We start from the raw sequence: 53,415 nt of genomic DNA on the forward strand, positions 1-53,415 counted from the left end.
GTCTTATATCACCCAATAGAAATGCTCAACAGGAACCCTGCAAAACTTCTCAAAAGTGCCCATGATCATTCTACTCATAGGTATTACGCTTAGGTTTCCCTACATCATGTCAATTCTGCTTAGTAATGTTTGACTACCATCGTCAAACTAGGCACTGAAGCACTCCTGAAGTAGTTACTCCTGAAACACCAGGCATCCAGTAAGGATTAGTCAAGCAGCAGTGACCCTGAATCTGCCTCACACCATGACAAGACCAGCCAGTCGTTGTCAGGAGGTCACCAACCACAGGGATTCATGTCAAGTTTCATCTGAGAGGCAAGTGGTATGTATGCTTTTACAGTTTCCATTTGCAAAGTTCATATCACTTCCATTAGCTTTCTGGCTGTACTACCTACACCCAGGGGAAACGGTCACTGACTTAAGTTCAAAGACCAATGGTGCTGCCAATTCATTGCGCAAAGGAGTCCATCAAGAGGATCTGTCCAGCTCTGTATTTAACCCACCCTACCCATAACCAGTCAGCCACAGATGACAGACACACAAGTGCAGGTTGTACATATTTATTTTTCCAATACCAATGAGACATACAAGAGCAGCGCTTTTCTGAGTAGCCCCATGGACCAGACCACTGTCAAGTTTCATTTCTGAGACCCCCCAAAGGTCTTAAAAGAAGACTGGACATGCTTGGCTCCTGCTCCTGGTCTTTGGTAGAGACTTTTGAGCACACAACATGAACTTGGCCAATACTGAATTTAAATCACACCCACTACCAACTCCTCACTCACACTTGATGGACCCCCCCCAAAAAAAAAAGAGCCACCTCAGATGAAATGGGGGGAGAGGAATCTTACAGAGAAAATGAGATTCGCTCAAGGCACACAAATTTTTATACTTCATCCAGAAGCACTCACACAATGAGACAGCGAAACCAAACAAGGACTCCCAACTTTCAAGTAAAGATACAAGAAACAGTAGGAACTGGGACAAGGTCAGACACATACTAAGGGTGTCTATTTGATGGAAATGTGTCAGGAGAGAGGCAGGCAGCAGGCATGGCTTTGTTCCCCTGAAACCTACTGTCAAAAGTAAGTTGAAAGGAGCCTAGCGATCCCCAATATTGCTTTGACAGGTGACAACCCTGGAGCCAGATCCAGAAGGCCTGTCTGGGGGCCGCCCAAGGAACTCACCCATGAATCCAGAAGCACTTAACACCAGTGATGCAAGTTGTCATACATGGCAGCAGAGCAGCCACTCAAGGCTGGAAGAAAACAGATACAAGGAACAAGACATGTTTGCCCAGTGGTGTGTGAGCAGCTGTCTGTGGCGCTGTAGGCTGTGGTAGATTCCCTGGTGACAGACAGGTGACAAGGCACAGGGCCAACCTTATAGGTCACAAGTCAGTAAACTTCCATCTCACATCAGGCAGCACAGCACTCAGTGGCTCTGACAATTGGTGCACAGAAGTAAACACCATTTTAATCAAGGGTGCTGAAGACGTAAAATAAGGAAGAGACATTCATGTTCTCTGTACAATACATCCATTTACAGAATTGGCCAGTACTGTGTACAACGTATAAATACAGGATAAAACAGCAGGGGTGCATAGAGCATACTTACAGAAGCCAAAAAGTTTACTTTATACATCCAAGAATAGAGTTAAAAATATAAAAATAAGAAACAGACTGCTTGGAAATGTAAAATGACTTTCACATACACAGGTGCATGGGTGCCCACTCCCATAGAGTCAAATGTGACGGGTGGGTTGCAAGCAGGAGTCACCTGCAAAGATCTGTACAGTTGAATCAAGGTCTACAGAGCATTTCCACAGCAGACAGCCCTATTTCCAGACCCCCACTGTCCAAGAAGGGCTATTCAAGCTTCCAAAAGAAACTATGGATCCATGGGTTACAGATAAAAGTTCCAAACTGGGTGAAGCACCAGAACCAATGGTCAACTTGGCTCCATCAACTGGCAAATGACAGAAATATGACATCAAGGTCAGCAGGTGTTTGACTCCCTGGTGGGCAATGATGGAAGTTATTTTAACCCTGTGTGGCTTCTGCAACCATCAATTCCCCAAGTAAAGTAGCAGAAGATGACAGGGAGGGGCAGTGGAAGACTGACATTCCTGCTCAGCTCAGGCAGGTGAGTTCCATCCATGGAGAACCCAACCTTCCTCTTTCAATTTCAAGTCCATTTGGGTGTCAGACAGGTTGCCCTGCCACACTATACTGCCTGACTCCAAGAGGGTTTAGGCTGGCTGGTTGTGGGTGGGTTACCACAGGTCCATCCCACCTCCCCAAAAACCCTTCCAGCAAGACCAGAAGGGTGTCAAGTGACAGTGGGCTTCAGCACTATAAATCTTATGGGGAGGCAAGATTTATCTCACCTAGAGACTTCATTATATCAATGATATTCTGTATACAGATTTAAGGTCAACCATTATTAAAATACACACACTAAATATACAATGTTTCCAATGGCCATAATTTATTATCTCACCACAAGGCACAATACACAGAGCTTTGAGGGTCCAATGCAGTCGTCATGGCAGAACGCTCCACAGCCTTGGCACATGATCATGGCTTTGAGGCTGCATGAACACTGGAGAGAGATGCTTTCCACCGCACTGCTGTCAGTGAACATTTGCAGGGAGAGTGATGCAGTATGGCCTGCACCAAAGCTGGCTTTGTGGCTCAGCTGCACCACACTGCCAGCAAGGCCTCTGGGAAAGGTGGCAGAGCTGGAGGAGTAATTAAAGCTGGTGGGGCTCAGCTGGAGTTTAGAAAACTTCCCATATAAAGCCTGCTTGATGTTGAGTTGGGAGGGGATGGAAGAAGGCTCCAGGGGCTGACTTAGCCCTTTCCCTGGCTCTCTGGGTAATTTCCAGAAAGGTAGGTCCACAACAAAAGGCATCCCTTGCAAGTGACCCACTAGTTCCAGAGGACTATACCCTACAGCTTTTCTATTCTCTGCATCTGCCTGAAGGGGACCCCTTGAGAACATCTGCTCTGTCTTGAGGCCACCAGCAGAGCCAGGTGGTGGCTTTGGTGTCCAGTCTTCCCTTGTAGTCTGCACGCCATCAGATAGGGAATTTTTGCTTGGTTCTATCTTCCTACTGGGAAAAACTGGAGGGACCTCAGTAGGTAGTGGTGTCTGCTCTTCAGACTTGGGGCACTGAAGGGTGGGAACTGTATTCCTAGGACCAAATAGTTTCTTCTCTTGACCACCAGCATTGTTCTGACCACCCAGGGTCCTATCTGTCTGCTCAGGACCAAAGGAGAGGTTCACATTTGCAGAGAAACATGGCACTTCGGAGGTAGTGTGATCTCCTAGACACTGACCTGGGGCAGTACCTGGATCACTGCCTTGGGACTGGGAGTGGGCTTCTTTCTGCTCTTCACAAAGGAAGGAAGAGAAATTCTCTTTGGAATCTATTTCTTCCAGGCTGCCAGAGGAGGGTGTCAGTTCTGTTATTGGATGTTGGGAGTCTAAACTTGGAAGCATCTTGACAATCTTCTGGGGCATTCCAGGAGCCTGGGAGGCCTTTGCCCTGCCAAGCCCAGTGCTTGCTGCATAGTTCTGGGCCAGAAAAGACTCCTTCAAAGCTAGTGCAGAACCAGGGCTGCTTCTGGCAACTAGGTGATTGTCTTTCCCAGGACCTTGTACAGTAACTCTATCCTGGCTCTGTTCTCTAAGTGGCAGCTGTGGAGACTCTGGCTTGCTACCTCTGTGACCTGGAGGAAGAACCTTCTCCAGAGGCAAGTTACCGTGCAGCAGGTGCATCACAAGAGGATTGGTAACTTCTGCTGAAGAAACAGGCTTGGGCGGGCACACAGACCTGGGCGGGCACTCAGTGCTGGACAGCAACAGGGAGTCTGACATCTTGTGTGGGACTGAACATACTCTAGACACCCAGCTCTGAGAAGCTGCTATCCCTTCTGTCCTTGTAAGCACACTTAGGTCACTGCTCACCTTGGACAGTGAGGTGGACGGGTCCCAGTCCTGCTTTCCGCTCCTGCACACCAACAATCCCTTTGACACCGTGGCTCCACTTGCATCAGCCTCACTGCTGTCCTCAGTGAGGTGGTCTTCGGAGTCAGAGGCTGTATCTGTAGACTCATCATGAGGACTTGGTGTTTCAGAGATGCCACTGGTCTCCAGTCTTTCAAGATCTACCTGCTCACCATCACAGCCAGTGCTGTCTATGGTTCCCGGAGGAGCTGCTGTCCAGAGGGAAGTGCAGTCCTCAGTGTGGGGCACACCTTCTGTGGCTTCCAAATCCCCAGGCATGGCAGCAATGAGGGGAACAGCTCTCTCCCACTCTTCTCCGTCCTGGGGCTTCTGAAATGGTGCGTTCTCTCTGGATTCTGGCTCAGACTCTTTCACTACCTCATAATTTGACAGAATGGGTACCCAGGAGGCAGCACTGACAGGTGCAAAAGCCTCAGTTTCCAAAGATTCTTGTCTATCACTTTTCCTTATGAGGGGGCCAGTGTTACCAAGTCCTAATCCATCATCAGCAGGTTTATCCTGTAGGTACTTAGCCAATGGCAATTCAGATATAAAAGCAGGTGTCACATTTACAAACTCTTTCATATTGGGAATATTATCAAAGGCCTGGTCATTTCCTCCTCCTAATATGTCTCCAATTGGAGACTGTACAGAACCATTCTCTGAAGGAAAAGCGGATCCTTGATCCTCATTACCCCTCACCCAGGGAGTGGTACCAGACTCGCACTCAGTTCTACCATCTGGAAGCAACTTAGGCTGCTCTGCTAACTTCTCAGTCACTGGAGTTTGGGAGGACAGTGGGGGCAAAGCCTGGCATGGCTGATCTCCAGTAGGAGCAACAGGGGGTAGGGAGCCATCTTCCAGGCCACTTGTAAGCACACCTGGGACTCTCTGCGACAGGCAGCTCTCCTCCTTTCTGAGTGAAACCAAGTCCTCTCCTTTGGCTCGGGGCATGGCAGCGTCATTCAGAGGACAAGGCGGCAGTAGTTGTGTTCGCTGTAGATCTGACGCACTCTCTCCAGTGGTACTTGGGGCTCCCCTTGGCTCAGAGTGGCCACAGGCCTCACCACCATCACCACTGTCGCCGCCTCTGCCACCTCCCTCATCGATGGCCCCACTGCCACCTCCACCCGGGCCACCCCCCCCTCCGATGGCAGTGGTGGCCGCCTCTCGATGGCAGTGGTGGCCTCTTGCCCCTCGGGCCTGCAAAGCACGGGCTTTAATGTCTGCGAGGGTCCTGGCACCAGTCCAACCCCGGCAGGAGGACTCCGTGATGGGGACGATCCGGGGGCATATCTGGTAAGTGGGCCGACCTTTAGCCACCCAGGGTGGTTTGATACGTGAAAGTTGAATCTGCAAGAAAAGAAATCATAAATAGCAGTTTTAACAGAGTGACCTGGCCAGGAACTACAAAGCAAAACTGGAACATAAGTTAATTAAATGTCATGGCTTAGAAAACGCATTTTCCTAAAAATGTAAATAATCACAGTAAAATGGCTACCCATGACACCACTTCATTCTGAGCAGGCTCCACTAAAGAATCATTTATGCGGCATGAAAAAACTCCCGACCCCTTTCCCTCCTTGAAATTTTGTTGGTATTGTTTTGTTTTTGAGACAGGGGTTCTCTGTAGCTATGGAGGCTTTCCTGGAACTCACTCTGTAGACCAGGCTGATCTAGAATAAATACACAGAAATCTGCCTGTCTCTGCCTCCTGAGTGCCAGGATTGAAAGGTATTTGCCACCACTGCCTGGCCAAAAACATATTTTTTAATATGTTTTATTTATTGTGTATATGCAAGCACACATGTCATAGCCACATGTAGAGGTCAGAGGACAACTTGCAGGTTTTCTTGAAACTTCCATCATGTGAGTCCCAAATTCACATTATCAGGTTTGGCAGCAACTTTCTTTACCCACTGATACAAAGTTTCACATTGCTAACCCAAGCTGTCTTTGAACTGGTAGCAATCATACTGCTTTAGTTTCCCAAGTGCTAGGAATGTATGGGTAAGCAACCAAATGCACCTTTGTGGGTCCAATTTAATTAAAAAAAAAAAAAAAAGGTAACACCTAATAAAACAGTAAAACCTCAGGGGATTTTGTGAAGAAAAGCATCACCCTAGGATGAGGTCACAAAAAGCCTACTTACAGAAAGTTCTGTACCCCACAGAATTCATACCAGGGCCCAAAGACCTCTGCTCTTGCCCTTGTCCCTGCCCCTGACAAAAAGCTCCCCAATCTCATGACCCTCAAAAGAAATCTAGCACCTGGGACTCTAGGTACGAAAGTCTCTTACCCGGATGGGCGGGACTTTGGGCTCCTCTTTAGTGGGCTGTGGCTTTTCGGTGTGAACACTTTCAATTGTGTTACGAAAGGACTGACGATCTTCAAGCCGGGGCTTCTTTTCGGGAAAGGATGCAGAGGCTGACTGCTCAAAGGATTTCCTCTTCTGATCCTTTGTCTCTTGAGCCACAGTGTCCTGAGGTAAGCTAGGGATTCCATCTGAAGATGTAGAGGCACATGCCAAGTTGTCCATTTCTGCTTGGATCCTGGAAGCCACAGGTTCACTGGGACACTTGGGCACCCCCTGTCCAGATGCTGCAGAGGAAACATCTGGTCCAGGGGGACTGTTCACCCCTTCTGCGTCCATCTTAGCTTCCTTATCTTTGGAGAGTAAAACATCTGGTGCAGAATTTGCATCTTGAGCAAGCCCTGCTTGCTCTGGCCCCTGTTTTTTGTACAGATTCCTTCTGGATCTGGTTCGGAGATCTGGCCGAGAACGTTTCTTAAAGTGCCCATCCCGTTGACGGGTGGTGGGCCCACGCTGAGGCCGTGATGATTCTCTTGGGACACATAATCCACTCTTGGCTTTGGCTTCTTCCTGGCCCACTTTCTGCAGCAGTGATTCTTCTTTGGTCAAACCCAATCTGCAAATCAAACTCACACCATTACCTACAGGTCAGAGGGCACATATCTTTATTTCTATGGACATTATGCATTTCAGATAACTTAGAATGAAACATATCTTTCTGGTGCATAGTACTAACCACAGAAAACTGGATAGTATTTTTAATGAGCCAAGCCACAGCAACCTTCATTCCTTGGTATCCAGGACATCCTGCAGATGCCAAAAATCTAAGGATGCCTAAGTCCCTTGGCCAAAATGGCATTTTTATAATATAACCTACCTATACGCTCCTGGATACCTTATTTTTTGTTTTGTGATGCTAAGAATCCAGTCCATGGCATCCCACATGCCAGACAAACACTCTTAGGTTTTTCTCTTCATACTACCCAGGCTTGCCTTGACCATTTTGAGTTTAAGTCCATCTTACACCCAAGCCTTGAATAGCTAGATCTCCTTATCACCTGCGGATTTAGTTTTACTGTGACCAAAGCAGTTGTAAACACTGTGCAGATAAATGTACCCTCACAAAGTCACAGTTTCCTCCTTAAACAATCTGAGCTAGTTTGTTGAATCTATGCCTACAGAACCTACAAATATGAATGGCTAAATATATTTGGACGCCAACTGTCTCTGTCCCCCCAAATGCCCACACCGGCACTCATAGCACTAAATGCCTTACTTCTGTCCATAGTAGTCTTCAAAGAACTTTTCCTTCCATTGTTCCACCTTCTTCTCCTTTTCCATTTCCTGTCTTATCCTGACTTGCATTTCATGAGTAAATTCACCTAAAGAGAAAAATGAGCTCCAGTTAGTGAATTCTGGATACTAATGTACCTGTTCTACAGATATCCAAGTCTTCTGCTTCTATAACAAGCATTGTTTTTATGTGTGTACACGCACATATGCACCTACCTATGTGCCTATGCATGCATGTAGAAGATAGAGGAAAACCTTAGGAGTATCAAAGTTGGTTTATTTTAAAGATTTTTACTTCTATGTCTATGAGTGTATGCCATATATGGTGGAAGATCCCCTGGAGCTGGAACATCCAACATCTGTGCCCAAAACCAAATGTGTGTTCTGGAAGTATAAGGCATATTCTTAACTGCTGAGCCATCTCTACCCAAATGAGGTATTTTGTTAGAAATAAGGTTTTTCACAGGCCTAGCATGCACTATATAGGCTATCTGACCAGCAAGCCTATCTCCAACACCCCTAGTGTTGGATTGATGACCACAGCTGAGAGGCAGCAGGCTACCACACAGACTCTGTGTATGTGTGTGTGTGTGTGGGGGGGGAGGGCGGCGGTGTGTCTGGGATCAAAATTAGGTCTTCATGCTTACATGAAGCTCCTACCAAACAGTTTTAAAAGGAACATAACTCCTGTCTATCATTGGCCCTCTCATGGCATGCTGGCATGCTTAGGACAGAAGTAACACTTCTACTATCAGAAAGATCTGTGATAGATCAGAAAGATCTACTATCACAAAGATCCTCTGTGATCAGTCTCAGAGCAAGCAATACATTAATCCAAACAATGAACAAAAGAACCATTCTTACTCCTTATGTAGAAAAAGTTACCACTGTAGACCTGAATATTTATCATTCAGGCCACTCATTTGGTGGCAACTGGGAACTTGGATTTCAACCTTGATGGGTGGCTCACTGTACTTTACTGCTCTTGATGCCAACAATATTATTAGCGCTAAAGACACCTGCTTTCTTTTTAGAAGCCATGTATTATATTAATAATACTTAATAAAGATGGTGAAAAAAATGAGTGCTTGGTTTCCTTTTAGGACTAGCAATGGTTCCCAATAGAATCAGCCCCAGTAAAATCTTGGTTACCAGTGATCAGTGGTTAAATTTGGTTCTGAGAATTCATATCAGGTGGTTTATAAACTCCTATAACTCCAGTTCCAGGGGATCTAACACCTGTGGCCTCTGCAGGCACCTGGACTCATGTGCACACAGCCACATACATAGATACATACATACATACATACATAAACAAACAAACAAAATTCCTGGATACTAAGCCTTTACCAAACTTCCTTGGTAAGACATTTTCACACTGTGCTTAACACCACAGAAAGAACTTCGGAAACCTGTACCCAGCTGTTGGCTGGCATCTTACCTGTATGCCTTCTCCCATTGCTGATTTTACTTTATATTATTTTGCTGTAATAAATCTCAGCTCTGTATAGAAACTGTCAATAATAATGAAACCCAGGGGTAGTCTCGGGATCCTCTCCACACACATATCATGAAGCTACTATAGAAAACTAAATTCAGAGAAGTTAGCATTTACATTACGTGGCTATGACAAAAAGAGTATGGTGGCATTGAGTATGTCATCAGGGGTGGGCTCTTTCATACATGCACACAATGCCATTACCAGAAGGTATAGATACATATAGTATGATAAAAAGAAGATATAGAATGGATATCCCTGATATGCTGTCTTTTCAGAGCAGTGTGTCCTATTAATAACTACCATGTTTATTAGTACTATGAGCAAAGCCCGCCTTACATTATTATCCTTTGAGAAAACAAGTGGTAAAAATGAGCATTTGGATTTTACACTTGCTTTTTTAGCTTAATATGTGTGGATGTTTTGTCTGCATGTAAATCAGGGTACCAATTGCATGCCTAGCTTCCTAGGAGGAAGCCAAAAGAAGACATCAGATCCCTAAAAACTAGATAATTCTAAGTTTCCATGTAGGTGCTGGGAATTGAACATGGGGTTTCTAAGACATCATCATTATTATTATTCCAAGAGAGGGTTTCTCTGTGCACCCCTGGCTGTCCTGGAACTCAGGGTCCACCTGGCCTGCCTCTGCCTCCCAAGTGCTGGTATTCAAAGTGTACCACTACCCAGTTACAGGCAACATTTTTAACCTCAGAGCTACAAAATACAGCCATATCATGCCATATGTGATGAAATCTACTCACCATCAGCAAGGCGTTCCCTCCAGCTCTGAGCTGCATGGGTGAAAAACTCATTATTGAGTGCACTGCTGCTGAGGCGCAGTAGGCCATCTGTCCCCACCTAGTAGGGGCAAGGGATAAAATAGAAATGAAACAATAAGGCCACTTGAGAAAACGGGAGCCCTCCTAGACAGAGACCAAGGGGAGTTGTGCACTGGCACCTGTCTATCCACTTCAGGCAGGAGGAAGAGGAGTTGCTGCTGGAAGTGTGACGGCAGGGCGTGGAAGGTCCGAGAGTTTATCAGAGCACGAAGGTTGGTGTTGACAAGAATGGACCCAGGTGTCTCAAAATCTACCTCTTCCCCTCTGTTGCGCTTCATCTGACCTGCAGTTTTGGAAGTAAGGATATGGTTTTTCAGCTTAAGGAAAAAAAAAAAAAAAAAAAAAAATTCCCGAGAATCCTCAGTCTTGCCTCCCCTGGGATCAAAGCCTGAGGAAGACATTGTCCAAGAAAATCAGACATGGCAGGTTCTAATTTTCCCACTAAAGTTGAAGAACAAGCTCCACAAAGCCAAACTAGAGAAGCAAATTTAGTGTATTACAGAAACATCTACACAGAAGGCTTGTGAATGAGGTATGTTCTCCAGGCAGACACGTACTAAAAGGTTATTAAAAGGCCAAGAGGAGGGCCATAGCATATATGGGGGGGGGGGGGGCAATAAGTGAGAGACCGGAGATCTTGAATTAAGCAATTAAGCACTGGTGCTAAACTGTAACTGCATCACGACAGTGAAAGCGCATTTCCACTAGGGAATAACACATTCTAATTTTCAGAATCCAAAGTTAAGTCTTATAGTGGTTTCACACAGCCCAACTACAAAATAGCCAGAGCAGGGTGGCCCTTTAAAAACCAAGCCTGAAATAGCACACAGCCCTACTGAATTTGTCTGCACACTCCAAACTCAACACATTCCCACTCAACACTGCCTAGGCTGAAACAATGGAGTGTCTAACAGACTGTGAATGTTGAGTGTAAGCACAAAGCTACACCCCCAAAAACAGACATGGGGATCCTTCATGGAGAAGAGAGCAATTTAAACACTTAGGAAACAATATCAAGGCAGGTATGGGGTAGGTCCCTCAGGGACAGACAAGAAACAGTATGTCTCCATTTCTGCCTATGAGTTTACTCACATGAAATAATCACAATTCAAGGGAAACAAAAACAAAAACCAGCAGATTGTGCTAGGAAAAAAACTGAAAAAGGAACTGGAGAAGATACCACCATTCTACCTTCAGGCCTACAGGGGGCTTTTTTGGCTTGTTTTTTGTTTTTCGATATAGGGTTTGTCTGTGTAAAATTCCTAAGCTTCCCTGGAACTAGCTCTGTAGACCTGTCTGGCCTTGAAATCAGAGATTTGCCTTCTTTGGCAGAGTGCTAGAATTAAGACCCGTGTCACCATCACCTGCAGGGGACTCTTACACAGGCAGAGAAACGTGTCAAAACACTCACCTGTGGCTGGCTTCCGGAAGCCTCTCAGGAGTGGGGCAGGGTCCCGGGTAACCTCAGCCTGGCCTCGAATAGCAGTGTTACCCAAGGCCAGAGAGCCGCTACTGCTGCTGGACGGGCTACCACTCTCACCATCGGCATGGCGGCTTGAAAACCCTAAAGGCACAGCATTCCACTGGTCAAAAGCATCACACGCTGTACCCATGGCTCTCAGACAAGTTTAATTCTCCCAACTCTTCCTGATATGCTTCTGGCTCCCAGCCATTGGCTAGCAGAGACCACTATGTCATGGTGTAGCTTTAAAATGTCACTACTAAAGAACACTAAACCACAGCTTTTATCCCAAACTACAAAGCACTGGCAAAGTCATCAGATGTTCACAGCTGACCCTGGAGGCAACAGGAGGGTATATGGTAGAACCTAACACAAAGCCCTCACCACAGCTATACACTGCCTTCCATAGTTTTCATGGCTCTTGAACCCAACAACTCTTCTGGTATCACAATGCTGAGCAAAGGCTGCTGACAAAGCTAGGTCTCCAGGGCCCTAGGGAAAAGCATCGCAACCACTGAGGCCACATACCTGATGCAGATTCCACGTGGGCCCCATTTACCTTCAGGGGAGTCAGGACGACACGAGGCAGCATAACCCCTGTCTTTTTCCTTTGCTTGTTTGCCTGTGTTCCCAGGAGGGATTTAAAAAAAGAAAAGAATCATCCATGGGGCTACTACAGCACTCCTTTGGCTTTGCCCTACGCATTCACTTTTAAGAGTTCATGTGAAAGGTTAGTGATGTGGGTCCAATGGCTAAAGACACTTGCTGCACACACTTCATTCAACCCCAAATTCTAATAGAAGAAAACTGACTCTCCAAAGTTGTCTTTAGAGCTGCACAACTGTGGCTAGTGTGAAACACAACCACAATTTTTTAAAGGTTTATGGAGGGTCTGGAGAGATGGTTCAACAGTTAAGAACACTGGCTTCTCTTCCAGAGGACCAGGGTTTGATTCATGGTCCCACATGGCAGCTCACAAGCATTTGTTAACTTTAGTTCCAAGGGATCAAATTCCTTTTCAGGCCCTACTCCAGACCATATATACAGTGTACATACAAAACATTCATATGAACAAAATAAAAAGAAATAAAAGAGTTCACACACACACACACAAATCTCCCAGGTAATGTTAGTACAAGTATGGGCCAATATGAATGCACCAAGCATTCCCCCTCAGATGAGGGGAAGGGGGAAGGAATCCTACATCATTTTTCCCATCCTATAGATAAGGAACTTGTCACAGCTGAAGTGACAGAGATATAGTACTGCAGAAGAAAAGGAAGTTGGTAGGGTCACCTTACAAACTGCTGTCTCTGAAGTTCATGTTATCATACTCTCAGTGCACTGTAACTCCCTCCTGGACATTTATAAACAAGGTGTAAGAACTAGCAGTTGGCTAGGCAGTGGTGGCACACACCTTTAATCCCAACCCTTTAGGAAGCTGAGGCAGGCAGATCTCTGAGTTTGAGCCCAGTCTTTTCTATAGAGTGTGTGTTCCGGGACAAAAAGAAAAAAGAAAAAAAAAAAGGGGGGGGGGGAACACTAGTAGAATGAAGTAAGTATGGTGGCACACACCTGTAATCAAAGCACTTAGGAGCATCTAGGAGAAAACGACAGGAGATTCAGGAGCTCAAGGCCACCCTTGGCTACATAGGAAGTTAGGTTAGCCTGGGTTACATGAGGGCTGAGAAAAATAAAAAAGGGTAGAAGGAGAAACATAATTACAGCTGGGTGGCACAGGAGGCAGAGAGGCAGCCAAGTTCTACAGAGCGAGTTCCAGGATAGCCAGGGCTACACAGAGAAACCCTGTCTGGAAAAAACAATACAATGTTACCAGGAGTGGGATATGGTGGTACATCTTTAATTCTATCAATGGGAAGGCAGAGGCAAGCATATATCTCTGAGTTGAAGACCAGCCAAGTCAGCACAGCAAGTTCAAGGATAGCCAGTCCATACAGTAAGACTCTCTCGCCTCGCCAGGCATTAGTGGTGCACACCTTTAGTCCCAGCACTCAGGAGGCAGAGGCAAGTAGATCTCTGTGAGTTCGAGGCCAGCCTGGTCTACAGAGCTAGTTCAAGGACAGGTTCCAAAACAATACAGAGAAACTCTGTCTCAAAAAACAAAAAACACCAAAAAAAAAAAAAAAAAACACACACACACAAAAAGACCCAATCTCAAAAATAATAAGATGTTGTAACAACCAATTTTACTCTATGCCTGCTCTCACCCACTCTCTTATCCTGTCACCAATGCACCTCATTACCTGTGAGGAAGCTCTGTGGCTGTCCCTGGGATTGGAGAGGGGCCGGCTCTGAGCCTCTGTAGAACAGGATGCATTTGATGATGTTTCATCCAGAGATACTGGAAGACAAGAAAACAAAGTTTTAGTCCCTAAGAACTGATTGGTCTCTTCCCACCTCTTGTTCTAGCACTTACCGTCATTTTCACCACTCACAGTGCTGGTTTCATTAGACCCACAGCTTTCCACATCAGCCGAGTCCTCTGGCTCCTCTCCATCCACTGCAGCTACATTTCGAGACCACTGCACAGCATCCTTCTGTGACAGCAAGTTAAAACTCAGGTAACAAAATCTTTCACATTCAATAAGCACAGCCTTTTTTTAAAGCCCTAAAATCTAACAAAGAATTCTACAACAGAATTTTAGGGACTCTTGACCTTTCAACCTCTGCTGTGCTCATTGAAGTCAGCTTGTTTCTGATTCAGTGTGCTGATTCTGTTTTCAAGAGGCTAAGAGATTTCTCATGCTCAATTCCACTGATGTCTCCCAGCATTTTCCATCCATCATTATACGATGCAGAAGGGAAAAGCCAGAAAGACCCAGACATTTCTGCATAGGCTTAGAGAGATCAGCACCATTGGCAATCCAATGCTGGATCCTGTCCAAGTTGAGGATAACCAGATTTTCTCCATTACTCTTGAACAGTGGATCATAGGAGCCCAATTGCTCCTTGCTCTGATCATATAGGAGCCCCAAAGCATCCATCTCTGGGACACTGTGAGCAACCACAATGTGGTAAAAGGGAGGTTGGTGTGGCCACCCAAAGCAAGACGATGTTTATTTAGCTTGCCTTCACAGTACTCTGCAGAGACAGAAGGTAAGGTGGACTGCGGTGTTGCCACGTGTGATCCTTCGGCCATCCCAATGCACAGACCAACTCGACAGCCCCTGAAGCCCAGAGGCCAAAAGGCAGTGCAAGCACACAATACTTGTTCTTGAAGATGGATTTATAATCTCTTCCATGACTGTTCCAATGATCCCATGATTTAGAGTGTTATTTTCTTTTTGTTGTGAGATAGTCTCATACAGTCCAAACTTGAACTACTGATCCTCCTGCCTCTGCTTCTGCCTCTCCCAAAACACTGGAGTTATAGGTGTGTACCATTACACTTGGTTTCACGTGATGCTGGGGACTGAATGGGCTTTGTGCATGCTAGTAAGTATTCTAGTAACTTGATAAGCTATACCCTCAGCTCTAAAATAGTCTTACTTATTCATGTTTTCTATTTCCTAGATTTGAAATACTGATGTTTCTTTTTTTAATGGCCTGTTTATTTTTGTTTTATGTGCATTGGTTTTTGACTTGCATGCATGTCTGTGTGAACATGTTGGATTCCCTAGAACTGGAGTTACAGACAGTTGTAAGCTGCCATGTGGGTGTTGGGAATTAAACCCAGGTCCTCTGGAAAAGCAGCAGTGCTCTTAACCAGGAGCCATCTCTCCAGCCCCAGTATTGATATTTCTTCTGTGAGGTTTCTTATCATGTTCTTTTCACAAATATTAAGAAAATCACATGGTCTCCAGGACAGACAGAGCTACACAAAGAAACCCTGACTCAAAATAACAAACCAAACCATTACATGGTCTACATTTGCATTAATATATATTCATTAAAACTTAGATAATACCTCCTTATAAATTACCACAAATTAGTTCCTAGAAGAAAATGGTAATCACCCATTGTTATGGTTGAAGAAAAATAGCCCTTATGGGCTCACAGGAAGGGGCACTTTTAGGAGGCATGGCCTTGTGGAGGTAATGTGTCACTTGGGGAGGGCTTTGAGGTTTCAGAAGTTCAAGACAGACCTGCTGCCCTTGGATCCAGAACTCTCAGCTATCTCTCCACCGTCATATCTGTCTGCATGCTGTCATACTTCCCCCATGATGACAATGTACTAAACCTCTAAAACTACAAGCAAGCTCCCAAGAAAATGTTTTCTTTTTAAGAGTTGCCATAGAAATCCTAACTACAACAGTCATCTCAATCTTATCTGAACTGGAGGGAAAGGATTCTAATATAAAGAACAATAACAGACTGTGCAGAAAGCTGTAAAGAGTAGCCACTGAGCCACCTCTCCAGACCCAATTTAATCTTAAAAGAAAAAAGGTCACTAGCTATCCTACACATTCTCAACAGCACTCACTGTATGAGAGCTCCAATCCCCACATTGTCACAAATATTTGGTGCTGTCATCCTATGGGCAGGGCAATGGTACTTCATGGCTTTAATTTTGATCTTCATGTAAATAAACTAAAGATGTACCTCTCAACTGCTGCAGATAGAATCCAGGATCTCAAGAATGCTAGGCAAGCAGCACTGGCCAACATCTCAGCCTTGTTGGGCAATTTTTTTTAAATGTTCTCCTTAGTTATACCCTGTCTTCCTATTTAGAAGCTAAAATTTGCTGAGAACTTGTTAAAGAAACCATAAACATCTCCAATGAAATGTTGTTTTGCATATATTAACCTATTACTTATCTAAGTATTGTTTTTAAAAAATCCTTTATTACATTTTAATTTCTTTGTGGGTGCACACACATGAGTTAAGGACAATGTTCAGGGTCAAACTCAGGTCATCAGGTTTGGCAACAGAGCCTTTGAATAGACCTCATAGATGTTTACAATGTTTAAGGATCAACTTAGATCCTTAGAAAGGATTGCATGTTCAAAGTTTGTCTGAACTACATAGTCAAGGCCAACTTGGGGGGGAAAAAAACCTCATCAACAATAAATATAAATATTCTCTCATAAGTGGAATGTTTAAAAAAGATAAGCAAGGTCTGGGGAGGTGGCTCAGCAGTCAAGAGTACATGTATTGCTCTTCCAGAACACCCATGTTCAATTCCCAGCACATCAAATGCTTCACAACTGTCTGAATCTCCATGACACCTGAGGCCTCTGTGGGTACCTACACATATTTAAGAAAATAAAAATTTCAGGAAGGATTTTCCTTTCTTCATGAATGTGATAAACCTTTGCTCAACAAGAAGCAAGTACTCCCAGAAGGCTAATTGAAATTGTCTACTACAAAGAATTAAACTCTAAGGAACTAAAGATCCTCCAACAGTACACTTCAGTTCCTAACCAGTGCATAAGAAACAAGATTAGAAGAGACAAGTACAATACAGTTTCCACAACACTATGTATCTATTCACATCAAAGATTCAAGAGACTCAGATCTACTGAAATGAACGTATCAAACTGTGAGGATCAAGATCACATGCAAAAATCAAGGAACACAGCTGGGAATATAACTCAAGTTTGTGAGAGTCCTTGCCTAATCCCTGCAGTCTACTAAACACTTGGGAGATGGAAGCACCAGGAGTTCAAGGTCACTGATTACAAATATGAGTCTCAGTATAGCCTAAGGTAGTTAGTTGTGTGACACCTTATTCATAAATATCTTCTTTACAACAAAAGACAAGAAGTGGCTCAAGCTGAGCTCTCACGGCCCAGGCTACCTAAAGGTACCCACAGGCCGTTACAGCGTCCTCAGGGTGGGTGCCATTATGATGAACAAGTATATGGTGAAGAAGTGGGGAGGCGGAACGGTGTGTGCTGTGTTAAGAGCCAGTTTTGAAGAAGCAAGGGTGGTGAGAAAAGGGCTGCCTGCCACCTGGGCCCAGGGTAATGTCTGGGCCTAGGCTGTTGCCATGCCTGGATCTGTAGTCCTACTGCAGCCAGGGTCTGCATTGATGTCCATTTGCCTATCACCCGATAGCCAGTTTTGGTTGGTGTCTGAGGGTCATGCTACAGTCAAGGCCATACAGATCTGAGTGGCCTGCACTGCCAGCCACAGGTGCCATGGTAATATCCTGGCCTGGGCTACAGCTGGGGGCCCTGTCTAGGTCCATGGCCTTAATAGGCAAGGCCTGTGTTGATGCCTATGGCTCCCGATACCATCGAAGGTCATGCAGATGCCAAGGGTCTGGGCCACCACCTGGGACCATGGTGACACCTGACCACAATCAGGGCTGCTTTCGTCTGTGACCCATAGTTCCAAAGGCCACACGGATGCCTGGGTGTCTAGGACATAACCTGTAGCCATGTTGGCACGAGGACCATGCCAATCTGAGTGACCTGCACTGACACCTGGGGTCATAGTGTTGTCTGGCAGGGTCTGTGTTGATGTTCATGGCTCCTAATATTGTTGAAGGCCATGCTGATGTCAGGGGTCTGGGCAGCCTCCTGAAGCCATGCCAATCTGAGTGGCCTGTACTGCTACCTGGTGCCATGGTGCCATCCAAGCCCAGAAGCCACAAGTCTAGGCTGCACATCCTGTGTATGGAATGCTATAAGGGCCATGCTGATCTGGGTGGCCTGTGCTACCACACAGAACCATGGTGTTGTCTGGACCAGGCTGCTACCTAGGTTCATGTCTGGGTTCGTGGCCCAGCAGCAGCTAGGATCTTAGCTGATCTCCCTGGCTCCTGTTACCAAGAATGGCTGTGCAGATGCCCAGGATCTGAACAACCACCTGAGACCATGTTGGTGCCTGAGAGTCTTGTTGCCACCAGAGCCATGGAAAATCCAGGTCCATGTTGCTGTGTGTGTGTATGTGTGTGTGTGTGTGTGTATAGAGAGAGAGAGAGGGAGAGGGAGAGAAGGAGGGAGGGAGGGAGGGAGGGGAGAAGGAGAGATAGGAACTATGCATGTTGAAACCTGAAGGCCGTGCTGGACCTGGCCCCACCCCTCACTGGCCTTGCCTCTTACTGGACACTGCATCAGAAGAGCCCCACCCCTAACACTTGGACAGATGGTCCTACCTCTCACCATGAAGTGTGGGGAGAGTTGGCTCTGATGGCATGGGCCTAGGAGAGATGGCTCTGCCCCTCCCCTGAGGGAATAGGTCCCATTGGACCAGCTCAGTTACCACCTAGACACATATAACTGGGCCTTGGGTTGACTGATAACATCTACCGCATCTATAACCTGATGGAGTGTGTGAAGGGACTGGTCCTGCAGAATGATAACCACAGGATACCTGTAATACAGGGTGGTAACAGCAGATGAGAGGTTTTGGTGAGGGTCCAGTGATGATGGTGTGCCAGAGGTCTTGAACCAGACCAATAATTTAGAGCAATGAACATTTTGTGAATGGGGCTAATTGGACAAAGGTTATATATATTGTTAACATACCACAGCACCCAAAGCCACATGGATGAATGAAGAGGTATTCCAAAGATGGAGGAGTGAAGGGGGGCTTTTGATGGGGGGTGGTTTCTTTTTTGGGGATGGAAACTGCAGGGATATGGGGAGGATTTGGAAGGGCTGGTAAGCAAGGTTTGGACACATGATGAGAAATTCCCAAAGAATTAACATCAATAATAACATCACAAATGAGAACAGAACACAGAGACCATAAGTTGCCCAGACACAAATTCTACAAGAGAAATACACTTTTAGGAAAAAAATACAAAAGTATGGGGAAGATTTAAAATCTCAGTGGAGGGCTACATCATGTTTTATTTGTATTTTTAAAACTTATTTATGTATATGGATGTTTTGTATATCTGTGAACCACATGCATGCCTAATACTCTTGTAGAAGAAGCCAGAAGAGTGTCAGATCTCCTGGAACTGGAGTTACAGATGGTTGTGAGCCACCATGTGAGCTGGGAAGTGAACTTGGCTGAGCCATTGCTAAAGCCTCAACATATTACTGATTAAGAAAGTTCAATATTGGAAAAATGTCAATTCTTCCCCAAAGTATACTCAAGTTATAATGTACTAAGTCAACATATTTTACTTTTTTAAAGGTTTGTTTTATGTGAATGCATGTATGTATGTAAACCACATGCATACAAGGTGTACAAAGTGACCAGAAGACGATGTCAAATCATCTGGAACTTACATTAGGAGATGGTGTGAGCTACCATATGAGTGCTAGGAAATGAACCAGGATCTTTTGCAAGTAGACTTAACCTCTGAGCTGAGTGAGTTCCAGATAAACCCTGTCTCAAAAAAAAAAAACCATGGCCAGAGAGTATTACTCAGAATTTTCTGCCAAGCTCAATAATCTTAAGGTCAAGTCCCAGGACCCACCTGAAAGATGCTGAAAGATGTTGCTGCCTTCTGAGACCGACAGGACAGACATTTCTCATTAAACATTTGAAAGAGGATGGCCAAGGTGAAACATACCTATAACCCAGCACTTGCAAAGAGGATAACTGTCACTTCCAGGTCACCCTGAGCTACATCAAGAATGCCAGAACTACCAACAGTAACAATTCTTTTTTAAAGGACTGAGGTTTTATAATCATGCTTTTCGCATCAATTTAAAAATGTGAAAAAATAAGGCAGTATTTCAGTAGAGGAACTCATATGAAGAATACAAGAAAAAAAGGATTATTGTGTAAAAAGTTATTTTTATAAAAATGTATATTTAAAAATGTTAGGGGCTAGAGAGATGTCTCAGTGATTAAGAGCACTTCCAGAGGACCAGGATTCAATTCCCAATAACCACATAGCAGCTCAGGACTGTCTAACTCTAGTCCCAGGAGATCTGACTGATACCCTTACACAAACATACACAAAACACCAATGCACATGAAATAAAATAATATTAAAAAATCAATGAATCATTTGTTTTTATCTTATGTGTATTGGTGTTTTGACACCCTCAAAGGTCAGAAAAGGGCCAAGTGGGTGCTGAGAACCCTGCTTGGGTCCTCTACTAGAACAGCTAGTGCTCTTTATTGCTGAGCCTCTCTCCAGCCCCAACCAGTTTTTAATAGTAAAAACCTGGAAGCATCTTGAAAAGCCTAATAACTTGTATTGGAAATAAAATGAAGTTAAGACTGATATTGTATACTATTAAACAACAGGTAAGCAGTAAAAACACACTTCTAGGAACAAAATAGTACACATTTTTTCACGGCCACATACTGGAAGAAACCTGGCTTTCGGGGAGGAATAAAGGTGTGTAAATCAAAGGCTTTAACTCCTATTTTTATATATAGCAACCAAAAACATGCCTCTTTCATCCCCTGAAGCATCAAAAGAACGGATAAAGGAGTAACAAAGATTTGAGTGCACAAAGAGAAGTGGAGGTAGAAGACAGTAAAGTGAAGGATATGAACAGAATCTAGAAGATAGGCGGGGGAAAAAAAAAGGTAAGCGACTCAGCAGGGGAAGGAAAGTCAAAATCTGATGCTACAGAGGAAAAGTCACTAGTAAGCCAGATAGAAGTGCAGAAATCCAAGAGCATAGGGATGGTGAAGAATCATGAACCAGTGTGGACAAAAGTGAAACATGAGGCTGCCAACAGGAGAACTTGCTATTATTATTCTGGACAAGCAGATTCCTCAGGTCACCTCTGTCATTCAAGCAATATTCTCTCAGCTCTGGAAGACCTGCATCATTTATGTTCTGAACCCAAGAAATTCTGAAAGGGATGACAATAGGCACTGACCAAGGGAGACGAGGATAAGATGCCACACTCTTAAGTAAGAACAAAGGCAACATACAAAATAGCTATGTTTCCAGAGGGGCTTCCAGAGATCCCCTAAACCACCTCACCTGGTGTTAACTGACTGGGAAACATTCAAAGGACTGCCATGTCTAGGGGCCAGTCCTTAAGAAAAAAAAAAAAAGAAGAAGAAGAAATCAATATAATAGCCATATCCAAAGAAATTTACAGCTGCTGGGTGTACAATATTCCTTTACACTGTGTGAATATATGCCATTATGACTGATTTAATCAAGGAGTTGACCAGGCGGTAGTAGCGCATGCCTTTAATCCCAGAATTCAGGAGGCAGAGGCAGGTGGGTCTGTGTGAGTTTGAAGCCAGCTTGTTCTACAGAGCAAATGCCAGGACTGTTATGTAGAGAAACCTTGTCTCTGAAAATAAACAACAACAACAACAACAAACCCCACAAAACAAAAGAAGCTGAATGCACATGTTAAAGTTATACAGAAGAGCCGAACTGAGAGTGGTGGGAAGAAGGGCAACATCAGGAGTGTCCAGCAGAAGCAGAGATAAACAAGATGGGCATACAGAGGAAAAGTACCAAACCACAAAGCATAGAAGTATGGGTTAATTTAAATATAAGAGTTAGTTAATGGGCTGGAGAGATGGCTCAGAGGTTAAGAGCAATGACTACTCTTTCAGGGGTCCTCAGTTCATTTCCCAGCAACCACATGGTGGCTCACAACCATCTGTCATGAGATCTGGTGCCCTCTTCTGATGTGTAGGCAAATATGCAGACAGAACACTGTATATGCAAAATAATAATAAGTAAATAAATTAAAAAAAAAAAAGAGTTAGCTAGTAATACACCTGAGCTATTGGCCGAGCATTTATAATTAATATTAAGCCTCTGTGTGGTTACTTGGGAGTGGCTTGCAGGACAGAAACTTCTGCCTACAGCTGAAAACTCTGGGCTTCAGTTCTTCTCCATAACCATTTTTTTTTTTTTTTTTTTTAATTCAAGGTATGACTATGACAGTTTTCAAAAAGAAAGTCTTGGCCATGTGTAGTGCCTTTAATCACACCAGCATTATGTTTTAGAAATCAGATAGGTCTTGGCTTGGCATGAGTTCATGCCTGCTAATTATCATCTGCAAAGAATTAAGGCACTATGTAGAGAAAAGGGTGTTAGACACTCTGACTGGAAGAGACAGCTGGGAAGGCAAAGTCTTTAGGACAGGATACCACAGAGAGCTACAGAGGCAAGCTCTCAAATATATTGCTGTTCCGCCCCCAAGTGTGGCGAAATTACCTAAAATTACACTTAAGCCAAAAGAATTACCGAACAGTGTCTGGCCCTTATTCAGGACCTCACATAGTGGCTATTCCTATCATACAGACTAGAAATGGCAAAAAGAGCCTCAAGAGTCATAAAAGACTAATCTAGATAGATACCAAAATCCTGACCTTAACTGAATCAAGCACACTGCTTCCTACCCAAAGAATTTTACAAACAAAATCCACAGCAGTTTCTATGTAACTTAACCAAACCACTAAGTCTTTTCATTTTTAAATATTTTACATTTTTTATGAGTGTTCTGCTTGCATGTATGGCTACTGTGTACTGGCCTGGTGCTTGTGGAGGCCAGAAAAGGGTATCCAATCCTACTGAAGTGGATCCAAGCTAAGTCCCCTGCAACTTGATGCATAATCTCCCCAACTTCCCAATAACAAAAGTGGCTTTCTTTTTCTCTTAAATTTATACCAAAACAAAAATACAAAACATAAAAAAACTATCCTTACTAGGATAATTAACTGAAACCAACCCATAAATGACACAAATGTTTGAAACAGCATAAAAGAAATTTGCAGAGTTAAACTGTATCTCCCTATATTCAGAAAATTAAATAATACGTAAGGGTTATATTTTTGTTTTACTTGTTATGGGTGCTTTTCTCCACAAGTCTAAAGGAGCCAGCAGAGGGCATCAGACCCTTTGGAATTGGAGTTAGTGAGAGTTAACCATGTGGGTGCTAGGAAATGAGCCCTAGTCCTCTTCAAGTGTAACAAGTGCTCTTAACTGCTATTCTCTCTCCATTCTCTAGTTTTTGTTTTTGAGACAGGGTGTCCCTACATAACCTAGACTGGCCTTTAACTCACACCTTCTGCCTCAGCCTCTTTTACAGCTGGGATTAGGTATGTATCATCACACCAGGCTTTAGAAGCTAGTTAAGGGCCAAATCAAAATTCTAAGAATAAGCTGTGGTGGCGCACGCCTTTGATTCCAGCATGGTCTACAAAGTGAACTCCAGGACAGTCAGGGTTACACAGAGAAATCTTATCTCAAAAACCTAAAATATCTGAAAAATTTTAAAGTGATAAAGTCTGTCTAGATATGACATTAGAAACAGTGAATCTGGAGGCAAAGAAAGAAACAGAAAAACAAAAAAACTAACTGAGGAATGCCAGCAAACAGAAGGACAGCTTTGAGCAGCTTGATGTATGTACTTATAGATTATGAATGACAGGAAGAAAGGAAGAGCCAGAAAATAACTTAAAACAAACGTAAGGAACAAAAAAGCACCATCAAGATATGTCACAGAACAACCACTAGTCAAAAAGAGAATGCATATGTCACAGAACAACCACTAGTCAAAAAGAGAATGCAAAATATAATAAGCCACCAGTAAGTGTATAGGAAGGCACAGTAAGCATAGATGAACATAAAGGTAAGGAGGGAATCACGTTTCTTTTAGGAAGCAAGGGAAGCAAAGTACTATAGGAAGATAAGTCAAAGGCATGTTCAGCTTTAGTCTTTAAGCTAGCAAATATATAAACAAATGGAGAAAAAAAATACTTGAAAATCACAAAAGGGGTAGTTAATAACATCAATGTAGAGTACAGCATCCATGAAGGAAAGAGGGTGGGTGTCAGATTCTTTGGAGCTACACTTACAAGAAATAGGTATTGATGACCTAACAGGTCCTCTGTAATAATAACACAATGCATTCCTAACCATCTCTCTAGTCCCAATCTCTACCTACCTATCTATACTATATTTTAAGGAACAAAAATCACTCTCACAAAACGAACACATCTGTTCTGATGATGTTAAGACTGAGTGGGTCTCACACTATGTAACCCAGACTAGTTTCAGCCTCTGAAGAACTGGAATTACAGGGTGCACCTTCACAGTCAGCCTACAAGTGAATTAGAAAAGTATTATTATAAGTAAGAAACTAGGTGCAAAGCCTAACATTAGCAAATTTAAAGAAGTTCTAAGAGCCAGTGAGACAGCCCAATGAGTAGAGAGGTACTTACCAACCAAGCCTGATGACCTGAGTTTAACTCCCACACAGTGAAGACCTGACTCCTTCAAGTTATCCTCTGATGCCTACAAGCATGCTATGATACACTGAAATGCCTCATAATAAAATAGTAAAATTTTTAAAGTTTTGATTATTATGTGACTATGAATAAAAGGATATATAATAAATTATAGATATAATATATATATGACTCATAAACAAGATCTCTTAGATAAGGAGGCAAGATAATTAAATGCAGTGCTGCATTCAACACTGTGCCCTTAACAGAAAAACATTAGCAATAGCAGAAAAACTAAACTCCATAAAGCCTCTTCTGGAATTAGTTAGCAGTGTTGTACCATTGTGAATTTCTTCTTTGTTTTAAATGTACTACAATTAAGTAAGACAGAAGTGCCCAACCTATGATACTGTGAGAAGACACTGTGGGCAACAAATTGGCTATCATTAATAGCTACCCTGATATTTCAGGACATTTGATTATACTGTGTGAAGATGTCTTTGTCCTTCCTTGCCTGCTAAGGCTCCTTCTGATTGGTTTAATAAAGAGCTAGGCAAGAGAGAATAGAGCTTGTCTTTAATCCCAGCATTTGAGAGGCAGAGGTAGATGGATCTTTGTGAGTTTGAGACCAGCCTGTTATACAGAGCAAATTCCAGGACAGGCTCCAAAGCTACAGAGAAGGGGGGAGGGGGGAAGGCCCAAACCAAAAAACAAAAAAAAAAAAAACAAAACAAAAAAAAAAAAAAACCAAACCCACAAACCTTTCCTCCCCAAATACCTTTTGGTCATGGTATTTATCATAGCAACAAAAAGTAAGCTATGACCATATCCACCATGCTCAATTCCAGTTTATGTGTTATTCTAAGAATTTGTTGTTGTTGCAATAGTTTGGATCTGAAGCTTTCTCTCTCAAAGGCCCTACGATGGTTTGAATGGGAATGGTTACCATAGACCCACATATTTGAATTCTTGGATCACCAGGAAGGGGCACTACTTGACAGAATTAGGAGGTGTAGCCTTATTAGAGGAAGTGTGTCAATGGAAGTGGACTTTGGGGTTTTCAAAAGCACAAGCCAGGCTCAGTGGCTCTCTCTCCCAGCTGCCTGTAGATCCAGATAAAGCTCTCAGCTACTTCTCCAGCACCAGGCCTGCCTGCTGCCATGATCCCTACAATGATGATAAAGGACTAAACATCTTTTATAAGAATTGTCATAGTCACACCGTCTCTTCAAAGCAGTAGAACACTGATCAAAACAGGCCCATATGATAAAGTCCTCAGCTTGGACCTAGTAAAGAGTGAAGGGTGGGAACAAGTGGGAAGTCTTTTAGTCATGGGATAGAGTGGTGCTCCTGAAGGGGACAAGAAGACTCTTCTGTTACTATTTTCAATGCTTGGATAGGAGGCAAATTGCCTTTTGTGCCACTGTGTGCCTTGCCACCTGACCACAGTCTCAAGAGCAATAGGACCAACTGATCATGGACAGAAACCTCCAAACTTGTCAGCAAACACTTTTTAGTTAATTATCTCCGAGCACTTGTTTTGTTGGGGGTAGGGTCCCCCCTCCTGTATCCCAGACTAGCCTTGGATTCATTATTTGACTAAGATGCTCTTGAACTTCTTATCCTGCTGTATACATACCAAGTGCTGGAACTACAGGCAGGCACTATTATGTTTGGATGGTTTACGCAGTGCTAGTAAGGAATTAAAAGCAGGGCTTCACATAGGAAAGACAAGAATTCTACCAACTGAACTACACTACCAGCCTTCAGAGTTGGTGTTGCTTTGTTTTTACAGTAATAACACATTTCTAGAAAATAAGAGAAATACTGTGTGGTGCTAGGAGCCAAACTTAGCACCTTGTATACATTAAGAACATGCTCTACCATCAAGTCACATCAGCCCTCACCTTTGTGCTTGTTTTCTAAATCTAGAACTGCTAGTAAAAAAGATTACCCAGGTGTGTGCCTTTAATCACAGCACTCAAGAAGGCAGAGGCAGATGGCTCTCTGTGAGTTCAATGACAGCCTACTCTACAAAGCAAGATCTAGAGCAGTCAGGGCTATACAGAGAGCCTGTCTCAAAGAGAAAACAAACAAACACCAGAATACACCGTAGTATTACCCATTTTCCAGGTTTCTTTTATAAACCAGTTAATATGTGTGAAGATTGTAAGAATGGTTATATCAATTTTCCACTCTATGACTTTGCAATTCCTCTCAGTAAGAGAAATATCTTGCTGCTCCTGGGATCTGATGTAACCAACAGACTGATGGCAGAGCTGCTCAACCAGATAACCAATTCCTTGTTGCATATGCACTGCAGACTACACAATGCTCCAGTACTGCTGGCCTGTCCCCACTCCACAGCAAAGATCTTTCTCCACTCCCCATCTCCATAGTGAGAGCTAGTTATCAGACTGCCAAATACGAGGAACCAAAACAGTCTTTGGCTGCAAACTACGCTGTGTAACACAGAGGCTTAAGAAGTACTTACACACTGGGGCTTACCCTCTTGCTGCTAATGGGAACCTTCTGTGACTCACGTGGCAGTCTCCCAGTAGCTCCAGCCAACAGCATACAAGGGAAGGGGGCCATCCTAGACTACCTGTGGTATTTGCTTCATTTTGCTGCATGAACATTACCACAGCTTCAGTGATCTGAACATTTATCACCTCAATTTTTCTAGGGGGTAAGAATTTTGGGCAAAAGTATAGACAGACCTCCTGCTGATTGGCTCACAGATTTCAAATCAGGGTATCAGTTGGGCTCATTTCCTTTCTGGAGCTCAGGGACTCTTGCAAAAGTCCATGGTTACCATAGAAAATTATTTCTATTATAGGACTAAGGTCACTCCCAAGGCTGTCAGCATGGACTTGACATTCTGCTCTCAGTATTACTTACAGTTCTTGCCACTTGACCTCACACATGCCTACAGGTGTCTTCAGCAGACTTGCTCATGTCTTCCAACTCTGAACATGAGTCCCACATCTAACTAACCAGTTCTACCCAGAATAACAACTTTGCATTAAAGTCAACAGAATCTAAAAAAAAAAAAAAAAAAAAAAAAAAAACTCTCTTCACCTTTGCTTACCCTACTGCTGAGAACAAATTACAACCCACTCACACACAGATTACACAAGGACAAGGGTTACCAGAAACCACCTGAGAGATTTTTCTGACACATCTAGCCTCTAAGTCTGTGCTGATAGAGAACCAGACCAAGCAACCAAAGAACTGTAAGTAAAACAACAGGTTGTTCTAAGGCATTAAGTAGTGTGGCGGCTTGTGCCCATAGTCCCATCACTGGAGAAGCCGAGGCAGGAGGATCTTTAGTCCTCAAAACACACATACACCAAAACAAACAAACAACCCCTCCTCCAAAGAATGTAGTGGGTAGAAGGCTGGGAAGGCAATAGCAAGTCAAGTTTCAGGCTAGGCATCTCTGCCACTGTGGCATCAACTCCAAACTGAAAGGCACAGACAGCACATTTTAAATTTAAAGAGGAAATACAAAGCTTCAATTAGCAGATGCACTTTTTCGAAGACAAAATATAGCCAACATTCTAAAGTCACTTTTCCTTTTACAAGATGTTTCACAAAGTTAGACCATTAGACTTTACTAAGTAGTTTTAGCTAGACTTAAAATTTTTCCTCAAACACACTGCAAAAAGTACAATATAATTTTAGGGTTGGGATGTAGCTTAGTTGGCAAAGTACTTGCCTAGCATGCCAAGCCCTAGACTTACTCATCAGCACCACATGAACTAGCCAGGGTGGCACATGATTATAATCCTAGTACTCTAGATGAAAAGGCACAAAAGTCTGAAGCTCAAGGTCATTCTCAATTATGAGGTGACTTAGAGGCCATCTGGAATACATGAGATTCCTAGTCCACCCCTGCTGCCAATTAATTAATTGATTAATAATGTAAAGGGAGAAAATGAAACAGTATAATTTTAATTGTATTTCAGGTGTTTAACAATGAATCCATTAAATGAAGAGGTAGACAAAAAATACACAAAGAACCCCTCAATACCACTCAAACTCTATTTCTAATTTTTTTTTTTTTTTAAACTGGGGATTTGGGGAGAGTTCAGTGAATAAAGGAACTAAATTCTATTTCAAGGACACACTTAAAAAGAAAAATGAAAAAAAATAAAAAGCTTCAAAAACATATCTTTAAATTCAGCAGAGGTGGGCAGATCTCTGTGAGTTAAGAGGCCATCCTGATCTATATGGAAAGTACCAGAACAGCAAAGGCTTGGTAGTGAGACCTTATTTCAAAACCAAACAATAAACCTAGGAAGGTGGTATGCATTTGAAATCTCAGTTCTGGGGTGGTGAAGAGAGGTATCCCTAGGACTCACTGCCCAGCCAGGCCAGTTACACTTGCTAAGTTCCAGGTGGGGTTGGGGGGGTAAGGGGTTGGTGGCACCCAAAGAAAGATAACCCAAATTTCTTTGTGGCCTCCACAGGCATACAAATGTACCTGCACACATCTTTGGAAAAACACACAACATAGATTTAACACGACTGGTAAAAAAAAAAAAAAAAAAAAAAAAAAAAATCAATAGAACATCCCAAAATAGAAAAAAAAAGTTTAAAACAAAGTTACAGTAGAACAAGGAACTGTGGGACAATTTAAAGCAGCCAATATATATGCAATTAAGTCTCCAAATAGAGTAGGAGAAAACTGGCTCAAGAATTGATGACTGAATATTTTTCAAGTGCGATTCAAGGAGGTAAACAAAATCTAGCACAAGAAACTGGAAGCAAACTATGCTAAGCTGCATCACTATCAGACTGTACAAACACAGTTTAAGGAGATCTTGTGGGGTGTGGTGAAACAGCTGAACCTCCATAAGAAGGCATCTGCCATTACAGCCTGAGCTCCATCCTGAAACTCACATGATCAAGAGAACCAAAGCCCTCAAGCTGTCTCTAACCTACACAACACATGCAAAGTGGTATGCAAGTGCCAACCACACATACATTTTACAATTTTATTATTTTGTGTATGAGTGTTTTATCTGCATGTATGTCTGTGCCCCATGTGATACCTGCTGCCAACAATTCTAAGTCCAGGCAGAAAGACCAGAAATTCAAGGTCATCTTCAGTTATAAAGTGAGTTCCAGTCCAGCTTGGGTTACATGAGATTCTATCTCATATATAAATTAATTAAATAGATATAGATAGACAGGTAGGTAAATGGCTTACTCCAAGCTCAGATGGCTCTATTAGTAAATTCTCCAAACACTGGAGGAAATACTTTCCAATTCTTCAATAAGAATAGTATGGTATCTGAAAAATGAGACAAATATACCACAAGATCTATAGACCAATATATTTCATAAGATGGATACAGAAATTGTTCAGATTTTAGTAACTCAAGTCCAACAATATACAAAAAGGAAAATAGATCATGATCAAATGAATTTTGTCATAGGAAAAAAGAGGTTGCTATTCTAATTTTTAAAAACTATCATGTATCTCAGGAAATGCAGAATCACATTATTTTAAAAATTTCAACATTCAGTCCTAGCAATAGCTAAATGTTAACTGGCTAAATTGGCTAAGGCTGTGTTTTGTAGCATTTAATATAGAGATGCAACTTTTTGGTAGGTTTAGAACTATTTCCAAATTAAAAGTCTTCTAAAGTGGCAATACATGGAAAAGTTGAGTTCAAGTGTGATTAACAGCTTAGTTAACTATTAGTTATAATAATCAGCACTTTATAGATATAGGTTCAGAGACAAGTAATTTACGTGGAGTCATTCTGCTTTTTTCCTCCCCCAACCCCTTTCTAGAAATAGGGTTTTTTTCTGGGTGGTGCTGGCTGTCGTGAAACTAATAGACCAAGCTGTCCTCAAATTCAGAGACCCACCTACCACGGCCTTCCTGCTGGGATTATGGTGTGTGCAACCACTACCAGGTTAGATATAACTTCTTAAAAAGCCAAAGAACAGTATAGTTTTATGAAATTTTCACCAAAAATTTAGGTGAGCAAAGTAATTTCAGCATTCAGGTGGCTGAGGCAGAGGAACCATGAGTTAAGAGCAGCCTTAGCAAACGCTGAAAAAGAAAAAAAGGGGTGGGGCTAATATAATGGTGCTTAGTTTGAACAAAGTAGTAGACAAAGCAGACAAAGAACTATTAGAAACAGATTCTGATCTGGAATTTATTAACTCCAATATTGTCATGGAAACACTATAAAGTCAGGTTTTGCTATGTACCATAAAATATAAGGCTCCCTCTAACTGCAGTGTTAAAGGGCCGGCCCATAGTGTTGGTGCTATTGGGAGGGAAACAAAAATAGGTTCTAGTAAGAGGTTCTGGACCACTGCAGTCATGCCCTGGAAAAAGACTGGAGAGGCCACATTGTATTTCTTTTGCATTTAAGAAGTGAGTTAAGTGGCTTTGCTCTGTCAAAATGCAAAGATGTGCCTCATCATAGGCCCAAAGAATGGGGCTAACCAATCAATGCTGGCTGATCTGAGTAATGACTTTATAGGTGCATATCACTATACCTATCTCCCATGATCATTGTTTGTACATATGCCATGACTGTCTTTTCAATAAATTCCTGACTTCTCATATATGTAAGCATCTGCTAAGTCATATCCTAAGCATTGTTTTCATAAGGTGATTACTTTGAGTATTTTATTATAATAACAAAAATCTGACAAATACATGAGAAAGTGATACCAGTGATGTAGCAACTGCTACACAAAGAATCTCCATGAGATGCAATGTGCTGCCACACACAGCACATGAGCTTAATAAAACTCAGAAACATTCATGCTTCAGTGAGTTAGACCAGATTTACAAGATGTGAACAAGTGTCAAACAGATCACCTACTGAATACAGCAGACAGGCTCAACATAGAAGTTTCCCATACCCCAGATACACAGAAAAGCTATGCAAAATACATACATTGGGGCAGGCCAAAAGCAAAGCAACAGAGCTACTCAAAGCCAAATACCTCAAAGAGATACTAAACCAGACAGGATTCTGAAGGTGAGAGAGCTATTCTAATGCCTGCCAAAGAATGAGAGACAATCTGAAATGAATTAGATGAACACAGTATCAGAGGCACTGGACTTAGACAAATAGTTCAGCAGTTAACAGCACTGGCTGTTAACTAGAGGACCAGGTTTGATTCACAGTACCCACATGGCAGCTCACAAATGTCTGAACTTCTTTCTGAAGAGATCCATGGCTCTTTTCTGGTCTCCAAGGGTACCAAGCATACACACAGTACAGACACAGATATTAGCAAAACACACATACACATAGTTTTTAAAAAGTGATACATATTTCCTGTGTCCAACAAAAACAACCAACCCCCACAACTACACAGAGGGAAAAAATGAATGCTAATTTACAGCCCACAAAAAAGTTTTTGTTGTCTGTTGTCTGTTAGAGGTCAGAGTTCAAGCTGGGCAGTGGACAGACTTACCTTTAATGTCAGTTCTCAGGAGGCAGATGCAAGCAGATCTCTAAGTTCAAGGATAGCCTGATCTACAGCCAGGGCTATATAGAAACCTTGTCTCAAAACAAGAAAAAGACAAAAACAAACAAAAAGGTCAGAGTTCAAGCTATCACTCTAAAAACTAAGCTTCCATTTCAAAGTATGGATTATAAAGTCACTCTACCGAAGTGGTTCAGGAAGATCATAGAAGAGATCAGCTGGAAGGCAGGTGGAGCACACACAAGCAAACATGACTGGCTCATTTGGAACTTAACAAAACTTTCACAGCCTGTCTCAGAAAAACAAATCCCAAGGTTACAGATGTAGTCCAAATGATACATGACTGACTACAATGCACACTGCCCTGGGTTTGAGGCCCAGCACCAAATAAAATGGGGAGTGGCTGATGCACACCTGTAATCCCAGCACTCTGAAAGCAGAGGTATGGGGATCTGAGGCCAACCTGATTAACATAAACCAGCTAGGGAAAAAGATAAATAAGCAATTCTTTAAAACAAATCTTACAGACCGTTTAACACAAAAAGGTTAACAGGCTGGGCATGCTGGTGCACCTGACAAATGGAGGCTCAAGGTCAGCAAGTTTGAAATCAGCCTGAGCTACGTAAGGCCCTATCTCATAACACAAAGCCAAAATTAAATAAAAAATAGTAAAAAGGCTGGGTATGGTGATGAAATAAGCTCAAGAGTTCAATGTCATTGTGAGTTAGGTGCCAGAGCTCAGGAGATGAGTAGAAGGAAACAGAAGAGAACAAGGTGGTAAGAAGACAGATAAAATAGGAGAAAGAAGTGTATTCTGGCTCCTGTTTTCAGAACAGCTGTGAGGGTTTGGATGCATCTGGGCAGAGCAGGGAACAGAGGAAATGTAATGATGATGCTCTACTGCTTTCTTGTTTCTTTTCTTATTCAGTCTAGGGCCCCAGCACAGAGCATGATGTCATCCACATCACATTAGGGGTCACCTTCTCTCTTCAGCTAAACTCAAGAAACATAGCCCAGGTGTGTTTGCTACATGATTCTAAATTTAATCAAGTTGACAATGAAGATTAACCATCATCACAAAAGTATAGAAGACAGAATGGGATGGTTTGACATGGGAAAACTTAATCATCAGAAAAAGCTACAATTCAAAGTGTGAGTCTCCCAACATTAATTTATTTACTCAAACACAAGCTGTAACAAACCTCACAGCAGTAAAGACCCCCACCACCAAAAAAGTCCAAAGCCATCATTAAAAATGACTACAAGTCAGGCATGGTGGTGCGTACCTTTGTTCTAGCACTCAGGAGGCAAAGTTTGTACATTTGCGGTCAACCTGGTCACTTTGCACTACACAGTGAGTTCCAGGGCAGCCAGAACTATTTAGTGAGACCCTGTCTCAAAAAAACAAAACAAAGTGCTAGAAGTAACAACTAGACAACCTTTGTTAAAAGGGCTTGCTGTTGTTGCTGATTCCCAGAATCCACAATTGGTTCAAAACCCTCCTGAACCCCAGATCAAGTTCCATTCAATTCTACACCTTCATGGTACACAAATACATACACAGGCAAAACGTTTACTCACATAGATAAAATAAGTAAATCTAAAACATCTAAGAAACAGGGACCTTAAGATACACTGAGTAGTTTATACTAGAAGAATCTATAAATGATGTTCATAAGTACAAAACAAAGTCAACTCAGAAGAAACAGATGGACCGCAAACAGCAGTGGCAAATCAAAAAATTGATTTCAACTCAAGTGCTAACTGCAACCCCCACTCCCACAGGATTAAAGCAAGGGCTTGGTGCATGCCAGTACTATCACTAAGTTATGAAAAGTTTCATTTTCTTGTGGTTCTGAGGACCAAGCCTATGGTTTGGCTGATAAATACACAGAAAGAAAATAGCCATACTGTTATAAGAAACCTTGAACATATTCAAAAGATAAAGAGAATTGGAAGATGAAAACTGATTCCTCAAAGTTGTCATGTGTCATGGCAAAAGTAGAGAGACATAGGCAGGCAGACATACACCCACTCACCCACCTACTTTCTTTTCTTATACACCGTAATAATAAATATAAAAATATTAAAAAAAATAATCTTTTTTTTTTTGGTTGCCTGCATAGAGGCAAGGATAAAAAAATCTTAGTGGGGTAATAACAAATGTAATATTCACCACAGACTTCCTATCAGAAACTATGTAAATTAGAAGACAAGGGATTAGTAACTTTAAAATGTGAAAAGGAAAAAATTGTTCAACTTAGAATGTTGTTCTTATTTAGAAAAACTATACTGGCTACTGTGAAGATGTGTCTTTGCCAAGGTGCCTTCTGACTGGTTTAATAAAAGAGCTGACAGGCAGGTAGCTAGGCAGGAGGTATAGATGGAACAGTAAGACACAGAGGATGCCTAGAAGAAGAAAAAAAGGGTGGAGGCTCAGGAGTAGTGAGCAGACCCAGAGAGAAACAAGATGACCATGCTGTGTTGAAAGATGGTGCCTCCATGTGGCAGAGGGTAGATAAGAAATATGGGTTAACTAAAATGTAAGAGTTAGCTAGTAACAAGCATGAGCTATCAGCCAAGCACTTATAATTAATAATGAGTCTCTGTTTTTGTAGGAAACAACTGGCAGTATCAGAACTGAGCGGCAGTCTAGACAGAATTCCACAAGGAAACACAGTAAGAAGCCAAGGTGAGATACCCCATCAACTGATTTTCCCAATACTTCCCTAATTCCTACCTTTGACTACATCCCAATAATGCCACATTATGAAACATCAAATGATTAGCTTGTTCATTTGGTCTTGGTCTCATGATCTAAGATCCTTCCCAAGCATTTCTCAAAGCTATCCAGTTGACATAATTAACTATAACAGTGTGTTAAAATGAATCTCTAAACTAACAAAGAAAAGTGACTGTGGCACTTACAGCTTCTCAGATTGATTGTCCATGCAATTGTAGTTACGAGTCAAAAGAACCACTATGAAGAACATGGAGTATGGTAGGCACTCAAACAGCAGTCATAATCTTTCCTTTCAGATTTAGCTAACTGAGAAGTGCGATTTTTTTCAGAATAAACAAATCTTTCTTCCTTAAGTCTAATCTGAAGAACTGAGACATTGAGTAGTTTCTACCCTGGCTGACCTCAAACAAACACACACACCAACAAAAAAACCTTAAGCATTTTCTCAAACACAATCCTAAGGAAGCACAGAATCTAACACTGGCCTCCAAAGGCATTTGGACTCATGAGGCATATGCAGATGCACACAGACACACAAAAAGCACCAGGCAGTGGTGGTACACACCTTTAATCCCAGCATTCTGAGTTTGAGGCCAGCCTGGTCTACAGACTGAGTTCCAGGACAGTCAAGGCTACACAGAGAAACCCTGCATCCAAAAAAAAAAAAAAAAAAAAAAAAACAAAAAAAAAAAAAAAAAAAACAAAAACAAAAAACAAACAAACAAACAAACAAAAAAACAAAAACAAAAAAAATGCAGTTCCTCTCTTAGTCACTGTGGTGGTTTCAAAGAAGATGGTCTCCAAAGGAAATGACACTATTAGGAGGTGTGGCCTTGTTGGAGGAAGTGTGTCACTGTGAGGTGAGCTTTGAGGTCTTATATATGCTCAAGCCACACCCAGTTAGACAGTACACTTTTTGATGCCTGTGAGTAAAGATATAAGAACTCTCAGCTCCTTTGTAACATGTCTGCTTAAATGCCGCCTTGCTTCTCACCATACTGGATTAAACATCTGAACTATAAGCAAGCCACACAATTAAACATTTTCCTTCATAAGAGTTGCCATGGTCATAGTGTCTCTTCACAGCAACTGAAACCCTAAGATAGGCATAAAACAGATTCTAACCAAGGATCTGAAAACAATCAAGTTCCCTCTTACTATTAGAATAGACTGGAAATTCAGACAATTGTACTTACCACCTTTCAAAGGTAGATATTAACTTGACAAGTACTCAAATGTACTTTACCAGCTAAGGAGAGGTCAACCTCCCCCCCCCCCCCCCAAATCCAAGTTGCTATTTTGACTAACCAGAGCAAATTGTACCAAACTAACTGGCATTCTAAACAGACTTCCTATAGCACAGAGTAGGTTTCTGATAAGCAGTGTCAGTGGGGCTGGTGAGATAGCTGAGCAAGTTAAGAGTGCTGTACAAGCCTACCTGTGGTTAGATGATCCTGATAGGCAACTATTTGGGAAGGATTAGAAAGTGTTGTCTTGTTGGAAATGAGTCACAGGGGATGGGCTTTGGGTTTCAAAGGGTTAATGACATTAACAGAATGTGTCTCCCCCACTTGTGAATAAAGTTTTCAGCTACTGCTCCAGCACCATGCCTGCCTGCCTACCTGCGACTCTAACCCTCTGAAACTGTAAGCTGCAAAGTCTTTCTTCTACAAGTTGTTTTTTTTTTTTTTTTTTTTTTTGGCCATGGCATCTTATCATAACAGTGATAAGTGTCTTACACCAACCACCTAGGTTTGACTCCCAGAACACATGTAAAAATGGAAGAAAACCAACTCCACAAAACTATCCTCTCACCTCCACAAGTCTCTCTCTCTCTCTCTCTCTCTCTCTCTCTCTCTCTCACATATACACACACACCTCCCTCCCTGGAACCAAATAATTAAAATCATTGAAGGAAGAAGTCAGTAGCCAATAATGCCAAATTATCACAAAGAATAAAGAAAATACCCACAGCCAGCTTACACAGAATGGCCTATTTTAAATACTAAAATGGCAAAGATTTACTGGTGTAAAAGTATTCATTCAAAAGAGCTGTAGGGTGCATGAAGATGCCTTAGGAGCTTAAGCCATGAAGTGGCAATAATAGAAAATACAACATAAGATGCCTCATTATTGTTTCAATCATAGCAATTATTTATATTTTACAGTTCCACATTATGATATAAAAATGCTTTAAATATTTTTGAGCTACCAATTTTAGCTCTACAGTGTTAAAAAAAAGAAGTTTAAGTAACCCATGAAGTGCTTTGCTCCAACTCTGACCTTGATGGACTTCTACCCTCCCTCCATGCTCTTGCATGGTCTTGAGGGCTTCAAATGCACTATGTGGCCGAGATGCCTCTGAGCTCCTGATCCTGTCACCTCTACCCCTTAAGTGTGAGAGCACAAGGAGTGTGCTACTTCCAGAGCTCTGGCACTGCCATACATCAACCATTCTTCCAACACAAAAGGAAGCCAACGATAAGAAATGTCAATACAATTCAAGGAGAATTTAAACAAATCAAACAGGCATAAAAAAGTTCCTATCTCAGGATCTGAAAATTATTACCATAATGTTGCCATACTCGTCAGCTGCTTTGTATATTCCCTCTTGCTTATTTCTATTTGTTATAAACAGAATGTGCAGACTTTAGGTAATTTTTTTTGTTTTGTTTTGTTTTTGTTTTTCGAGACAGGGTTTCTCTGTGTTGTTTTGGAGCCTGTCCTGGAACTAGTTCTGTAGATCAGGCTGGCCTCAAACTCAGAGATGTGCCTGCCTCTGCCTCCTGAGTGCTGGGACTAAAGGCATGCGACACCAACGCCTGGCTGGTGAATTTTTTCTTCAGTTCAGCAAATTAATATAATATCTAAGCATACTTTTTCTTGCTCCACTGGAGCAGTTCTATCTAAAGCTATGAAAGAGTAAATCTTGGAGCAGCGAGAACCCCAGCTCAATTCCCAGCACTCATACTGCAGCTCACTCATAGGTCTTGAGCTCCAGTTCTAAGGGATCCAATGTTCTCTTCTGGCCTCTGCATCAGATATACACATGATGCACAGACATCCATGCATGCAAAAATACCATACACATCAAGGAAAATAAATTTTCATTGGAGCTAAAGAGATGATTCAGTAGTTAAGAACACTACCAGTTCTACCCAGGACCCAAGTTTGGATCCCAGAGACCACATGACAGCTCACAACCATCTGTAACTTTAGTTCTAGGGAATCCTGACCTCTAACCTCTGTAAGCACCAGGCATACATGTGGTGCCCTTACATACACATAGGCAAACAATCCTACACTTACAATAAAAATAAGTCCTAAAGAAACATCTTTGCCTTTTAAATAAAGTTGACATTTTGAGAACTATGACGTGACCAAAAGCTGCAAAACCTGAAAAAAAACTCTTTTAAACTGACATAACGAACAGCCACCAAACTCAAAGATGTGACCTGAATTCGAGTTCAGCTATATGTAGTCATACAGAGAGATGATTATAGATACAGTATTCCATCTGCTGGGAGTCCATTTTCAATCTGTAAAGTGAAAATAGACTAGATGACCTATCACCTCTATGGAGTTTAGAGAACAAGTTCTCTCCTTCCACCATGGTAATCAGGAATGGTGGCAAGCACCTTTTACCTGCTATTATTCTGGCTTAATGCTAGATCTTTCTTTAGCAATTAAAGGAAACCAGATTGTGGCCATAGCCTGAGGAAGACAGACTGACTTCCAATGTCTTGAATTAATTCTGGTAAAACTATTCAAAGAGGGCAAGAAAAAAAATCTTAGATACTAACTTGCAGAAACAAGGGGGAAGAAACTGCACAAATCAGCTCAAGACTGTAAACACCATCTTCTAGTCTTCTTTCAGTTAAGATACTGTCAGACTGGACACCAAACAGCAAGATGCAACAAGAGTTTTTCAGCCAGAGGCACAGGTTGGAGGTGCTTCAGAAACTAACCTAGGGCATAGTTGTCTAAAGATGGTTATTGATTAAGCATAAGTTTAGGAGAGGAGTACAGAGTAGACAAGAGCCAACTAGTAGAGCAATGTCATCTAATCTGCATTTTAAAAGAGATCACTGCTTGTCTTATACCACTAAAACCCAAAATGAATTCTGATACTGCCTTTCAAATGGCAGTGGCTATTTTATCCTAACTAAATCTGGACTCTTTTCTCATTCTTCCCTTTGGATTTAATGATAATTCTGAACTGCTGGTATGGAGCTGAGTATATAAATTTCAATTGTAGTTATAACATTGTAAGAATGGAACAATTAAGCTGGGTGGTGGCATACTCCTTTAATCCCAGCACTCTGGAGGCAGAGGCAGGAGGAAGTCTGAGTTCGAGGCCAACCTAATAGTTTGGGGACAGCCAGAGCTACACAGAGAAGAAAACCTGTCTAAAAAAACAAAACCAAAATGAAACAAGCAAACAATAAGAGAATGCAACAATTATCTCCTTTAATTTCCCTCCTTTCCTTTTCCCTCTAATAAAAATTGCTGCTTTTACCTGTGTTTGCCCTAATAGAGATTGACACAGGGTTTCATATATTCTAGATCAACACTCTACCATGAACTGCATCTCCATCCCAAATTACTCACTGTTTCTGTGCTTGTATACAACCTAAGCACATACACAGGTGTGCCCACAAGGAGGCCATCAGCTCTATCACTCTCCATCTCATTCCCTTGAGATCCAGTTTCTCATTGGGACTTGTAGCTAGACTGGCTAGGCCAACAAGCACCAGCCATCTTCCTGTCTCTAACCCAACAAAATGCTAGGGCTATGAGCAGGTGTCCACAGTCATGGCTAGCTGTCTCCAAAATAAGAATATTTTATAAAATAGAAAACACAACAACAAAAACTCTTTTCAAAAAATGTACCTCCAAACAGCAAAATCTACTGAGTTAAAAGAAGCAAGGTCTCACATAACCCAGGCTCAGATTGGTCTTACTATGGAGCCAAGGGTAATCCCCAACTCTGGTTCCTATCTCAATCTCCACTGTGCTATTATTATAGGCACTCATCACCATGAGTTCATCTGTATCCAGATAGTAATATAAATTATTATTTGTGTTACAAGGAAAATTTTACGTACTCTGTTGTATTTTCTGTTACATTTACATGTATTGCTTTAGTAAGTCAAAAACATTATAAGGTAATTATCCAAACTGAAATTCTATCAAAATCACAAGATATGAGCTATATGCCTAAGGCAGATCTAAAATAGTTTTGTTAAAAATAACGAGCAGCTGGGAATAGTGGCTAACAACTTTTAACACCAGTACTCTGGAGGCAGAAGTAGGCAGATCTCTGTGAATTTAAAGCCAGCCTGGGCTACATAGTGAGTTGCAAGCCAGTCAGAACTACACAGTGAGACCCCAACTCAAATTAAAAAAAAAAAAAAAAAAAAAAAAAGGATATTATTTTGCACACATGTCCTTTGTGACCAAACCCAGGACCTTCAGTATGCTAGGCCAGTGTCATACCTCTAAATTATATTCACAGGGAGACCTCTATCTTAGCAAAACAAAAAAGAAGCTAGACACAGTAGTTCACCTGTGCAATCCCAGCACTTCAGAGGCTGACATAGTTGTGTCCCCACAAGTCCAAGGCAGGCCTGGGCTTCATAGAGACCCTGTCCTAAAAAAAAAAAATAAAAAATCAAAGCAAGGGACCCACAAGGTTGCTCAGTGGGTAAAGGCTTGCCACAAGCCTGCCTGGCAACCTGATTTATAAAATCTTCTGACCTCCACACATGTGCTGTATGAGAGCATATATGCCTTTAATACTGGCAGAGATAAGCAGATCTCTGTGAGTTTTGGTTCAGCCTGCCTATATATCAAGTTCCAGCTCAGCAGGAACTACACATGAAGAGACCCTGACTCATTCATAAACAAAGCAATAAACAGACAGAATTCGGAAAAAAAGTCCTAGTCAAACAAAATGGTAGACAACTATAATCTTAACATTCAGGAAGTAAATAAAGACCAGACTAAGAAGGTCTAGAAATCTATACCCTTTCTCAAAAAGAAAACAATGGCAAGACAAATAAAAAAGTCAAAACTACTAATAATAAATATTTAGAAAACAGAACAAAAATCTAAACTTGAAAAATATCAGGGCTGGACATATACTTCAGTGGTAGGGACTACCTACCATTGTATAGAAGGTCCTGGAGTCAATTATTAGCCCCACAAAACTAACAAAACAGAAAGTTGCCTGGCTACTTAGGAGGCTGAACAGTAAAGATCTCTTGAAGAAGGATGGATCCTTGGAGACTCTTAATTTGAGATAGCACAAAGCAAACTCCTGCTTCAACAAATATTTCATGTACACAAACCTATTGAATAACAAGTTATATAATTTGTATTTATTCAGATATTTAAAGTTTTTACTTTAATTGCTTAGCAAGTAAACCAAATTCATAGGAAGAAAAGTATGTACATATACATTTTAAAATGCATTATGGAACACTAAAATGATCAGCATTACATTTTTAGTCACCACATCTTATGAAAATAGGGTCACTCAACTAAGCCTCTCTCTACAATAAAATTGGCCCACCTCCTAGTTTTTGTAAATAAAATAAGCACTTTTTAAAAGTTGAAAACAAGCTGCAAAGATGGCCCAGAACTTATGAGCACTTGTAGTTTTTACAGGACAAGGATTTGGATCCCAGTGCCCATATGGCAGATGACAACGATCTGTAACTCCAGCTCCAGTGCCCTCTTCTGATCTCTGCCAACACCAGACAAACATAGTGCATGCACATATGCAGGCAAACCTACATAAAATACAAGTAGAACTTTGCAAGGCATGGTGACACACACCTTTAATCCCAGCACTTGGGAGGCAGAGGCAGGCAACCTCTGAGTTCGAGGCTGCTTAATCTTCAGGAGTTTTGGCCAGCCAGAGCTACATAATAAGACCCTGTCTCAAACCAAAATAAACATTTGGAAAACAGCCTCCTCAATTTGTTTGTGCATGGCCCATGATAGCTTTCCTGCTACTATGTTGGAGCTGAACAGTCATGACAGAGCCAGTAGGCCAACAAAAATCTAAATTATCTATTATTAGCACTTTATACAAAAGTTTCAAACTGTGATCTAAATGATAGCCAAATATAACAGAAATGGCAGAAAAATAATTGCTTGCTCAACTCAGCCCAATTATTTAAGGTTTATTGTGAACTCCTCCTCCTTTGTAATTAGTGCCACTCAGTAAATACTGATATTCATATTGCTGTTACTTTCCAAAGAATAGGTATTACATTAGTTGCCCAGTAATTTATCTTTCACAATGTTATTACACACAAAATCCTCACTAAGGCACATTTTCAATTATCACTACCCACACTGATCTTTCAATTGCACATAACCTACTAAGGTATAAACAAGCAACACGGAACCTAGAAACAGCTGAAATAACTTGATGACTCCCAATAGTCTATTCACACCACAGCATCTAAGAGTACCATTAAGGACAAAAGCATAAGCGTTATTAGGATTTCATAATAGGAAAGACAATCCATGAGCATTATTCCAAACCCACCAGGTTTCTCTTATGTACATTAAAAGTTTGAAGAACCAGCCAGGTACTGGTAGAGCACACTTTTAATCCCAGCACTGGGTAAACAGAAGCAGGGCATCTCTTATGAGTTTGAAGCCAGCCTGATCTACAGAGTGAGTTCCAGAACAACAGAGGCTATCCAGAGAATCTCTGTCTCAAAAAATCAAAAAATGTTTTGAGAACCATTGCATCAAAAGGTAATTTTACCTTTAGTGTGAAAAGGCTGATTCGGCCAGGCAGTTTATAAAATAGCCCGTCTCCTCTCGAGTTGGAATGTAGCATGGCATTGAGGCACGCAAGAGGAGATGTCCCACTGTAAAACATAAAGGATGGAAATTGGTCACAAAAATCATTTTCTACTTACCAAACCTCTAATTCATTTTCAAACCAAGAAGCAAAGCAACACAGAACCAATAACTCCACAAATCTATTATGAAAGCAGTAAAAGATAAACACTTAAAGCCCACAGAAATCCCACTCACAGGGTCTAGGCTGTAGTGTGTAATAACTCAGTACATACCAAGCTCACCCTTAGTGTTTTCTGACAATACAAACCAAATTCTCAAGTGCAGCAGTTAAGAGTGTTTACTTCAAGCCAGGCCTGGTGGCAAACACATTTTTTTAATCCTAGCACTCAGGAGGCAGAGACAGGTGGATCTCTTGAATTCAAGGTATACATGCTGGGTGGCTCACAACCTGTTAACACTTGGGATCCTATGCCCTCTTCTGGCCTCTGAGATATACCCACATACAAGAAGCCCCTGAGCGTACCCATATGTACAAGCCATACATAGATGCAGACTCACATAAATTAAAAATGAAACATTTCCAACTTGTATGTTAACAAATTTTAAAACACATTTATCTCAGCCAGGTATGCTGGCTTGTTCTTATAACCCAGCATTCAGGAAGCTGAGATAGGAGGCCTACCACAATGCCTAGGCCACATACTCAGTTCCAGGCCACTCTGGGCAATTTTATGAGAATCTGCTCAAAAATAGAAACAAATTCAACTTAATAAAAGTTTACTATTACAAATTAATGTTTTCAGCTAGGTGTACTGGTGCACACCTTTACTTCCAGCACATGAGAAGCAGAGGCAGGCATGTGTACCTCTAGTAGCCTGAGGCCAGCCTGATCTACATAGCAGAGCTCCAGGGCAACTAGAGCTACATCATAGAGCCCCTCCTCCTGCACCCCCCAACCCCATTATCAATTAAAAAAAAAAAAAAAAAGTAAATATTTTGGTTATAGGCACCAGTGAAATGTCTCTGAACTTAAACAATACTTGCTGCTTTTGCAGAAGACTAGAGTCATTCCAGCACCCATATCAGGCAGCTCACAACAGCTATTGTCAGTAACTCCAGTTCTAGGAGAGCTGACACTTTTTCTGTCCTCCATGAGTGCGCAATTCAGCAGGTAAAGGCTCCTGCCACCAAGCCTAAAGACTCTAGTTCTAGCCCTAGGACTTACATGGCAAAATACCTGAACCAACTCCTGTTAAGTTGTCCTCTTAACTCTACAAACCCCTTTTCCAACAGTCACACAAAATAAATAAAAATGTAACAAACATTTTGAATAAAAAACAAAAACAATTTTTCCCGGTATCTACACTGTAATCTCATACTCAGATATCGCCAGTAACTGTATGAAAGTAACATTCACTGGGCAGTGGTGGCGCACGCCTCTAATCCCAGCACTCAGAAAGCAGAGGCAGATGGATCTCAGTGAGTTCAAGGCCATCCTAGTCTACAAAGTTCCAAAACTGTTAGACAGAGAAGCCCCAACTTAAAAAAAGAAAGAAAAGAAAAAGAAAATAACACTCAATAGCACTATATCCCTATAATATGCTCATACTTTATTTTGGCACACAAGAAATACAGTATTTGATTTTTCTTTGTTATGAAAGGGAATGTATGAGTCTCATCTACAGATTTCATTTACAAAGTAAAAGGCCATCAAATGGATTTAGTTTATATAAAGTCCCATGGTCACTGTCACAACAGTAGGCTACAAAATGACAACTTCATGAGACAGAGGACACTTACTAAATCTTAAAAACAGAAAAAGGTATCAAAAATAGACAAATGCCTATTACCATTAAATTTCTGACTAGAATATTAATACTAGGCTTCACCTGTACATGTTTCCTTCCCTCTCCTCAATGTTTAAAAAAAAAAAAAAATCTTAAGCCCTTAATTTTCAAAACTAGCAGCCCTAATTTACATAGTGTTAAAAATTGAGTGTAAAAAAGCCAACAAAAAACAAACCCACCCAATCATTCTGCTTTGAAACACACTGCACACTGGATGCTAAAAATAACTTTTATCAAAAAGTAGTCACTAAAAGCAAGTTGGTACAGAACCTAGATCATATGGCTGTGTTAACATCTCCTACAAGGGGCGTAAACACGCTGGCATGTCCTTCTGTGACTCCTGCACACTATACCTATATACAATGACAGAGACTCACTCATCCTGAATGCTACAATTCCTAGAACAGCAAAAAGCAGAAACAAGGGGCTAATTTACCTTCTACAGGCATAGTGATCCAACAGCAGGGCAGACACCAGCATGATGGGAAATAGTCCATGAAAATTAAAATAAAGCACAATTATCACAATGCAAAATACATAGGTACAAGTCAAATAGATGACTATAGCTTGGGGCTATCGGCAACCCTAAGCATCCCTCCCCACAAAACATTAAAGAATATATGATCTGAGGAAAGTAAACAACTTTTATCATTTCAAGTGGCTATAGTTTGATTAGCCACATAATATAGTAACTGCTTAGGACTGAGGAGAAAAACTCATTCAAAGTACTTGACAAGCAAGCACCTAGATCAGATTTCATACCCCCAAACCCAAATGTAGAAAAAAAAAATTACAGATGTGGTAGCCTGGTGCTTATAATCTCACTGCTGTAGAGATAAATACAGGCTTGGCAGCAAAGCAGCACAGCCTAATTTGCAAGCAGTTAAGTCCCAGTGAAAGACCCCTTTCTTCAAAAAGCAAGACAGAATGACACCCAAGGTTGTCCTCTGACCTACACACACACACACACCATGCATCTGCCCATACATAAACATATATGCACTATACCCCATTATCAAAATGCTACTAGTTCCAAGTACCCAAAAAAGGACTGTGCTGTTATACAGACTTTTCCTTCCTCACTTGAATACAAAAGGAAGTGGCAGAGAGGTGGGGTTAGGGGGATGGCTCAGGGGTTAAGAGCACTGGTTGCACTTCCAGAGGACTTGGGTTCAATTTCCAGTACCCACTGCAGCTCACATCCACATATAACTCTAGTTACAGTGGCTCCAAAGCCCTCTTCCGGCCTCCATGGGCACTGCACATACACAGGTAACCCCAGTAAAACATACATAAAAAACACACAAATAACAATTAAAAATTTTTTAGCTAAGCAGTGGTGGCACACACCTTAATCCCAGCACTCAGAGGCAGAGGCAGGAAAAATACCAAGTTTGAGGACAGCCACAGCTACACTGAGAAACCCTTTCTGGGAGGTAGAGAGGGTTTTTAAAGAAAGAGGTTGGTATAAATGATGAGAACAGAGGAAAAATCAAAGATAACCTCTGGTTTTCATGCCTCCAATTTCTTCTGTTTCACATTTGTTATCTCTCCAGGAAAACTACACTGTAACAAATTCTAGGTTATTCATTAGTACATTAAAAAAATTATTTACTTTTATTATTTTATGTGCACTGGTGTTTGCCTGCATGTATGTCTGAGTGAGGGTGTCAGATCTTAAGAGTTACAGTTATGAGCTGCCACGTGGGTGCTGGAGTTTGAACCCAAGTCCTCTGGAAGAGACTCAGTACTCTTAACCATTGAGCAATCTTCTCCAGCCCCCTCATTAGTAGATTTGTATCACCAAAGACTAAATCAGCACTTGAGAGGTGGAAACATGAGGATCAGAGTTCAAGGTAAACCTCAGCTGTGTATTAAGTTGGAAACTGCCCTGGACCACAAGAGACTGTCTCAGAAAACACAAAAGAATGGCTAAATCTTTTGAGTACCCAGAGGATTTATGCCAGAGACCACCCTTCTTGGATCCAAAAGAAAAAGACTTCAGTGGTGGCAAAGTATAGAGAAAAGAGCATATATGGGCTTGGTCCTTCTCTATTACTAAAATTTATAAAATAGTGTATGAGAAACCAGGACAAGACTTATCTTAAAAAAAAAAAGTATACTAGAAAATTTAACTGATTCTATTTAAGAAAATAAGAACCTAACTCAAGCTATAGTTCAAAATCTAGGCAAGGTTTTGTGAAAGACACTGTATTTCCAATGAAAATAAATGGATGTTCACCCATTCCACTCCCACTGCTTTAATTGGGACACACAACACAAGCATGGATAGACCAACAGGTGGACATATTACTACATATCACAGACACAGGTTATATTAAGCAACAAGAGTGATACAAACCTCATTTCCTTCAGTCCTTCTGCCTCTATGACCTGCAGAATCTGTTTTGGCGTCATTGGAGCATCCGAGTAGTTTTCTAACACCTGAAGAAACATAAACATCCTGACTTAAATGTGAAACTCTATTACATTCATCAGTCTCTTTCATGGCTGGTAGCTCTGCAATGAAGAGCTGCCAGTGCCAGATGAGATTCACCACAATCAAAACGACTCTAGTGCTGGGGATGTGGCTCAGGGGCTGAAGTGCAAGGCACTGGGTTCTATCCCCAGCACGACATTAAAACAATTACTTCAGAAATCACACTCCCTACCAGTATACCGAACGTTAAATACAATTACTTACAAATACCACTGTTAGGTGAAACATTCTCATCTTCAGTTCTAAGGATAACTATCTTAACATCCATGTGTAATCAACAGTATGCAAGAGCTGCAGCTCTGGTAACTGCACAATTTAATGCTGTTAAAATATAAACTATAGACCAAGCAATGAGGTAAACACCTTCAATCTCAGCACAGATAAGGCAGGTGGATCTCTTATGAAGCCTGTCTCAAAAAATAAAAACAACCCCCCCAAAAAAAAAAAAAAAAAAAGCTGAAAAATAAGATGGAAATTCATTCAAATTTTCTTTCCCAAGGAACTTTCAGGACAAGTGTGGTTGCACATGCCTTTAATCCCAGGAGAAGCAGACAGATGTCTGTGGGTTCAAGGCCAGCCTAGTCTAGTACCCATATAGCTATATGTGTGTGTGTGTGTGTATATATATATATATATATATATATATATATATATATATATATATATATATATATATATATATATATATACAGTTTTTGTTTTTGTTACAGTCTTACTATGCAGCCCTAGTTGGCACAGAACTCATAATGGCCCACTTGCCTCTGCTTACCAAATGTTGGGATTAAAGGTGCACACCCCCATTCTGGGCTGTATGTTCAGTTTTGTTATGAGACAAGCTAGGTTAGCTCTGAACTTGCCATGCAGCCAAGGATGCCCTGGAACTCTTAATACCATTATCTCTTCCTCCTAAGTGCTAGGGTTACAAGAGTTTTCTGTTACACTATGAAATCCTGGGGTTAACTGCCACCGTACATTTTGCCACTTGACAACACCAATGCTATGGTTCTATGTGTGACCGACATAATAAAACAGCGAGGAACTTAATGTCCTGCTTGTGTTAATTCATCTGTAACTAAGTCAGCACTTCCTCAGCAACTGTAGTTCTCACTCTAAGAAGTTGAGCTGCCTCAGAAATGTTCCTCTTCCAAGACAGGAAAAGAAAGACATCCATCATCATCTTACTTTCTACACCTGTGCAGCTGCTTCGGGCACTCCAAATACCCAAGCGCCCCGTCTTCATTAACACCAAAAAAAAAAAAAAAAAAAAAAAAAAGGCAAAGCAAGGTTTTGAAGGAAGGCTACAAAAGACTAAAGGAAATCAAGGTTTGGAGAAGTGAGCTCACAAAGAAAACTCCTATTCTTCCTCCTTAGCCTTTCTCCTAATTTTTACATTGCTCTTGGATAATGTGTCAATTACTAACATTCCTTCTAATTCTGATGAATCTGATCCTATCTCCCTCTAGTCCTGACTTCTCCCAAGCTTCAGATTCAAGTAGCTCTGCATGACTCATCAGTCTAGCTGTCCATTCTTAATTTGTTCTACTCTAATTCATCTCAGCAACTTTAGTCTATTTCCCTTCAGCCCTGCTATTTCTCCCCATATTCCTTACCTTGGTTAGACCTCAAACCTTTCAAATCACCTAATTCAGCAACACATAGGTGGCATCCTTCACTCTCATCTACCTGGTTCATTACTAAACCCAATGACCAAACTTAACAGCCTCTTCCATAATACCCTTTAATAAACGTAAGGCTGTTTTCCTAAAATCCACCCCTTTTTGTGGTTATCCCTCACTTAAAAACACAGGGAATACCTGCTTTGTGCAGGCCCAATTCTAGGGATCCAGAGTCTAGCTTCATCATGTTTCTATTTCAAAATTATCTTCAGCAACTCTGCCTGTCTCTCCACATGCAGCAGAAGGTAAGTTTCCAGAGCCCACCCCGCCCAGACTACAGCACAGGCTTTACAATCAGATAGGCCAACATTTCAATTCTAGTCTCTAACCTGAAGCAAGTGCCTGCCCACCTGAGCCAAAAGTCCTCTTTACTCTTCAAGTATCTGGAGATCCTCTCAGGGCCACTTTTCAGATTAAAGAGAACGTAAGTAGAGAGCGGTAGGTTCGTAGAGGCTGGGCACACAAGGCCTCCCAATCACCTGCCTGTCTCCCCACAAGACTCCTCACTGGCACTGCACACACACAACCCATCAATTACTCTTTGCTCCATCCCAGTTACACACTTTGCAAATATATTCACATCTATGTATTTTTTCTCCCCTCTCTCAGCCACTCTTCTCATCAGCTCCTGCATGTATGGCCTCCTCTGTGACAGATCTCCCTACCTTCCGCTAACCCTTCATAACTCAGCTCAGAAAATATCTTCCTTCTGCAAGCAGTCCCTGATCTATGCCAGACAGATTCCAATCTCTCTTATGTATTTGTTCCACAGTACAAATAATTATCTCCCAAGCCAGGATATGTCTAAGGAAATGAAGAACTAATCATTTATTCCTAAACAAGAAGCAAAAACCTAGACATCAGTTTAAATCTGTGCATCTCCAGTAACACACATAACTGTAGTTCTTCTGTTCATGCCTCTGAAAGGCCCTCTCCTCTTCATAGTCTAAGATCACCCAAGTGCCAAGAGGCAAGGCTGACTTAACAAACCTATAGTAAACAGTACATGTGACTAACATCCAGTCACAAGATACCATCTCTTTGATACTAGCTCAGCTAGCAAATCTTCCCACAAACAGTTTTTTCAGAGAAGCATGACTATGAAAAAATATCTACCAATTATTTAAATAGTAGCCAGGAAGAGCTTGAGAACCTTAAATCAGAAAAAGAATATTTCTAAGAAAACTTACATCTAAAGATACAAAATAATAATTTTCATTAAAATTGCATACACCACTAGCTTTCAGTGTTCTATTGCCAGTCTTTATAGAATGCAGTTTTTGAAGGAAAGAAAAAAGTATCTCTTCTACTTAAAAGGGGGGAAAAATGATGTTAAGAATGGTCAGCCATGAATAAGAGTAAGATAGGAATCCACTTGAGTTGTACACAATTTAAAAGGAAATCCCCTTGGCTTTTCTCCCAAACTGTTCCTAACAATGTAGCAAATTTATACCCCCTTCCTCTACTTCAGACAGCCACGGCACTATAAGGCATCTGAGAGAATGTCCACTTCTTAAAAAAAAAAAAAAAAAAAAAAAAAAAAACCCACCCTGTGGGGTTACGGTACTCCACTGGAATTCTCCAAAATTCTCAGTTTTCCTACACCAAAACAGAATTTATGAGATTACTAGAGATTATTACCTTCTTGTCAATCTGAGAGAGGCCAGGAACAATTAGAAACTTCCACCTGACAAATATATATGGTCACCACAAACTCTCTAAATTCAACCATCCAAAAGTAGTTAAGAATAATCCTGTTACAAAATGAACTGCCCTGCCTCTGTCACTCACTGCTTGCCAGGTATCCCCTCCCTATGCAGCAGAAGCTAATAAATTCCCCAGGACTCAATGTGACAGGACTTTTTTTAAATGGGAAGACTCAAGTCTCCCTCCCACCCCCACAAAGACATAGAAAATTCTAAAACACAAAACCACATAAAAGATACGCAAAATTGCATACCACGTTCCCACAAGTCCTCTTTCAAATGTACAACACCACAAAAGAAATTCCTGTTCAGATTACTATTTTTAACTGAAGAGTCAAAGAAAAAGAGAAATAACTTACTTAAGATAATTGAGCTTGAAGGTGAGCCAATGATAAAACAGAAATAGCAACCTTAACCTTGGAATTCAAACCACAGTAAATTTAAGAACCTAAAGAGGCTTAAATTGCTAGAGCTGTCCAACTAATAAGAACCAAAGGAACTTTGAGATGAGCAAACTTTTAGAACTGCCAGGATTTGAAGGTACTCTCACCTACCTCTAACTAGCAGGGTCTGGCAAGCAAATTTTCTTTGGGTGCCCAGAGTCATCAGAAACTCATAATTTCAACGGACAGTCAAGACTCAACAACGTCCAAGGTAAAATAAAACACTTCATTTCAGCTTTTTCCTAGGCTCCTTCAGACCCAAATTTGACTCCAGGTGAATCCTGAAGTTCCAAGATTGTAAAACCTAGCCAAATGATCTAGTTCTTCATTGAAGGGGGAAAGCACACAAAACACCACCAAGAAGTTTCATATCCCAGACAAAAAAATTAACCGTAACTACAACCTTCACACAAACAATCCCGGTTTCTGTTCCCAGGGTAACAAGAGAAGATAGATGATCAGGAATACCAGTGGAAATTCTCTGGAAGCTGAAACAGCCAGGTTAAATCAATAACTACCTTTCATTAGTTCAAGAAAGACAAGGTTGCACTCTAGAGTTTATCAACCTCCGACACTTTTGAAGCAGAACTCACTTTTCACTAAAAGGAACAATAAGAAAGCTGGGCTTCACGCCATTATTAAAACTAAAGTATAACAATTACATATAAAACACAGGGCATCAACAGATAAGAAGGATGCACCACAACCTTGCACTGTGAAGCCTGAGGCAGCAACATCTCCGGGAGAAGTATAACACATTTAGGATTGTCATCAGCAATATTTTATAAGGACATGCCTCAAGTCTTTTGGCTTTGCATAACCAAAAGGAAGTGGTCTCACAAGTTCACAAACCCTCTGGGCAGGCAGCTAGCTCAAGCAATCAATTAACTTTTTCTTCCCCCTGCTAAACCCTCTGAACAGGAGCCTCTGTATGAACATAATTCTCTGCAAAGTGTATTCAGTTCCTCAGCAAAGTGCCTACCTCTAGTGCAATCACAGCGGTTCAGTGTGATTTGAATGTCCACGGGCCACCTGCATAATAATCCCTTAAGCAGCTGGCTAAAGTGCTGTTTCTAAGCAGAATCTCGGGTTCAGTGTGTTTAAATTGAGTCCTAGAAACAGCGTTTTAAAAAAAGTCCCTAGGTATACTCCCACTGGGCACTCAAGTTTGAGAACCACTGCTCAGGGATCAGATTGGTCCTTAGCAATTGCTTCCCGACACACACCTGGTTTAAATTGCCAACGCTCTACATGCTTCTCATGTCCTTGAAACCAGGGGAGTTTCCCACCCCCGCGGTGTCCGGTGACCCACTCCACGGCCCACGAAGTAGTCAGGGAAGCACTTCCGACCCTTCCCGGAAACCTAACTCCCGCAGAGGAACAACCGGCGCTTCCCGGGACCCCCTGCCGCTGCCAAAGTGGGGGAGGGGAGACAGAAGCCCGGGCGCTTGGAGGGGAGGAGCCGCTGGCCAGCTCGCCCCTCCGCAGGAATTCAGGGGGGTGTGCAGAAAAAAGGCGCCACAGCCCCCCGGGCCCGGGGACCTCCGGCGGCCCTCACCCGCCCGGGCGGCCCCGCCCCCTGCCGCGGTGGGCAGGGCCTCGCCCCTCCCCCGCCCCGGGAGCCGCGGGAGCCCACCCCCCGGCCCCCCGCCGCGGCCCCCCGGGCAGCTCGCCTCACCAGGCGCGCGGCCTCGGCCCACGTGCGCTCCTTCTTCCTCTTCTGTTTGTCCTTCATCCTCCTCCTCCTCCGCGGCAGCGGCGGCGGTGGCTCCACGCGGGACCTCCGGGCGGGGCGGACTGGGGCGGTGGCGGCGCGGGGCTGGGGTGGGGGCGGCAGCGGCGGGGGGCGCGTGGCGGCGGCGCGCGCGCGAGGACTCGGGTGCGGCCGGCGAGGGCGGGCGCACCGGGACCGGCTGGCGCGAGAGCCGGCGCGAGGGCGGCGGTGGGGGAGGGGCGGCGGCTCCACGCGCCCGCGCTGCGTCAGTCGCCCACGGTGGCGGCGGCGGCGGCGGCGGCGGCGGTAGCCCCGCGATGGCTAAGGAATGCGGCGGCTCCGCATAACCACAGGGTCAGAGGTCACGGCTCGGGCCTCCGCTTTCCCGCGCTGCTGGGAAGCCGAGACCGGACTAGTGGCGGTCCGGGATGGCAAGACGGAGCTTTCCTTTCGACGCGCGGGTCCGTGTGTGTCAGCCGTGGGTGTGTGTATGTGTGTGTGTATGTGTCCGCGTGTGTGAGAGGGAAGAGTGAGGAGGGGGAGTGTGGGGTTTTTTTTTTTTTTTTGAACAAAAACAAACCGAAAGGGTAGCTGGGGTTTGTAGTCCTTACTAGCTCCTCGGCCTCGCCCGCTCCGGAAGAAAATGTCTTCCTCAAGTGCTTGGACCACACTTCCCGGCGTGCTCCGGGAACATATTTTCCGCCCACTCTCTTCCGTACCCCGCTGCGTTCCGAGCTCGGTAAAGAAGGGGGCGGGAAGTCGGTCAGGAAGGGATGGGGCGGGGTCTCGCGAGGTTCGGGAACTAGCGGAGCCCTGAGGGTTTCTGGGAGGTGTTGATGGGAAGGGGCGGTGGCTGGACTGCCCCTGGCCGCGTTTAACCCGTTCCGAACCTCTTGGGTACCAGGGGCGGGTGTCCAGTGAGGGTGAGGATCCAGAGTTCTTATCCAGTACCCTGCTTCCACTTTGGGCCTCCCCGTGCATAAACACCTCTCATCTGCACTTCTGGTGGGTGACAAGCAGGACTT

General features: G+C 42.3%; 1 protein-coding gene across 1 annotated transcript; it reads right to left on the reverse strand.

The window, feature by feature from the left end:
* Window positions 1-544: 544 nt before the first annotated feature.
* Window positions 545-52,891, reverse strand: Asxl1 (ASXL transcriptional regulator 1). Its single transcript, XM_051193059.1, has 13 exons — window positions 52,355-52,891; window positions 46,714-46,796; window positions 44,788-44,790; window positions 42,464-42,569; window positions 13,858-13,978; window positions 13,685-13,782; window positions 11,949-12,042; window positions 11,370-11,522; window positions 10,078-10,241; window positions 9,881-9,977; window positions 7,605-7,710; window positions 6,314-6,944; window positions 545-5,367 (listed from the first exon to the last, which is right to left on the reverse strand). The coding sequence occupies exons 1-13, from the start codon at window positions 52,409-52,411 to the stop codon at window positions 2,494-2,496; spliced, it is 4,587 nt and encodes a 1,528-aa protein (XP_051049016.1). The 5' UTR covers window positions 52,412-52,891; the 3' UTR covers window positions 545-2,493.
* Between the last annotated feature and the right edge of the window lie 524 nt (window positions 52,892-53,415).

This window comes from Phodopus roborovskii, unplaced genomic scaffold (assembly GCF_943737965.1).
Source record: "Phodopus roborovskii unplaced genomic scaffold, PHOROB, whole genome shotgun sequence".
NCBI classification, from domain to species: domain Eukaryota; kingdom Metazoa; phylum Chordata; class Mammalia; order Rodentia; family Cricetidae; genus Phodopus; species Phodopus roborovskii.

Excerpts from the sequence above, each read along its gene's own strand:
- Asxl1 (XM_051193059.1), bottom strand. The coding sequence starts at position 52,411 with ATGAAGGACAAACAGAAGAGGAAGAAGGAGCGCACGTGGGCCGAGGCC. Across the intron at positions 12,043-13,684 it reads GCCACAGAGCTTCCTCACAG|GCAAACAAGCAAAGGAAAAA; the intron begins GTAATGAGGTGC and ends CTGGGAACACAG. Across the intron at positions 11,523-11,948 it reads CCACGTGGAATCTGCATCAG|GGTTTTCAAGCCGCCATGCC; the intron begins GTATGTGGCCTC and ends CTGTGCCTTTAG.